Raw genomic sequence first — 72,089 nt, 5'->3', positions numbered from 1 at the left:
ATCTGAATGGTAATGAGCAAGCAAGGAGGACTCTGAATTCCTACACAGCCCCCATTCTTGACATTTATGGCCGCAGTATCTCAGTACCTCCTATAGGTGCTAACAATTTTGAGCTGAAGCCACAGTTGATCACTCTGGTGCAACAAAACTGTCAGTTTTATGGGCTCCCGCAAGGAGATCCAAATCTCTTCATCTCTAACTTCCTATAGATCTCTGACATTGTAAAGACTAATGGAGTGAATCATGATGTCTATAAGCTCATGCTCTTCCCATTTGTTGTGAGGGACAAAGTAAAGCAGTGGCTGGATACTCAGCCATATGAGAGCTTGGACTCTTGGGACAAGATGGTCAATAGATTTTTTACCAAGTTTTTCCCACCTCAGAAGCTGACTAAGCTGAAGGTGGATGTTCAGAATTTCAAACAGAGAGATGGTGAGTCCCTCTATAAAGTTTGGAAAAGATACAAGCAGATGAGCAGGAAATGTCCCCCAAATATGTTTTCAGACTGGACCAAGCTGCAGATCTTCTATGATGGCCTCTTTGAGATGGAAAAAATATCTCTAGATAATTCTGTAGGTGATTCCTTGCACATGAAGAAGATACATGAAGAGGCTAATGAGCCCATCGAGATGGTTGCTAACAACCAATATCTGTACTCTTCTGAGAGGAATCAAGTAAATCCTGTGAAGAAAGGAGTTATGGTGGTGGATACCCTAGATGCCATTTTATCTCAGAACAAGATCATGTCAGAGCAAATTAGTATGATTTGTCAGCACTTGCGTGGGATGCAAGTCTTAGCAGTTAATATTCAAGATGCACCTTATGACATGAGTGGAGGCCTCAACCTAGGGGATAATTATGATTTTGCCCAGCCCACTCCTGAGCAAGTTAATTATATAGGGCGGTTTCAATCAGAACAAGTTCAATAATTTCAAGAACCGCCAATTTCATGCCCCTCATCCACACAGGTGTCCACCCAGCCTCAGAATACTCCGGACTTGGCCTCTTTAGTTGCAGAACTTTCCAAGAGCACTCATAGCTTTATGCAGGAGCCTAGAGCTTCCATTCGGAACTTGGAAGTACAAGTGGGTCAATTGAGCAAGAAGATACTTAAGAGACCTCTTAACACTCTTCCTAGTGACCCAATGACTAACCCAAGAGAAGAGTGTAAGGCCCTAACAATGGATAAAAAATCCTTACTGAAAAGGGAGGTGGAAGTTGTTAAGGGGTCAGATGAGAAAGAAGCTCTAGAAAAGGTTGAGGTTACACTATCACACGCCCCTTCTGAGGCACCTATTCAAGAGCCTGAAGCACCACAACCTCAGAAGCTCTAAGAGGATTCCAAGGACAAGTAGTTCTCCCAGTTTTTAAAAATCTTTAAAATGTTACAAATTAATATTCCTTTTTATGAGGTTTTGAAGAAAATGCCTCCCTATGTAGTATTCATGAAAGGCTTATCTCTGAAAAAAAGGCCTTAAAGGGAGATAAAACAGTGGTCCTGACCAACGAATGCAATGCACTCATTCAGAGTAAGCTTCCAAAGAAGATGCCAGATCTAAAGAGCTTTCAGATTTCTTGTACTATTGGGAATGTCACTTTTGACAAAGCCCCTTGTGATCTTGGCTCAAGTATCAATCTAATGTCTTTAACTATAATGAAGAAGCTGCAAATTCAAGATGTACTGCCTACAAGATTAGCATTGGAGATTGCTGACAAATCTCTGAGGCAGGCACATGGGCTAGTGAAAAATGTCTTGGTCAAGGTTGGAGAGCTCTTCCTTCTGTAGATTTTGTGATACTAGACATGGAAGAGGATGTACATTACTCCATCATCCTAGGAAGACCATTATTGGCCACTGGAAAAGCTCTGATTGATGTTGAGAGAGGTAAATTGGTTCTAAGGCTGCGAGAGGACTACTTGGTATTCAAAGTTTTTAAACCTTCACCATTCTCTAGAGAAGGAGGTACTTGTATGCAGAGTTCATTGCTTAAGCCTTCCCCTTTGGTGGGGACCAATACAATTTTCTCTGACATCAAAGCTAAGTTTGGTGTTGGACATTTATCACCCATCAAGGAGAGAGGAGGTTCCAAGAAGAAGGTACCTAAGGGCTGGAGGAACAAGAAGATTTCCACTGAAAATTTCTCTTCTAGAATAAAAGCAGTGTTCACTAGAAGTCCAGTCCTACCTCATACAGTAAGCAGGATCCTATCTTTGAAGCATATTGAGTTGATACATGAGAGCACAGGAAAGAAGTTTAGAGTAAGGGGTGAAGACCTGAGCCCTTATGACCCTTCTCCTTCGAGGAGTTTACTGTGAAGGTAGTGACAGTGAGGAAGCGCTTGTTGGAAGGCAACCCAACCATGAGTATCCTTTAGGTTTTATTTCAGTTTGAGTTTCTTTTATTTTTTTTCATTGTTTTTCATAGTTTTTTCTTAGTTTAATTTAGTTTGTGATCATACACAGTATTTAAAATAGGAACAGGAGGATTCAGAATGAAGAACAGAATACCCTGGAGTAAGGAGCTTTCGGAGGATTTGGGTGTTTAGCGCCAGGAAGGGTGCCAGGAAACCTGGCGTTTAACGAATTACAGAGATTGGCGTTAAACGCTAGGTGGGTATTTAACACCCATGAAGGAGGCATTTCTCAACCCACCAAAAGCGCTAAACACCAGCTAGGCATTTAGCGCCACACATGGCTTGTCTTTATTTCTTAAAAAAAGAAGTGTTCCAAAATTGTATCCACATTGGAATTATCGTGTAGTCTGCCTCTTCTATCCGTATATCAGCATCCCATCTTTTTAGATGAATTATGAATTATTTGAATAACCATGGGAAACCCCTTTCCACCCTTATAACGTCTGCCTCCTTTGCAAAGAAAACTTGAAATATGATATCCCCATGAGGTTTGACTCGTAATCACTCTGGTTGGTTCTATATGGCACTGAACGTTGCTTCTAGGGTTGCAATAGTAAATTTTCTGTCTGCTATTATTCTCCCCACCAAACTTCTTGAGCAATTTTTCAAACCCGATCTGATATCCTTTTTCTAGAGTCATAATGTCATTGTCCTCCTCTGCTGATAGGTTTTGATTTGGGTTTTGATTCACCTATCCCCTTCTCCAATTCTCCCCTTCCTCCATTCTCCTTTAGTTTCTATCCCTCGTATGCTTACACTTTGTTATGATGCACTCATAATTTTACTGTGATGATCTCTCTATCACTCCTATGGTGACTCAATAACATTCACTCTCACACTTATTTTTTTTCAAATTGGTTATTCACTCTCTATACGAGGTGTACTCTCACTCAAATTTTGAAAAAATACTAAACCCTAGCAAAGTACACTAAACTGTATCCTAACAGGGTATAATAGAAATTAAACTTTAGTAGGGGTACACAAATTTTCATTCACACATATCTCGTTTGCATATGAGATATAGCTTAAAAGAATTAACTTATCTCATTCATAATGTAAATAAATAAAATATTTATATATTTTTTATTTACCATGTAAAGCAAATAAATAATATGATACAAATTAATAAATATTTTCTTGATACAAATCTAATTCAGTAATTGAATTGGATTGAATTCTACGATCCATAACCAATATCTGAATCAATTAAAATTAAGTTTAATCTTATTTGATTTGATTGTAATCGAATTTATTCATCGGGGACAGGATCAATATAATATTATAATCAAATCAGATTAATTTTGAACAGATAATCAGATTACTGGCTCCGCTGAACAATCCGCTGAAAGTTGGGAAAGGCGTACAGAGAATTTGTTTTTTGTACTTGGAGGGAGGACACGTGTGACGTTCCTTTTATAACGGAAAAGACTTTGAGGGTGTGGGATTTGATGTAGCCTTAGAAGGCTCACAAGGGATGAGCCTAGCCGATACTATTCACTAAGGAGAGATATGGAATCAAGAGTGGATTGATGCGTAGGTCAGTGGGCTGTGGGCTTTGGGAGAAAAATATTTTTGGGTCAAGTTCGAAAAAAAAATTTCATGAGTTAGTGTGGGAAAAGGGAAACAATCTACAGCACTAGTTTCGAAACCAAAGCCCCTCCCACTTTGTCCCTGATTCGAAGAGGGGTTGTTGCTGGCGGCAGTTGCGGAGGTTTGGGTGCCGTTTCACGGATGCAGCGGAGGTCCGAAGTTGTGTTGCAGTCGTTGTGTTCGGTGTGGAACGTGGTTGCGTGTGATCTGAAGACGTGGGGTAGGACCGGTTCCTTGCACGAAATCCCCATGCTGAAGGATACAGTGAGCCCTACGTGCCATCTGATGTGGAGATCTAGCCGCCGTTCGATGGAAAAGAAGGCTCTGAAAGGTCTAAGGAATCAAAAATCTACTGCTGAAACAACGCATCAGAGAATCCGCACTTTCTCCTTTTGCTTTTCCTATCATATCTTAGTTTATCTCTGAGGATTCTCATTTTCCGGCGAAAGTCGGTTCTCATGTTAGCTGGATGCTGATACAGTTCAAAGTCAGGTGTGTAATATTTTTGTTTCTTTAATCGAATTTGTTTGTAATTTTGTGTTTGTTGTGAGTAATTTTGCTGCTATGGGTTTTGTACTTTAATTGAAGCTTAACGATACAGTTGGTGCCATGTTTGCATGGAGAGAATGCCGAAATGGAAATTTGAATTTTGGATTTTGTGATTTAGATTTGGAATGTATTCGGCTAGGGACGGATTTTTGCGGCATGGATTATCAACCTGTAAAAAAAATTGAATGGAATCGGTTCATACATAAGTGGTATTTAAGCGTTGTGATGTTTGGATGTTTGATGGCTCTGGCTCACCGTTTAGGATCAAAAAATAGAAAAGGATTAAGGGTAATTTATTTTAGCCCTTATTACCGTACATAGTTGAAGGTCTCTGATTTTTGTCTACTGGACCAATAGTCCAATAGGGATTAGACATGTGTTATTGTTCCAGGCATGTGAGTGGGGATTGGGGATCATCTTTGGATCAAATGAAGCTTTCCTCCTTTCTAGAGTAAGCCGAACATCGTACTTGCTACACGATTATGACTACTCTGGTAGGGAACCTGCAAAAAGTGCCAACGCCAATGCAATTCTTTCAATTTATGTCTATCATACCTCTTCACGTATGGGATTTTGGAGGTGTCCGTTTTATTTCTATTGCCCCCACCTTATCTTTATTGTTCGTAGCCCCTAAGAGAATCTTTAGCTGTTATAGTTGGAAGCTGTTAAATATATCATTGTTATCATTCAGATGTGTTTGGCTGTTTATAGTTATATACTGTTATTATTATATGGATGAGATTCTGGAATTCTCTACAGCTAATGGATTTTTCTATCATACTGAGTCGTAAGTTGGCAATAAATATTATGGAATTTTCTTAAATGCTTTCAGAATATGAACTCATTTAAAAATCAAAACTTGTGTATCTGTTGAAATAGAATATCCTGTGTTGTAACTTTGAGACAAGGTATGACATTGGCAATGTTTTTCAAATTTACCAGTTGAGAAACTATGTAACCCTTGCGGATTGGTGTTACTAATCACTAGCTGTTGTAGTGATTAGGAGTGCAATTGCAAAGTTTATTTGTAACACAGCTGTTATGCTACGGTTAGATGTATTTCAGGTTGACGTGTTGTGTTTGTAATATGTCATGGAAAATATAATAGGATTAGAACTCAGCACGAGATTTCCTTGTCATGACCGAAATAATTTTCATTTATTTGTCAGAAATTGAATCTGAAGCTCCTTGTATCACATATGTTACTCATGATAGAGTAAGATCTTTGGGGACAGTTCTTGAAGGGAAGATCTATTCATCAGGGAAACGGATGTCCCGGTCTTATGATGTAGTTGATTGTGCATAAGACGTTGGGGTGTTGAAATTACAGTGGTTTGTGTTCATGGTTGTTTGGCTTTTTAAAACCTGTAGTATAATTTGACAAGAACTTTCATGGGCGGAGTGATTGACTGTAACTTGTTGAACACTTTCATGTTTTCAGGCTAGAACTGTGAACCAATAACTCCGATGGATTTTAATGGGTTGTTTGGAGCTGAAGTAGAAGACTCGGATGAGAACATCTCCGATGGATATTGTGGCCGTTATTGTGTGAGTGACGAAGAAGGTGACGAGGATGAAGGTGGAGAGCACTGCGGTGGTGAGGAAGGTGACCCTATAGGTCGCAGAGAAGATGAACACGATAATTTCTCAGGTGGTGCCAGTCATGCAGTGGATGATGTGAAAATTCGTCCAATTGTCACAGAGGATTTCCTGGGCAGAGAGTTTGATGGGGAGGAAGATGCCTATCTTGCGTATAAGGAGTTTGCTAGAATGAAGGGTTTTGGGGTCCGCAAAGGCGATGTGGGGAGTGTTAACGGGGTTTTGGTCAGGAGAGACTTTTCTGCCACCGACAAGGCACAAGACATACTAAGCACTATGACCGTCCTGAGCAAGTTAGGGAGGAGAGATTGGAGAGTTGAACCGACTGCAAGGCGAAGTTGAAGATTTACTATGATGTGCAACGCAGTGTGTGGAAGGTCAGGACCATCTTCGATGAGCACAACCACGAGCTTGCCCCGGCAATGTTTTCCTACCTCCTGCCTAGCCATCACAAGATGAGTAATGGTGACAAAGCGCAAGTTGATAGCATGAAGCAGTTTGGGATACCAACGTCGAAGATAATGGCTTACATGGCTGGTCAATCTGGAGGGTATAGAATGCTACGATTTACAAAGCGTGATTTGTATAATTACGTACACAGGCAAAGGCTGGCCCAAATCAGTGATGGTGATGCTGCAACAACGATTAGTTACTTGGAGGGCAAGGCGAATGCTGACATGACGACTGTCGCACGTTACACGCGAACTGCCGATAATCGGCTGGGGAGCCTTTTCTGGGTCGACGGTGAGATGATGTCAGACTATCAGTTATTTGGAGATGTTCTGGCTTTTGATTCGTTGTATCGGTCTAATAAGTACAAGAAACCGCTTTTAGTGTTCTCCGGGTTAAATCACCACAAACAGACAACCATTTTTGGATTTGCGCTGCTGGAGGATGAGGAAGTTCGTAGTTACAAATGGCTACTGTTAAATCTTGTAGACGTAATGGGAGAGAAGACGCCGTGCATTGTTGTGACAGATGCAGACAAAGCGATGCGCGCAGCCATTGCGGAGGTGTTCCCGGTAGCTAGGCACCGGCTGTGTGGGTGGCACTTGGAGAAAAATTGTGTCCAGAGGGTTAAGGATACCAATTTCAGGAAGGTCTTTAAGAAGGCTATCTATGAGAACTTCGAGGTGGAGAACTTCGAGGAATATTGGAAGACGGCGGTGGAGTCACTTGGCCTACAAAATAATAGTTGGGTTCAAAGCACATACGAGGTCAAAGAAAGTTGGGCAACAGCATATCTCCGGGACACGTTCTGTGCAGGATACAGGACAACCTCAAGGTGTGAGGGGATTAATGCATACATAAAGGGGTTCCTGAAATCCACTGATAACATTTTAAAGCTGGTGCACAACTTAGATTGCATTGTAAAGGATTATCAAAACAACAAAGTCACGGCGCAGTTCTATTCTACGTACTATAGCCCCGTGTTAACCACCGGTCTTGACTCTATTGAGCTTTTTGCATCAAAACTGTACACGCGAGCAGTTTTTAGAGAGGTGAAGAAACAAATCAAGGGTATTGCGACCTTGCTGTTTCGTGGGAGAGACAACATAAGTACAACGGTTGTCTACAAGTTTTCAAGGATGGGCGCCCCTAGTAGGATTCACAAGGTTTTGTTCGACCCCGATGACAAGAAAATTCAGTGCGATTGTGCGATGTGGAATAGCGAGGGTATTCCATGTAGTCACATATTCTGCATGATGAAATACGAGGGTTTGGAACAAATACTGGAGAGTCTTATAATGAGAAGATGGTGCAAGGATGCAAAGGATTGTAGACGGATGCCGGTGACTATGAGATCTTGACATGACGATCGCATGCTTAGGTATGCCACACTTTGTTCGGCCACAAGTTTCGTCGTAAGACTTGCTTCAGAGGAGGGCGAAGACTTTGAGTTCGCTAGGGAGAGCATCGCGAGTCTAATAGAAAGGCTACGTCACAAAGTTTATGAGAGGGCAGGCAGTCAGCCAAGTATGCCGGCGGGGTGCGCGATGAAGGACCCAGTTGTGGCAAGAACAAAAGGTGCCCCTAAGAAGACGAAGGAGTTCAACCCAAGCAGTCAACCTGACGTCCGATGGAAGAGACGTTGCTGCACCAAATGTGGCATTCACGAGCATACAAAGAGGACATGCAGCAGAAAGTGTGCACGAGGTGTGTTCGGGGTAGGTAGTGGGGTCTCGCCAACGTTTGGCAACGGTTCGCATCACGAACCTGCAGCCTCTTCAGCGTCGCAGCCGACAGAGCTCGGTGGTGCGTATGAGGTACTTTTATCCATCAACTTGCCCAGATAAATGGGTTGCTGCTCAGGTTGTATGTTTGTGTGCATTTGTGAGATTAGTTTCGTGGATCAGATCATGCCGTAGAAATTAGTCTTGTTTTACAGTGACATAATTTGGTAGATTCCTTACTTTTGATTATATTGGATGTTATTCTTTCAGTTAGAAGACTATTTGTTATGGCTTTTGTGAGTAGGAGTTGGTTGAACCTTGTATTTGCCCAACAGAATAATAATTGACTAGGTGTATCAGTCTTGGTGGATTGTGCTTGTTAAACAGTGTCCTGATTGGAATGGTGGTATATGTTGAGACAAGTAAAGAAATTAACGTACAAGAGTTATCCCGTTTTAAGTGAACATTTGAGGCTGTGTTGTTTCCTACTTGCTGAAGTTAGTTTCTGGTATCAATTTTTTGCCTAGCAGATTATATTTTGAACAAAATCTGAAACAGCCTACATGCTTGCAGGATCAAAGGTCGCCTCATGGCGAAGCTGGTCTGAATAACGTGTCTAGCACGGCAGTGAATACATCCTCCATGACAAATTGGAGAGGTAGTCCATGTTGGCGTGCTCCGTTCTATGGCGGGGGAAGTGGGGGGAACTTCTTCCTTGGGGGTCAACACATCTACCAATTCTATGCATCCCAACCTTGCTCTGGGCAACAAAGCGAACCGCCACCGCAGGATGTCATGCGCAGCATGTCGACTCCGACGAGGACAACGAATGAGGACTTGTTTGAACGGTGGCTGCTCCAGGTATGCGGTTTCTCCTGATATGTAATCCGATGTTTTCTATTTCGATGTATTAGAAATTCGGCTATGTTGACTAAACCATGTGCCTTTTGGTGTGGAACAGAATGTGATGGGTCGTTGCTCCTAGAGCAAGATGCAGGGTGTTTTTCCCACGCGTGGAGCTTGATGTTAAGTTGGGGATAACACGTACTGAATACTTTCTGTGTTGCCAAATTTTGTATTTTTGGGTAAACTCTGTGTTGCTAAGTGGTCGCTACAAATTTCAATAGTGTGGGATCTGTTTTTCTGATTTATTGTAAGTTGATTTCTATAGTGTGTTGGTGGTCAATCTCTGTTAGTGCTGCCAGCGAAAACGCAGCATTAGAGGTTTTGGTTGGCTTTTTTAAATTTTGTGTGCAGAATAAATTAGCTCATAATCAGTTTCCATACCTGTCTATTCACCAAGGATCTGTCTTCACATGAGGTAATTTCGCTAGTTGTAATTGTTCTGAAATGTCTTAAATGCTCGTCTCACTATGTCCTTATCTCTCATTTTCAGCATAATTAAAGATTTCCCCACTGTACTATGATGAGCCGAATCATGATTACTTAATTCCAAGCTCATGAACAGGTGCAGGAATTTGATAGGAACTCTTCTGCTCTGGCCACTTTTGAGTAATTTACTTCCTTGATGAAGATGGAGAATCTGCATTTTTAGTAGAAGAACTGCATGCTGGTATCTTTGTTTGAAATAATGTAGGCTTTGAACTGTTAGCTTTGTTTGAGTTAATGTAGGCTTTGAAAATAAACTTGTTGGTGTTGAAACTTGGAATACCTTAGGTATACGCATTAAAATCTTCTTTGTCTTGACATAATATGGGTGTAATGTTTGGGTTGCCAGGGCCTTTTTATAGGGGTTTCAAAATGAAAAAGGCAAGGTTCGAACCCGTGTCCCTAGGAAAAGGAATGGATATACAACCCCCGAGCTATAATCGTTGTTAGCCATATTATAGGACTGGTGCACGAAATTGCAGTCACACTTTTGCAATTCCGCACAACTAACCAGCAAGTAAACTGGGTCGTCCAAGTAATACCTTACGTGATTAAGGGTCGATCCCACGGAGATTGTCGGCTTGAAGCAAGCTATGGTTATCTTGTAACTCTTAGTCAGGATATCAATAATTATCAGGTTTAATTGTGAAAAGTAAAAGAACATGAAATAAGTACTTATTTTGCAGTAATGGAGAACAGGTTGAGGTTTTGGAGATGCTCTATCTTCTGAATCTCTACTTTCCTACTGTCTTCTTCTTCATGCACACAAGGCTCCTTCCATGGCAAGCTGTATGTAGGGTTTCACCGTTGTCAATGGCTACCTGCCATCCTCTCAGTGAAAATGTTCAATGCGCTCTGTCACAGCACGGCTATTCATCTGTCGGTTCTCGATCATGTCGGAATAGAATCCAGTGATTCTTTTGCATCTGTCACTAACGCCCCACAATCGCAAGTTTGAAGCTCGTCACAGTCATTCAATCCCTGAATCCTACTCAGAATACCACAGACAAGGTTTAGACCTTCTGGATTCTCTTGAATGTCGCCATCAATTCTAGCTTATACCACAAAGATTCTAATTAAAGAATCCAAGAGATATCTACTCAATCTAAGGTAGAATAGAGGTGGTTGTCAGGCACACGTTCATAGGTGAGAATAATGATGAGTGTCACGGATCATCACATTCATCAAGTTTAGGAACAAGTGATATCTTAAAATAGAAGCAAGCGTGATTGAATGAAAAACAGTAGTAATTGCATTAATCCATCAAGACACAGTAGAGCTCTTCACCCCCAACCATGGGGTTTAGAGACTCATGCCGTAGAAGGCGCAGTATGAAACGTGTAAAGTATCATGAGGTAAAGATACAATGTCAAAAGGTCCTATTAATAGTGAACTAGTAACCTAGGATATACAGAAATGAGTAAATGATGTAAAAATCCACTTCCGGGGTCCACTTGGTGTGTGCTTGGGCTGAGCATTGAAGCTTTCATGTGTAGAGACTTTTCCTGGAGTTAAACGCCAACTTTTGTGCCAGTTTGGGCGTTTAACTCCAATTTTTGTGCCAGTTCCGGCGTTAAACGCCGGGAATTCTGAAGCTGATTTGCAACGCTAGTTTGGGCCATCAAATTTCGGGCAAAGTATGGACTATTATATATTTCTGGAAATCCTAGGATTTCTATTTTCCAACTCAATTAAGAGCGCGCCAATTGGGCTTCTGTAGCTCCAGAAAATCCACTTCGAGTGCAGGGAGGTCAGAATCCAACAGCATCTGTAGTCCTTTTTCAGCCTCTGAATCAGATTTTTGCTCAGGTCCCTCAATTTCAGCCAGAAATTACCTAAAATCACAGAAAAACACACAAACTCATAGTAAAGCCCAGAAAAGTGAATTTTAAATAAAAACTAATAAAAACATACTAAAAACTAACTAAAATGTACTAAAAACATACTAAAAACAGTGCCAAAAAGCGTATAAAATTATCCGCTCATCACAACACCAAACTTAAATTGTTGCTTGTCCCCAAGCAACTGAAAATCAAATAGAATAAAAAGAAGAGAACATACTATAGACTCCAAAATATCAATGAAACTTAGCTCCAATTAGATGAGCGGGACTAGTAGCTTTTTGCTTCTGAACAGTTTTGGCATCTCACTTTATCCTTTGAAGTTTAGAATGATTGGCATCTATAGGAACTCAGAATTCAGATAGTGTTATTGATTCTCCTAGTTAAGTATGATGATTCTTGAACATAGCTACTTTATGAGTCTTGGCTGTGGCCCAAAGCACTCTGTCTTCCAGTATTACCACCGGATACATATATGCCATAGACACATAACTGGGTGAACCTTTTTAGATTGTGACTCAGCTTTGCTAGAGTCCCCAATTAGAGGTGTCCAGGGTTCTTAAGCACACTCTTTTTGCCTTTGATCACTTTATATATATATATTTTTTTTTTTTTGAATTCACTGCTTTTTCTTGCTTCAAGAATCAATTTGATGATTTTTCAGATCCTCGATAACATTTCTCCTTTTCCATCATTCTTTCAAGAGCCAACAAGTTTAACATTCTTTAATCAACAAATTCAAAAGACATATGCACTGTTCAAGCATTCATTCAGAAAACAAAAAGTATTGTCGCCACATCAAACTAATTCAACTAGTTTCAAAGATAAATTCGAAATCATGTACTTCTTGTTCTTTTGTGATTAAAGCATTTTTCGTTTAAGAGAGGTGATGGATTCATAGGACATTCATAGCTTTAAGACATGAACCTTAAATTTTATTAATCATGAATTAAGAACAAGACTCAAAAATAGATATAAGATAAGACTAATAGTAATAGAAAACAAAAATTTAAATGACTCTAAAATAGACTCCTAATGATAGAAGTTATCACAGAGTTAGGACTCAACAACCTTGATTTTGACAAGTGGATGCTCCTTCAACTTGTGGGGTGTTTGACCCTTCAAGGGAGAGCTTCTGGCGCTTCAGCTCCTGTAGCTCACGCCCCTGCTTCTCTTGTTCCTTCAGCAGTTTGCAGAGCATGCAGTTTTGATTCTGCTGTTCTTCCTTAATTTGTTCCATAGCTTCTTGCAGCGTGGCAACAGATGCTTCTAGGCGGGCCCAGTAGTCAAATTCAGGAAGTTCAGGGAGGAATTCCTGCGCCCTCCTTTTGATAGAGTTATCTTGCAATTGTCCTTCCATTGACTTCTTGGTGATTGGATGTTCAATTGGAATGAATTCATCTACTCCCATCCTCACCCCAGCATCTTTACATAGTAAAGAGATTAAGCTTGGGTAAGCCAGTTTGGCTTCAGTGGAGTTCTTGTTTGCAATTGTGTAAATCTCACAAGCAATCAGATGATGAATCTCCACTTCTTTTCCCAGCATAATGCAATGAATCATCACTGCTCTCTTGATAGTGACCTCAGAATGGTTACTAGTGGGCAAAATAGAACGCCCAATGAAGTCTAGCCAACCTCTTGCAACTGGTTTGAGATCTCCCCTCTTGAGTTGGTTTGGGACACCTTTTGAATTGGTTATCCACTTAGTTCCAGGGAGGCATATGTCCTCTAGAACTTGATCCAATCCCTTATCTACTCTCACCATTCTCCTATTAAAGGATTCAGGATCATCTTGTAGTTGAGGCAATTTGAAGACCTCTCTTATTTTGTCCAGATGGAAGTAAATAATTCTCCCTCTGACCATGATTCTATAGGTATGAAAAGCAGTTCCAGTCATTCTCTGCTTATCTGTCAGCCACAGATTTGAGTAGAATTCCTGAACCATGTTTCTTCCAACCTTTGTCTCAGGGTTGGTTAGAACTTTCCATCCTCTGTTTCGAATTTGCTCTTGGATCTCCGGATATTCATCTTCTTTCAGATCGAATCTGACTTCCGGGATCACTGACCTCAGACCCATTATTATGTGGTAATGGTCTGCATGTTCTTTGGTTAAGAACTTCTCTTGATTCCAAAGATTCTTTGGATTATTCTCTTTCTAGCCTTTTGAATTGGTTTGTTTTCCCTTAGGAGCCATGATCTTGATAAATCTTGGCTTAGTGATCACGGAAAAGCACACCAAACTTAGAGGTTTGCTTGCCCTCAAGCAAAAGAAAGAAAAGAGGAGAGAGAGGAGGACAGCAAATTTGAATGGTGGGGAGAGGAGGATGGCCGAATGTTTATTTATAAGGGAGGGGGAGAGATTTCAAAAATTTTGAAGGAGATTTGAGAAGATATGGAAAGAATTTGAGAGGATATTTGATTTTTTTGAAGAAGATTTGGAAAGGATTTGAAAGAGATTTGAAGAATGATTTAGAAAATTGTTTAATTTTTGAAATTTGAAGGTGAATGATGAAAGTTTGTGATGTGTTTATGCAGAATATTATGGATTAAAATAAGAAAGTTTGAAAAAATTTGAAGTGGAAAACAAAATCTCCTTCCCCTGCCTTTCTGGCGTTAAACGCCCAGAATGGTATCCATTCTGGCGTTTAACGCCTAATTGGTGGCCATTATGGGCGTTTAACACCCAGCCAGGCACCCTGGCTGGCGTTAAATGCCAGAAACCCCTTTATCACTGGGCATTTTACTGAACGCCTAGGATGCTGCAATTCTGGCGTTAAACGCCCAGAATGGTACCTTTACTGGCGTTAAACGCCCAGAATGGTATCCATTCTGGCGTTTAACACCCAGAGTACCCTTTACTGGCGTTTTCTTGCCAGCAAACTCCTATTCTCTGCTTTTTGCACTGAATTCTTCTGTAACTCTGTGGATTCCTTCAATTTTGATGATCAACCTTGAAGAATGTATGTCATTATTCTATTGAGTAAAATAAATCACCTGCTAATAGCTGGGTTGCCTCCCAGCAAGCGCTTCTTTATTGTCTTTAGCTGGACCTTTACTGTGCTTCATTCAAGCCTCAGTTTTGAGCATTCTTGCTCAAAATTGCTTTCAAGATAATGTTTGATCCTCTGTCCATTAACAATGAACTTTTTATCAGAATCAATATCTTGAAGCTCAACATAACCATATGGTGACACTCCTGTAATCACATACGGACCCCTCCATCGGGATTTAAGTTTTCCTGGGAATAGTCTGAGCCTGGAGTTGAAGAGCAGAACTTTTTGTCCTGGCTCAAAGACTCTGGATGACAACTTCTTGTCATGCCACTTCTTTGCCTTTTCCTTATAAATTTTTGCATTTTCAAAGGTACTGAGTCTGAACTCCTCTAGCTCATTTAGCTGGAGCAATCTTTTTTCACCAGCTAACTTAGCATCTATGTTTAGGAATCTGGTTGCCCAGTAGGCTTTATGTTCCAATTCCACGGGCAGGTGACAGGCCTTCCCATACACAAGTTGGTATGGAGAGATTCCTATAGGAGTCTTGAATGATGTTCTGTATGCCCACAGAGCATCATCCAAGCTCTTTGCCCAATCCTTTCTACGGGCAATAACAGTCCGTTCCAGGATTCTTTTTAGCTCTCTATTAGAGACTTCAGCTTGCCCATTTGTCTATGGATGATACGGAGTTGCTACTTTGTGGCTAATTCCATATCGGACCATAGCAGAGTACAGCTGTTTATTGCAGAAGTGAGTGCCCCCATCATTGATTAGTACTCTGGGAACACCAAACCTGCTGAAGATGTGTTTCTGGAGGAATTTCAGCACGGTCTTAGTATCATTATTGGGTGTGGCAATTGTTTCTATCCATTTAGATACATAGTCCACCGCCACCAGAATGTAAGTGTTTGAGTATGATGGTGGGAACGGACCCATGAAGTCAATACCCCATACATCAAACAATTCAATCTCTAAGATCCCTTGTTGAGGCATGGCGTACCCATGAGGCAAGTTACCAGCTCTTTGGTAACTGTCACAGTTACGCACAAACTCTCGGGCATCTCTATAGAGAGTAGGCCAGTAGAAGCCACATTGGAGGACCTTAGTGGCTGTTCGCTCACTTCCGAAATGTCCCCCATACTGTGATCCATGGCAATGCCATAGGATCTTTTGTGCTTCTTCTCTAGGTACACATCTGCGGATCATTCCGTCTGCACATCTCTTAAAGAGATATGGCTCATCCCATAGGTAGTACTTGGCATTAGAAATTAATTTTTTTCTTTGCACCCTGCTGTACTCCTGGGGTATGAACCTCACAGCTTTATAATTTGCAATGTCTGCAAACCATGGAGCTTCCTGAATGGCAAAGAGTTGCTCATCTGGAAAGGTCTCAGAGATCTCAGTAGAAGGGAGGGATGCCCCAGCTACTGGTTCTATTCGGGACAGATGATCAGCTACCTGGTTCTCTGTCCCTTTTCTGTCTCTTATTTCTATGTCAAACTCTTACAGAAGTAACACCCACCTTATGAGCCTGGGTTTTGAATCCTGCTTTGTGAGTAAGTATTTAAGAGCAGCATGGTCAGTGTACACAATCACTTTTGACCCTACTAAATAGGATCTAAACTTTTTAACAGCATAAGCCACTGCAAGTAACTCTTTCTCTGTGGTTGTGTAATTCTTCTGTGCGTCATTTAGAACACGGCTAGCATAATAAATAACGTGCAGAAGCTTGTTGTGCCTCTGTCCCAACACTGCACCAATGGCATGGTCACTGGCATCACACATTAGTTCAAATGGTAATGTCCAATCTGGTGCAGAGATGACAGGTGCTGTGACCAGCTTGGCTTTCAGGGTCTCAAACGCCTGCAAACACTCTGTGTCAAACACAAATGGCGTGTCAGCAGCTAGCAGGTTGCTTAGAGGTTTTGCAATTTTTGAAAAGTCCTTTATGAACCTTCTGTAAAATCATGCATGCCCTAGAAAGCTTCTGATTGCCTTAACATTGGCAGGTGGGGGTAATTTTTCAATTACTTCTATCTTTGCTTGATCCACCTCTATTCCCTTGCCTGAAATTTTGTGCCCAAGGACAATTCTTTCAGTCACCATAAAGTGACATTTCTCCCAATTTAAGACCAGGTTAGTCTCTTGGCACCTTTTCAGGACAGGTGCTAGATGATTAAGACAGGAGCTGAATGAGTCTCCATATACTGAGAAGTCATCCATGAAGACTTCCAGGAACTTCTCTACCATATCAGAGAAGATGGATAGCATGCATCTATGAAAAGTTGCAGGTGCATTACACAGACCAAAAGGCATTCTTCTGTAGGCAAACACGCCAGAAGGGCAAGTGAATGCTGTTTTCTCTTGGTCCTGAGGATCTACTGCAATTTGGTTGTAACCTGAATAGCCATCCAAAAAGCAGTAATAATCATGACCAGCTAGTCTTTCTAGCATTTGGTCTATGAATGGTAAAGGAAAATGATCCTTTCTGGTGGCTGTATTGAGCCTTCTGTAATCAATACACATACGCCACCCTGTAACTGTTCTTGTAGGAACCAGTTCATTCTTTTCATTATGAACTACTGTCATGCCTCCCTTCTTGGGGACAACTTGGATAGGGCTCACCCAGGGGCTATCAGAAATAGGATAAATAATCCCAGCCTCTAGTAATTTAGTGACCTCTTTCTGCACCACCTCCTTCATGGCTGGATTTAGCCGCCTTTGTGGTTGAACCACTAGTTTGGCATTATCCTCCAATAGGATCTTGTGCATGCATCTTGCTGGGCTAATGCCCTTAAGATCACTTATGGACCATCCAAGAGCTGTCTTGTGTGTCCTTAGCACTTGAATTAGTGCTTCCTCTTCCTGTGAATTTAAAGCAGAGCTTATGATCACTGGAAAAGTGTCACCCTCTCCCAGAAATGCATACTTCAAGGATGGTGGTAGTGGTTTGAGCTCAGTTTTGGGAGGCTTATCCTCTTCCTGAGGAATTTTCAAAAATTCTTTTATTTCCTCTGGTTCCTCCTGATCATGCTGAACATCCTTGAAGATGTCCTCTAGCTCTGATTCTAGACTTTCAGTCATATTGATCTCTTCCTCCAAAGAGTCAATAATATCAGCGCTCATGCAGTCATTTGATGTGTCTGGATGCTACATAGCTTTGACAGCATTCAACTTGAACTCATCCTCATTGACTCTCAGGGTTACTTCCCCTTTTGTACATCAATAAGAGTTCGTCCAGTTGCTAGGAAAGGTCTTCCTAGGATGAGAGTTGCACTCTTGTGCTCCTCTATTTCCAGCACTACAAAGTCAATTAGAAAGGCGAATGGCCCAACCTTGACAATCATGTCCTCAATTATGCCTGATGGATATTTAATGGAGCCATCAGCAAGTTGGAGACATATCCGGCTTGGTTTGACTTCTTCAGTCAACCCAAGCTTTCTGATAGTGGATGCAGGTATTAGATTGATACTTGCTCCAAGGTCACATAGGGCTGTCTTGGTAGAAGCACCTTCTAATGTGCATGGTATCATAAAGCTTCTTGGATCTTGAAGCTTCTCTGGTAAGCTTTTCAGAATGACTGCACTGCATTCTTCAGTGAGAAATACTTTTTCAGTTTCTCTCCAATCCTTCTTATGACATAAGATCTCTTTCATGAACTTAGCATAAGAAGGTATTTGCTCAAGTTCCTCTGCAAACGGAATCTTTAATTCAAGAGTCCTTAGATAGTCTGCAAAGCGGGCAAATTGTTTATCTTGTTCCGCTTGGCGGAGTTTTTTAGGATAAGGCATCTTGGCTTTATATTCTTCAACCTTAGTTGCTGCAGGTTTATTCCCTACAGAGGTGGTTGGAGAAGCCTTTTTAGAGGGGCTACTATCAGCACTCTCAGGTGTCTGATTCCTCATTGGCGTTTGAACGCCAGGACTGGGTGAGGAATGGGCGTTTAACGCCAACTTTTCCCCCCTTTCTGGCGTTTGAACGCCAGAACTGGGCAAGGAATGGGCGTTTAACGCCAACTTTTCCCCCCTTTCTGGCGTTTGAACGCCAGGAGTATTCCTCTCTGGGCTCTTACTGTCCTCAGAGGGATTTTGGGCAGTGGTTTGGTTATCCTCTGTCAGTTGTTCCTTTCTTGGCTTTTTGCCACTTTGAACAATGTTATTTAATGTCTTCCCACTCCTCAATTGAACTGCTTGGCATTCTTCTGTTATCTGTTTAGATAACTGCTATTTTGTCTGATTCAACTGTGATTCTATGTTCTTGTTAGTAATTTTAGTTTCTTGAAGCATCTCTTTAAATTCTGCTAACTGTTTTGTCATCAAGTGTAATTGCTGATTAAGCTCAAAAATCTGTTCTTGAGGATTAGGATCAGTAGCTACTGCCATAGCTTCTTCTTTTGTAGAGGACTCATTGCTTGAGTATAGATATTGATTTCTAGCAACCATATCTATAAGCTCTTGAGCCTCTTCAATCGTCTTCCTCATATGTATAGATCCATCAGCTGAGTGGTCTAGAGACATCTGAGCTTTTTTTGTAAGCCCATAATAGAAGATGTCTAACTGTACCCACTCTGAAAACATTTCAGAGGGGCATTTCCTTAGCATACCTCTATACCTCTCCCATGCATTATAAAGGGATTCATTATCCTCTTGTTTAAAGCCTTGGATGTCCAGTCTTAGCTGTGTCATCCTTTTTGGAAGGTAAAATTGATTCAGGAATTTGTCTGATAACTGTCTCCATGTTTTTATGCTTGCTGTGGGTTGGTTATTCAACCACCTCTTAGCTTGATCTTTTACAGCAAATGGAAACAGTAAAAATCTGTAGACATCCTGATCCACTTCTTTATCATGTACTGTGTCAGCAATTTGTAAGAACTGTGCTAGAAACTCAGTAGGTTCTTCCTGTGGAAGACCGGAATACTGGCAATTTTACTGCACTATGATAATGAGTTGAGGATTTAGCTCAAAGCTGTTTGCTTTAATGGGAGGTATACAGATGCTACTCCCATATACAGCTGTAATGGGGTTAGCATATGACCCCAGAGTCCTTCTGGACTACTCAATTCCACTTAGGTCCATGATGGAGAAAGGGAGATGATGTGGATATTATTTTTTTTTTAAAGTAACCGAAAATAATAAACTAAAATGAATGAAAAATAAAATAAAAATTCGAAAACCAAAAGAGAATAAAATCAAAGCAAATTGAAAACTAAATTAATTAATTAATTAAAAAGATTTTGGAATTAGCAATTAAGAAGATATGATTGAAAATTATTTGGAAAAAGATTTGATTTTTGAAATGAGGAAAGAGAAAAACAATAAAATGACACCAAACTTAAAATTTTTAGAAAATCAAACACAAATTTTCGAAAATTTAAAGGAAAACACAAAGAAGACACCAAACTTAGAATTTTTATAGGTAGAGAAACAGCTAAGACTATGCAAATTTGAAAAATTAAGAGAAAGTAAAAGCATGCAATTGACACCAAACTTAAAATATGAAACTAGACTCAAATAAAAGACTCTAAACCAACAAAAATAAAATATTCCTAATCTAAGCAACAAGATAAACCGTCAGTTGTCCAAACTCGAACAATCTCCGGCAACGGTGCCAAAAACTTGGTGCACGAAATTGCAGTCACACTTTTGCAATTCCGCACAACTAACCAGCAAGTGCACTGGGTCGTCCAAGTAATACCTTACGTGAGTAAGGGTCGATCCCACGGAGATTGTGGGCTTGAAGCAAGCTATGTTTATCTTGTAACTCTTAGTCAGGATATCAATAATTATCAGGTTTAATTGTGAAAAGTAAAAGAACATGAAATAAGTACTTGTTTTGCAGTAATGGAGAACAGGTTGAGGTTTTGGAGATGCTCTATCTTCTGAATCTCTGCTTTTCTACTGTCTTCTTCTTCATGCACGCAAGGCTCCTTCCATGGCAAGCTGTATGTAGGGTTTCACCGTTGTTAATGGCTACCTCCCATCCTCTCAGTAAAAATGTTCAACGCACTCTGTCACAGCACGGCTATTCTTCTGTCGGTTCTAGATCATGTCGGAATAGAATCCAGTGATTCTTTTGCGTCTGTCACTAACGCCCCACAATCGCAAGTTTGAAGCTCGTCACAGTCATTCAATCCCTGAATCCTACTCAGAATACCACAGACAAGGTTTAGACCTTCCGGATTCTCTTGAATGCCGCCATCAATTCTAGCTTATACCACGAAGATTCTGATTAAAGAATCCAAGAGATATCTACTCAATCTAAGGTAGAACGGAGGTGGTTGTCAGGCACACGTTCATAGGTGAGAATGATGATGAGTGTCACGGATCATCACATTCATCAAGTTTAGGAACAAGTGATATCTTAGAATAGAAGCAAGCGTGATTGAATGAAAAACAGTAGTAACTGCATTAATCCATCAAGACACAGCAGAGCTCTTCACCCCAACCATGGGGTTTAGAGACTCATGCCGTAGAAGGTACAGTATGAAACGTGTAAAGTGTCATGAGGTAAAGATACAATGTCAAAAGGTCCTATTAATAGTGAACTAGTAACCTAGGATATACAGAAATGAGTAAATGACGTAAAAATCCACTTCCGGGGTCCACTTGGTATGTGCTTGGGCTGAGCATTGAAGCTTTCATGTGTAGAGACTTTTCCTGGAGTTAAACGCCAGCTTTTGTGCCAGTTTGGGCGTTTAACTCCAATTTTTATGCCAGTTCCGGCGTTAAACGCCAGGAATTCTGAAGCTAATTTGCAACGCCAGTTTGGGCCATCAAATCTCGGGCAAAGTATGAACTATTATACATTGCTGGAAAGCCCAGGATGTCTACTTTTCAACGAAATTAAAAGCGCACCAATTGGGCTTCTGTAGCTTCAGAAAATCCACTTCGAGTGCAGGGAGGTCAGAATCCAACAGCATCTGCAGTCCTTTTTCAGCCTCTGAATCAGATTTTTGCTCAGGTCCCTCAATTTCAGCCAGAAATTACCTGAAATCACAGAAAAACACACAAACTCATAGTAAAGCCCAGAAAAGTAAATTTTAAATAAAAACTAATAAAAACATACTAAAAACTAACTAAAATGTACTAAAAACATACTAAAAACAATGCCAAAAAGCGTATAAATTATCCGCTCATCAAGGACCGGGACTTTTTGTAAGTGCCATGGCTTCTAGGCCTTAACCTGCCAGTGAGCAAAGGCTTTGGCAACAATGTCGCTAGCCAAGTCGTTGTGCGACTTCATAACCAAATCTACAGCCAAGCGCATACGCATTGCGTTGCTGACGTTCTATACCACATGAAAACCAAAGCCGATGTTACATACGTGGTTAACTAGACGCAAACCTATCATGACATGAACTAGTGACAGAGGAAAATACCTGGACACTATAATCCTTCCATAGATGGTCCCTAATCATCCACTATACCACCCACACGTTGCAGTCTATTCTGTTGCACAATCACAAAAAACACAGGTAAGTATATATTCCAAAGGAGAGATGCCACTTTTATTATGAGTTGAGACACTGTTAATTTTGTTGAGTCATGGATGCATGTGCGAGGCATGTGGAGGGGATATTCGTAACTCACGAATTCGGATCCTGCTGGGACAATTCAGGATCTTCGAAATCGAACATTGAAAACCTAGGTCGAACAGAGCTGTTGCCAGAGAGCCAAGACTGTCCCAGGCTTAGCCCTTCAAGGTACAACGCCTACTTAAACAGGAAGAATATGACAACGATCAAGAACCTAGCGTCAACACCAAAAAAAAAAAGGGGATACTATCTAAAAGTTGGGAATTAAATCGGGATACTCACAGTGAATGCAAGTTTAGCGACTCCCTGCTATAGGTTGGCACCTCGAGTGAGCGATGTTGGAGAATAGCAACTGATGTCGATATTAATCTCTTGGTGTATCTACACTACAAGACTGTTTATCTTTATCTACCTCAATAGGTGATTACTAGTATATGTTTTTCATTATTTGGCTCGTAAAAAATATTTCTAAATTTATTTTCATGTATGGTTAATCGTGGTTGTGGCCTGTCGCCATATGCTTGTACAAATTAATTAACCATTCTTATCGTACGTACATGTCCCCTCATGCACTGACCCTTTAAAACGTCTTCTTGGTTGAACTCAACTATTTTTTTATCCTGCCCGGACTCATGTTTGAACTGTGACGATGTTGCCTCTGGTCGATGTTCGCCGCTCACTCTTTATTTCTCCTACATTCTTAATACGTTCTTGGCGGAGCTCGTGAAAAGAGACGCGTGTTATACGATGTAAACCCTAAGATCAACACACCACTAAGCGTGAACAGTTGCCGTCGAAATGCTCGCTGTTGCACTGCCATTAACTCTCGTGAAGAGAAACCGTATAGTTGCGCAGGAGGGTGTGAACAATAGTAACGGTGCCAATATTAAAACTGTGACCTAGAAGAGGCGGGGGGCCGAAAGCACTCAGTCACAACCGCTTTCAGCCGCTAAGGTAGGCTCATCATGGCTGTCCAGTGCAAGCATCGTTTAAACCTGTAGATGCCCGGCCAGGTCAAACGCTAACTTCCCATGTCTTGGTGACTGGCTTCCCAATGCAAGGCTCGTGTTGCTGTAGCGGAAGCATATGCCGCGGGCAACCCTACACGCATCGGATGACACGTGCATGCCGCGCTCCCACCGTTCGCGAGCCAACCCGGATCGAGGCCTACTTTGGAGAAGAGCTGTGGTGAAGCATGCAACGACGTCATGCGAAGCCACGTACCAGGACGTGGATATTTGACTGTTGCGATACCCGCGTTAATATGTTGAGAAATATGTTATCCATGCAAGTACAAAAATTTATTTTCGATAAAGAAACGTAACAGATTTTAAGCCACAGGATTCCATGTTGGGATTAGGCTTTCGAAGTTGTAAAGAAGCAAAACAATAACATTATCGTAAATAAAAATATAAAACATACTTAAAGGAAATCATTCATAAAAATTAAAAATAAGTTAAGCATAACTTCCACCTTCTTTTTAGAGGTTATCCATAAAAATATATAGAGCATAGGGGAGTTTAGAGTATCAATTTTCGCTTTTCCATCGTTACGCTATCAATAAAAAGTAAAGGACATAACTTTTTAATTCGAAAAAATTCAAAAAGATAAATTATCACTAGTATTTTATCCGTAATACTATTACGAAAATATGAATCTTTTAAAATTATGTCGATTTTGGTACTATAGAGTATGACACAAAAAATTTATAACACCAAACTACTTTGATAAAATGGTCGTAAGGGACAAAAGGTCCCGTAAGCTTACTAGAGTCTTAAAGAAAATTTAATAATAAATTTTTAATTTATTATTTTCAAATAAAAGACTTTGTTTATTTTACTTATTTTAAGATTCGTTATTTAAAATTTGAAAGAATTTAACGTATATATTTTTATATTTAATTACATATTACATTTGTTGCACAAATTCAGGTAATTAATTTTTACCCTTGCTATTTAAAAATAATTTTCTTTTTCTAGATATATACAAATATTATTAGATATTAACATAAAAAAAATTCTATTGATAATAATAAAATTAATTCATTTGTTTTAGAATAATTGAATTGTCATTCTAACTTCTAATCACAATATTACTATTTTTTTTAAATTATATGCAATAAATATCTAAAAGAGAAGTGAAAACATATATTAACAACAAGCAGTAAAAATTTAAAATTAAATAAGAAATATGTATATCATAACTTTTTTATTTAGATGATATTATGTTGTTAATTTTATTTTTTGTAGAACATAAAGATAGAGAAAAATAGAGAATGAGAGAAAAGAGACAGATAAAAAAAAGAATTAGAGAGGGAGTTTGTTAATTTTAGAAGTCTTTTGACAAGCTCAGCCCAAGCATACACCAAGTGGGCCCCGGAAGTGGATTTATGCATCAATTACTTACTCATGTAAACCCTAGGAGCTAGTTTATTATAAATAGAACATTTAACTATTGTATTAGTCGTCTTTTGACCACGTTTCATCTTTGGTCTCAGTTTTGTTTTATTCTTCATCCTAAGAGGCTATTGATCACGTTTTAGGGGGCTGGCCATTCGGCCATGCCTGAACCTTTTACTTATGTATTTTCAATGGTGGAGTTTCTGCACACCATAGATTAAGGGTGTGGAGCTCTGCTGTACCTCAAGTATTAATGCAATTCTATTTTCTTTTATTCAAATCTCTCTTATTCTTATTCCAAGATATTCATTCGCACCCAAGAACATGATGAATGTGATGATTATGTGACGCTCATCATCATTCTCACCTATGAACGCACGTGATTGACAACCACCTTCGTTCTACATGCAACAGAGCTTGAATGTGTATCTCTTAGATTCCCCAACAGAATCTTCGTGGTATAAGCTAGATAGATGGCGGCATTTATGAGGATCCGGAAAGTCTCACCTTGTCTGTGGTATTCCGAGTAGGATCCTGGGAATCCGGAAAGTCTAACCTTGTCTGTGGTATTCCGAGTAGGATTCCGGTAATGAATGACTGTGACGTGCTTCAGACTCGCAAGTGCTGGGCGTTAGTGACAGACGCAAAAGAATCAAGGGATTCTATTCCAGTAGGAGCGAGAACCAACCAGTGATTAGCCGTGCTGTGACAGAGCGCGTGAGCGTAGTTTTCACTGCGAGGATGGGATGTAGCCTTCGGTCAGTGTGATGCCTCCAGACAATTAGCCATGCGAGTGACAGCCGCAGAGGACCATTTTTCCGAGAGGATTAAAAGTAGCCATCGTCGAACGGTGAACCCCTATACACAGCTTGCCATGGAAAGGAGTAAGAAGGATTGAGTTGAAGCAGTAGGAAAGTAGGCGTCCTTGAGCCATACAGTATCTCCATTCGCTTATCTAAAATTTCCACCAATGAATCTGCATAAGTATTCTATCCCTTTTATTATCTCTATTTTCTTATTTCTATTTTCGAAACCATAAACCAATTTAATCTGCCTAACTGAGATTTACAAGGTGACCATAGCTTGCTTCATACCAACAATCTCTGTGGGATCGACCCTTACTCACGTAAGGTTTATTACTTGGACGACCCAGTACACTTGCTGGTTAGTTGAACGGAGTTGTGTTCACTCGTGCCAATTTCAAATTCCATAAAAGTACAAGGAGTACAACTTAAAGAACATGGATCACAATTTCGTCCACCAAGTTTTTGGCGCCGTTGCCGGGGATTGTTCGAGTATGGACAACTGACGGTTCATCTTGTTGCTCAGATTAGGTAATTTTCTTTTCAAAAATCTTTTTCAAAAATTTTCTTTTATTTTTCGTTTTTCCAACTCTATTTTCGAAAAAAAATTAATAAAAATCCAAAAAAATTTAGAAAATCATAAAAATCAAAAAGATTTTGTGTTCTTGTTTGAGTCTTGAGTCAATTTTTAAGTTTGGTGTCAATTGCATGCTTTAAAATTTTTCTTGCATTTTTCGAAAATCCCATGCATTCATAGTGTTCTTCATGATCTTCAAGTTGTTCTTGATAGGTCCTCTTGTTTGATCTTGATGTTTTCTTGTTTTGTGTTGTTTGTTGTTTTTCATATGCATTTTTTTTGTTTGTTAGAGTCCAAGCATTAAAAAAATTTCTAAGTTTGGTGTCTTGCATGTTTTCATTGCATCAAAGATTTTTCAAAATTATGTTCTTGATGTTCATCATGACCTTCAAAGTGTTCTTGGTGTTCATCTTGACATTCATAGCATTCTTGCATGCATTCATTATTTTGATCTAAAAATTTCATGCATTGAGTATTTTTGTTGTTTTTCTCTCTCATAATAAAAAATTCAAAAATCAAAAAAATATCTTTTCCTTATTTCCCTCCAAATTTTCGAAATTTTGGGTTGACTTGGTCAAAAATTTTTAAAATTAGTTGTTTCTTACAAGTCAAGTCAAAATTTCAAATTTTAAAAATCTTATCTTTTTAAAATCTTTTACAAAAAGCATATCTTTTTCATTTTTTTTCTATTTTTCGAAAAATTTCAAAAATCTTTTTTCAAAATATTTTCAAAATCTTTCTCTTATCTTTACATCTAATTTTCGAAAATTCACTAATAATTAATGTGATTGGTTCAAAAATTTGAAGTTTGTTACTTTCTTGTTAAGAAAGGTCCAATCTTTAAGTTCTAGAATCTTATCTTGTAGTTTCTTGTTAGTGAAGTAAATAATTTCAAAATTTTTGAACTAAATCTTTTTATCTTTTATTTGATCTTTTTCAAAAATTTTATCTTTTTCAAAATTTGATTTCAAAATATCTTATCTAACTTGCTATCTTCTTATCTTTTTCAATTTTGATTTCAAATCTTTTTCAATCAACTAACTAACTTCTTGTTTGTTTCTTATCTTTTTCAAAACCACCTAACTACTTTTCCCTCTCTAATTTTCGAAAATATCTCATCCCTTTTTCAAAAATTCTTTTTAATTAATTAATTGTTTCAAATTTTAATTTCAATTACATTTATCTCTAATTTTCAAAAATCACTAACTCCTTTTTAAATTTATTTTCGAAATATCCCTTCTCTTTTCTTCTTCTATTTAATTATTTAATTACTAACACTTCTCTTCACCTCTCTTCATCTAAAAATCCGAACCCATCCTTCTTCACTCTTCTCCCCTTTCTTTTTCTACTAACATAAAGGAATCTCTATACTGTGACATAGAGGATTCCTCTTTCTTTTCTTGTTTTCTTCTCTTTCATATGAGCAGGAACAGGGATAAAGGCACTCTTGTTGAAATTGATCCAGAACCTGAAAGGACTTTGAAGAGAAAATTAAGAGAAGCTAAATTACAACAATCCAGAAACAACCTTTCAGAAATTTTTGAACAAGAGAAGGAGATGGCAGCCGAAAATAATAATAATGCAAGGAGAATGCTTGGTGACTTCACAAAGCCAACGTCCAAGTTTGATGGAAGAAGCATCTCCATTCTTGCCATTGGAGCCAATAACTTTGAGCTGAAACCTCAGCTAGTTGCCTTGATGCAACAAAACTGCAAGTTTTATGGACTTCCATCTGAAGATCCTTATCAGTTTTTAACTGAGTTCTTGCAGATCTGTGAGACTGTAAAGACGAATGGAGTTGATCCTAAAGTCTACAGACTCATGCTTTTCCCTTTTGCTGTAAGAGACAGAGCTAGAATATGGTTGGATTCACAACCTAAGGATAGCCTGGACTCCTGGGATAAGCTGGTCATTGCCTTCTTGGATAAATTCTTTCCTCCTCAAAAACTGAGCAAGCTGAGAGTGGATGTTCAAACCTTCAAACAAAAAGATGGTGAATCCCTCTATGAAGCTTGGGAAAGATACAAGCAGCTGACCAAAAGATGTCCATCTGACATGTTTTCAGAATGGACCATATTAGATATATTCTATTATGGCCTCGAAAATTGGACCATTCTGCAGGTGGATCTATTCACCTGAAGAAAACGCCTGAAGAGGCTCAAGAACTCATTGACATGGTTGCAAATAACCAGTTCATGTACACTTCTGAGAGGAATTCAGTGAACAATGGGATACCTCAGAAGAAAGGAGTTCTTGAAATTGATATTCTGAATGCCATATTGGCTCAGAACAAAGTGTTGACTCAACAGGTCAACATGATCTCTCAAAATCTGAATGGATGGCAACATGCATCCAACAGTACTAGAGAGGCAGCTTCTGAAGAAGCTTATGATCCTGAGAACCCTGCCATGGCAGAGGTTAATTACATGGGTGAACCTTATGGAAATACCTATAACTCATCATGGAGAAATCATCCAAATTTCTCATGGAAGGATCAACAAAAGCCTCAACAAGGCTTTAACAATGGTGGACGCAACAGGCTAAATAATAGTAAGCCATATCCATCATCTTCTCAGCAACAGACAGAGAATTCTGAACAAAACACTTCTAATTTAGCCAATATAGTCTCTGATCTGTCAAAGGCCACTTTCAGTTTCATGAGTGAAACAAGATCCTCCATTAGAAATCTGGAGGCACAAGTGGGCCAGCTGAGTAAGAAAGTCATTGAAACTCCTCCCAGTACTCTCCCAAGTAATACAGAAGAGAATCCAAAAGGAGAGTGCAAAGCCATTGACATAGTCAATATGGCCGAATGCACAAAGGAGGAGGAGGACGAAAATCCTAGTGAGGAAGACCTCCTGGGACGTCCCTTAAGCAAGAAGGAGTTTCCTATTAAGGATCCAAAGGAATCTGAGGCTCATACAGAAACCATAGAGATTCCATTGAATCTCCTTCTGCCATTCATGAGCTCTGAAGACTATTCATCCTCTGAAGAGGATGAAGATGTAACTGGAGAGCAAGTTGCTCAATATTTAGGAGCTATCATGAAGCTGAATGCCAAGTTATTTGGTAATGAGACTTGGGAAAGTGAACCTCCCTTGTTCATTAATGAACTGGATACTTGGATTCAGAAAATTCTACCTCAAAAGAAACAAGATCCTGGTAAGTTCTTAATACCCTGTACCATAGGCACCATGATCTTTGAAAAAGCTCTGTGTGATCTGGGGTCAGGGATAAATCTTATGCCACTCTCTGTAATGGAGAAGCTGGGGATCATTGAGGTACAACCTGCCTTGTTCTCATTACAACTGGCAGACAAGTCATTGAGACAAGCTTATGGAATAGTAGAGGACGTGTTAGTAAAGGTTGAAGGCCTTTACATCCCTGCTGATTTCATAATCTTAGACACTAGGAAGGAAGAGGATGATTGCATCATCCTTGGAAGACCTTTCCTAGCCACAGCAGGAGCTGTGATAGATGTCAACCGAGGTGAGTTAGTCCTTCAATTGAATGGGGACTACCTTGTGTTTAAGGCACATGGCCATCCCTCTGTGACAAAATAGAGTAAGCATGAAGAGCTTCTCTCAGTTCAGAGTCAAGAAGAACCCCCACAGTCAAACTCTAAGTTTGGTGTTGTGAGGCCACAACCAAACTCTAAGTTTGGTGTTAAGATCCCATATCCAAACTCTAAGTTTGGTGTGGACAACTATACAACATTGACCTGATCACCTTGTGGCTCCATGAGAGCCACTGTCAAGCTATTGACATTAAAGAAGCGCTTGTTGGGAGGCAACCCAATTTTATTTATCTAATTTTTATTTTATTCTATATTATTGGTATTTTGTGTTTTATTAGGTACATGATCATGAGGAGTCACGAAAAAATAATAAAAATTAAAAACAGAATCAAAAACAGCAGAAGAAAAAAATTCACACCCTGGAGGACGCACAGGCTGGCGTTCAACGCCAGTAAGATGCATCTGGCTGGCGTTCAACGCCAGAACAGAGCATCATTCTGGCGCTGAGCGCCAGAAACAAGCAACATTCTGGCGCTGAACGCCAGGAATGTGCCTAAAGAGGAAAAACTGGCGCTGAACGCCAGTAACAAGCATGAAACTGGCGTTCAACGCCAGAAACATGCTTTACATGGGCGTTGAACGCCCAGAATGTGCACCAATGGGCGTTTAAACGCCAGAATGATGCACGAAGGCATTTTACATGCCTATTTGGTGCAGGGATGGAATTCCTTGACACCTCAGGATCTGTGGACCCCACAGAATCACCTCAGGATCTGTGGACCCCACAGGATCCCCCACCTACCATATTCCCACCTTACCTTTTAATCCTAATCACACTCTCCTAATCCTATTTCACTCTTCCCCATATCACACTTCCCAAAAACCTTCACCAATCACCTCAATTCCTCTTCCCAATTACCCCATTCACCACTCACATCCATCCACTCTTCCCCATAAACCCCACCTACCTTCAAAAATTCAAAACCAATTTCCCACCCATTCCCACCCTATATGGCCGAATACACACTACCCCCTCTCCCTATAAATACCCTTCCATTCTACTTCATTTTCACACAACACATCCCCTTCTTTTTCACCTAAGCCGAACCCACCTCTCTCCCTCTCTACCATATTTTCTTCTTCTTCTTCTTCTCTTCTTTCTTCTCTTGCTCGAGGGCGAGCAATATTTTAAGTTTGGTGTGGTAAAAGCATAAGCTTTTTTTTGTTTTTCCATTACCAATGGCACCTAAAGCCGGAGTATCCTCTAGAAAAGGAAAAGGGAAGACAAAAGCTTCCACCTCCGAGTCATGGGAGATGGAAAGATTCATCTCCAAGAGCCATCAAGACCACTTCTATGATGTTGTGGCAAAGAAGAAGGTGATCCCTGAGGTCCCTTTCAAGCTCAAGAAAAATGAGTATCCGGAGATCCGACATGAAGTCCGAAGAAGAGGTTGGGAAGTCTTAACCAACCCCATGCAACAAGTCGGAATCTTAATGGTTCAAGAGTTCTATGCCAATGCATGGATCACTAGGAACCATGATCAAGGTATGAACCCGAGTCCAAAGAATTATCTTACAATGGTTCGGGGGAAATACTTGGATTTCAGTCCGGAAAATGTAAGGTTGGCATTCCACTTGCCCATGATGCAAGGTGATGAACGCCCCTACACTAGAAGGGTCAACTTTGATCAAAGGTTGGACCAAGTCCTTATGGACATTTGTGTGGAAGGAGCTCAATGGAAGAGAGACTCCAAAGGCAAACCAGTCCAACTAAGAAGACTGGACCTCAAGCCTATAGCTAGAGGATGGTTGGAGTTCATTCAACGCTCCATCATTCCTACTAGCAACCGATCTGAAGTTACTGTGGATCGGGCCATCATGATTCATGGCATCATGATTGGAGAGGAAGTAGAAGTTCATGAGGTCATCTCCAATGAAATCTACAAAATAGCCGACAAGCCTTCACCCATGGCACGGCTAGCTTTTCCTCACCTTATTTGCCATCTATGTTACTCAACTGGAGTCATCATAGAAGGAGACATCTTCATTGAAGAGGATAAGCCCATCACTAAGAAGAGGATGGAGCAAGCAAGAGAGACCCCTCACGGTTCTCAAGAGATGCACGAGGAAGCTCATCATCAAGAAATCCCTGAGATGCCTCAAGGGATGCACTTTACTCCCAACAACTATTGGGAGCAACTCAACACCTCCTTAGAAGGTTTGAGCCATAATGTGGAACAATTAAGGGTGGAACATCATGAGCACTCCATCATTCTCCAAGAAATAAGAGAAGATCAAAGAGCAATGAGGGAGGAGCAACAAAGGCAAGGAAGGGACATAGAAGAGCTTAAGAACATCATTGGTCCTTCAAGAAGAAGACGCCACTAAGGTGGACTCATTCCTTGTTCTTATTTCTTTCTGCTTTTCGGTTTTTAATATTATGATTATCTATGTTTTGTGTCTTTATTTCATGATCATTAGTATGTAACCATGCCTTAAAGCTATGAATAAAATCCATTAATCCTTCACCTCTCTTAAATGAAAAATGTTTTAATTCAAAAGAACAAGAAGTACATGAATTTCGAATTTATCCTTGAATTTAATTTAATTATATTGATGTGGTGACAATACTTTTTGTTTTCTGAATGAATGCTTGAACAGTGCATATGTCTTTTGATCTTGTTGTTTATGAATGTTAAAACTGTTGGCTCTTGAAAGAATGATGAACAAAGAGAAATGTTATTGATGATCTGAAAAATCATGAAATTGATTCTTGAAGCAAGAAAAAGCAGTGAACAAGAAGAAAAAGTGGCGAAAAAAAAAAGAAGGAGCAGTAGAAAAAGCCAATAGCCCTTAAAACCAAAAGGCAAGGGTAAAAAGGATCCAAGGCTTTGAGCATCAATGGATAGGAGGGCCCAAGGAAATAAAATCCAGGCCTAAGCGGCTAAACCAAGCTGTCCCTAACCATGTGCTTGTGTCATGAAGGTCCAAGTGAAAAGCTTGAGACTGAGTGGTTAAAGTCGTGATCCAAAGCAAAAAGAGTGTGCTTAAGAGCTCTGGACACCTCTAATTGGGGACTCTAGCAAAGCTAAGTCACAATCTGAAAAGGTCCACCCAATTATGTGTCTGTGGCATTTATGTATCCGGTGGTAATACTGGAAAACAAAGTGCTTAGGGCCACAGCCAAGACTCATAAGTAGCTGTGTTCAAGAATCAACATGCTTAACTAGGAAAGTCATTAACACTATCCGAAATTCTAAGTTCCTAGAGAAGGCAATCATTCTAAACTTCAAAGGAAAAAGTGAGATGCCAAAACTATTCAGAGGCAAAAAGCTACAAGTCCCGCTCATCTAATTAGAATTAATATTCATTGATAATTTGGAATTTATAGTATATTCTCTTCTTTTTATCCTAATTTATTTTCAGTTGCTTGGGGACAAGCAACAATTTAAGTTTGGTGTTGTGATGAGCGGATAATTTATACGCTTTTTGGCATTATTTTTAGGTAGTTTTTAGTAAGATCAAGCTACTTTTAGGGATGTTTTCATTAGTTTTTATGTTAAATTCACATTTCTGGACTTTACTATGAGTTTGTGTGTTTTTCTGTGATTTCAGGTAATTTCTGGCTGAAATTGAGGGACTTGAGCAAAACTCTGAAAAAGGCTGACAAAAAGGACTGCTGATGCTGTTGGAATCTGACCTCCCTGCACTCGAAATGGATTTTCTGGAGCTAAAGAACTCCAATTGGCGCGCTTTCAACGGCGTTGGAAAGTAGACATCCAGAGCTTTCCAGCAATATATAATAGTCCATACTTTATTCGGAAATTGATGACGTAACTTGGCGTTGAACACCAAGTTCATGCTGCTGTCTGGAGTTAAACGCCAGAAAAACGTCATGATCCGGAGTTGAACGCCCAAAACACGTCATAACTCGGAGTTCAACTCCAAGAGGCGCCCCAGCTCGTGAATTGATCAAGCTCAGCCCAAGCATACATCAAGTGGGCCCCGGAAGTGGATTTATGCATCAATTACTTACTCATGTAAACCCTAGGAGCTAGTTTATTATAAATAGAACATTTAACTATTGTATTAGTCGTCTTTTGACCACGTTTCATCTTTGGTCTCAGTTTTGTTTTATTCTTCATCCTAAGAGGCTATTGATCACGTTTTAGGGGGCTGGCCATTCGGCCATGCCTGAACCTTTTACTTATGTATTTTCAATGGTGGAGTTTCTGCACACCATAGATTAAGGGTGTGGAGCTCTGCTGTACCTCAAGTATTAATGCAATTCTATTTTCTTTTATTTAAATCTCTCTTATTCTTATTCCAAGATATTCATTCGCACCCAAGAACATGATGAATGTGATGATTATGTGACGCTCATCATCATTCTCACCTATGAACGCACGTGATTGACAACCACCTTCGTTCTACATGCAACATAGCTTGAATGTGTATCTCTTAGATTTTTCAACAGAATCTTCGTGGTATAAGCTAGATAGATGGCGGCATTTATGAGGATCCGGAAAGTCTCACCTTGTCTGTGGTATTCCGAGTAGGATCCTGGGAATCCGGAAAGTCTAACCTTGTCTGTGGTATTCCGAGTAGGATTCCGGTAATGAATGACTGTGACGTGCTTCAGACTCGCAAGTGCTGGGCGTTAGTGACAGACGCAAAAGAATCAAGGGATTCTATTCCAGTAGGAGCGAGAACCAACCAGTGATTAGCCGTGCTGTGACAGAGCGCGTGAGCGTAGTTTTCACTGCGAGGATGGGATGTAGCCTTCGGCCAGTGTGATGCCTCCAGACGATTAGCCATGCGAGTGACAGCCGCAGAGGACCATTTTCCCGAGAGGATTAAAAGTAGCCATCGTCGAACGTGAACCCCTATACACAGCTTGCCATGGAAAGGAGTAAGAAGGATTGAGTTGAAGCAGTAGGAAAGTAGGCGTCCTTGAGCCATACAGTATCTCCATTCGCTTATCTAAAATTCCCACCAATGAATCTGCATAAGTATTCTATCCCTTTTATTATCTCTATTTTCTTATTTCTGTTTTCGAAACCATAAACCAATTTAATCTGCCTAACTAAGATTTACAAGGTGACCATAGCTTGCTTCATACCAACAATCTCTGTGGGATCGACCCTTACTCACGTAAGGTTTATTACTTGGACGACCCAGTACACTTGCTGGTTAGTTGAACGGAGTTGTGTTCACTCGTGCCAATTTCAAATTCCATAAAAGTACAAGGAGTACAACTTAAAGAACATGGATCACAATTTCGTCCACCAACTTCTAATATAAAATATGAATTATAAATTACATATATAGAGTGAGAAGGATAGAGAGAAATACAAAAAAGGAGAGAGGTAGATAAAAAAATTTAAGAAGGATGTTCACTAATTTTAAAAGCAAAAATTTTTCTCTAAATTCTAATAAGAGTGTCATATGACTCATATTGGTTATTAAATTAGTTAGTATGTAAATATAATATACAATATATCTATATTTGGATTTAGTATTTTAATTTTAATTTTAATTTAATTTAAGTACAATTAGAGAATGTTATGTTGTATATTTTTATTACAAATTCGTAATTAGTCATTCATAATGATATATAACAGAGATAGAATGAGAGAAGGAATGAGAATGATAGAGAAAGGAAGAGATAAGAGGAGAGAATTTATTCATTTCGGAGGGAAAGATTTGACTTCAATTGTAATTAGGGAGTGGCATGTTGTTACCGAAAAAAGACGAGATCGGATTCAGCCAGAAAGGATATCTTCCTTGGTACAAAGTTCTTGTTCAATTTTGTTCGCCCAACAAGAAGATAGCCTCTGAGTTTCAGGCTTTGAAGAAGATGGATAAAACAATTATGTGAGAGATGCACGCAACAGAATCGGACTATCTCACTCTCTCATCTGATGAATCTGCTGCTAATTTGATGTTGGAGAACACGACAGTGCTAGCATTGAACGTGATTCAACTTTGGAAGCTTCACTCTTCTACATTAAAGGTGAATGGCCAAGGGTTGAACGTAAGGAGTGAGAGCCATGGTTCTGAAAACCAGATCGGACTGTCCGATCAAATCGATTCAACCGGATACCAACAATGCAAGCGGTCCGGTCCTCCTCCCATAATCGCTTGACGAAAAACTGTTTGAAAACTGCTGAACCGGTCAAGAATCGACCAGTTGGACTAGACCGGCCGATAAAAGGCCGGTTGGGCCTAATCGGTAGCCTGCCAGTTAGGATAAAACGACATCGTTTTTTACTTTGTAGGAAAAAAAAAGGGAAACGTATCCACTCCTGAACCAACCCCCCTCATCCCCCAATCATTCATTCATCTGATAGCAAAGGAAAACCCTAGCCCTTCATCGCCGCCGCTGCTTTCCTCTTCCCCGTGTCGTTTTCATCTTCACTGGCACGTCGTTTTCATCTTCCTCTTCCCCAGATAGCTCGCCACGTCGTTTTCTTCTTCGCTGGATTCTCGGCACGGAACCCAGGTTAGTGGGTTTTCTTTGCAAACGCAAAAGTGATTTTGTTCATAACATCACGTTTACAAAAAGTAATAATTTCTAGCTCCTCCGTTGCACTAACCTGCTTTTAGCCACTATCTTCAACATTTATTTTTCTTATACCCTACTTTATCCTTTATACATGTTATTGCATTATTTATAGAATGCTTATTATTTTTCTCTAAATGCACTCTTTTTTTTATTATTTAATATTTATATTTTTTATTTGACATAATATATTTTTATAGTTATAATCTTTGTGTATTATATTTATTATTATCTTTTTATAATAGAATTTATTGATCCTATTTGGTAAAATAAATTAAACAAAAATAATTAACCATAAATAATAATAATAGTTAAATATTATAATGTACTTAAAAAGAGTACTAAGAGTATTAAAAATATACTTCATATATAAAAAAACATATAAGCGAAAAGTATAAAAAAGAAAATTAAACATGTATAAAAAAAATAACATCATAACTTAACGTCATGCCTTTTTAAATAATTATTTATCTAAAAGTGAGTTAACTAATATTATCCAAATAATATTTATTTTGTCAAAATCAATTTTAGTAAAGAGTTGTCAGAGATAAATCATGTTAACCGAAACTTACTTTTACCATAAATTAATTCTATAAAATCACTTTTATTCAAATTTCAGTTTGACTAACTACACCTCAAACACACTAGAGCTTGTTTGGGTGAGCTTTTAAGAAAAAGATCTTTTTTCGAGTTATCTTTTTTTAAAAGATCTTATGAAAAAGTAAAAGTAATTTTATGTTTAGGTATCTCATGCAAAAAGATCTTTTTATCTATCAATTATGTTTGAGTATAATAATATAAAAATACTTTTCTATTTATTTATTACATGAAAAATATTTTTTTTTTCTAAAGAAAAAAAATCTTTTTAAAAAAGATGTAAATTACAGCTTCTCAAAAGAGATGTTTTTTTATTTTTCTAATACTTTTACTTTTACTATTAGAAATTTACCAAACACGTTAAAAAAATTAAAAAAAAATTTCATTGAAAAAAAAAATTTATCAAAAAATAATGGTGCCCAAATAAATATTAAGTCTTTAGTGTTCAGCAAAAATTTAGTCTAGGCGTATTTTTTTTTTCTCTTCATTAATTTTGTTCCGGTGCATTTGGGTCAAACACCCTTTTTTTTTTGTCAACGGTCATAAAACACAGACTTGCTTAATCTTGCAGTACACATTTAACGCATTCCACCCTTTCAAACATGATGGTCCCGCGGCCCACCCATATCCAAGGCCTCATATGGAATCCATCCAACCACAGCCCAGTCCTGCACATCCAGCCACAGCTAATTCTATCCAAACAGAGTCAATTCCCTTCCCCAGCAGGAGATACTCGGCTACATGGAGGCGTCACGTTACAGCGTTCACCAAACATTCACATGCGGCTCCCCTTGGACACATGTCAGCACGAGATAACTGCAGGAGGAATATCTCTATGCTCACATCTGTACACTATAAATTTCCTTTTGAGAATGGGGAAGCAAAGCTTAGAAAAGAAGAGAGGTTGGGCTATTCACCACAAATAAATAAGGCCCATAATTTACGAATTAAAATAAAAGGATATCGTATCTGCATGTTGCATAGGACTAATACTTAACTTTAGGAAATCATTGTTGGGATATATAGTACTACCTGATGTCCTCATCTTAACTCTTAAGTGGAGACAAAAGAATCTCAGCGACTCGGCCTCAATTTTTAGTTTGGAAAGAACAAGAAAATCATCGGAGCCAACATTACCAACCATGTATCATGTAAATGGGAGTAGATCCTCTCCAGTGAGAAAAAAACTGGATGGTATCCAGTGTTCAATCTAATTATTCATTATTCTCTCTCTTATTTATTTTTGGTCCCACTCATAGAATCAAAAGTGATAAATCACACTGAATTCTATCAATTGTTAAAAAAACTGGAGAGGATCTTTTTTCCATGTAAATTTACGCGGCCTTATAGACCACAATGCTTTTTACGTTTGGATCTTTCTAGGAAGCAGCAAACATCAGACTTCCACACAGATAGAACCGCGCCAAGATAATTTGGCTAAAAAATCATCTTTCACAACAAATCATATTTTGCCAAAGGAAAAAAAAAAGGACAGCTAAACTTAATTTATTTGACAACGAAATATTTTTATTGAAATATCATCATCCTATTTCTTTTGTCATTGAAATTGATGGCTCAATTATTTTATATATTTAATCTAAAGTTATTAATCAGATTACGGTCTCCATCTACTTTATGTTGTCTGTTTCAGTATTTTTTTCTCTCTCTCTTAAAACTTAAGTCACCGTTTTAAATAAATATTGATTTAAATGTATAAATAATATATATTAGTTAGATATTACTTCTTCAATTCTTTTTGATATACTTTAATTGATTATTTGTTTAATATTTTCGTAAAATTATTACAAATTATATATTTTAATAAATAAAATATTTATTATTTTATTTATTTTAAAAAATTCCATTTATTATTTTTATTTAAAAATTATTGAAATTTATTATTTTTAATTATTATTTAATTATTAATTTAATTTTTTTAAATTAATTTTTTAATCTAATAATTCATCAATATATTTTATTTTATACTTTTAAATATTAATACTTAATTAATAACCAAAAACAATAAATTCTGATAATTATTTAACATTCTTCTTATTTAAATTCAACGTCAAACTATAAATTACATTCTTAATTAAATATTATTTAATAATACTTCACTTCAGATTATTTTTATCACTAAGATCTTTTTAATAGTTTTTATTTCACAAAAATGATAAATAAAAAATATTAATCACATAAAATTATTTTTACATAAAAATAATAACATTAACACATATTATATTAAAAATTTAAAATAGTTAATTAAGAATAATAAATTATCTAATAATTTTTATTATTTATCATTACATAAAAAATTTTTATGTGTAATCACCGTAAAAAACGAAAGGACTAAGAAATATATATAATAATACGGACAAGATAGACTATGCCATTAATTTATCTTGGAGCACGTGATTAAATTTCATCCCTTACTCCACTTATCAACCCCTGATCCTTCTTTCTATATATATGGAATAATAAGTTGCCCAATGCCTATTATATATTCCTAACTCACAAGTCAAATTCACAAATCATAAGTCACACCAAAAAAAAGACACAAATTAAACAAGATTGGTATATTGTAGAAACCATTTACTACTCTGTCTAAAGATTCCTCTTCTTGTTCCTCTTCCTCTTTCACTTTCTCTCTCTAATGGAGAATATTGGTGATGAGTACCATCGTTATTGGGAGACCAGCATGTTCCTCCAAACCCAAGAACTCGACAAGTAAGTCACAATTTCTCTCCCTGTCCAACTTAATTGAATTAATTAACGCCTCTCTATATATGTTGTCTTAATTGATAATTAAGATGAAAATTAATTAATTTACATTAATTAGCCATGGCAGCTGGGGTTTGGATGAGGCGTTGTCAGGCTACTACGATTCGAGCTCGCCGGACGGTGCGGCTTCGTCGGCGGCGTCGAAGAATATTGTGTCGGAGAGGAATAGAAGGAAGAAGCTCAATGAAAGGCTTTTTGCTCTTCGATCAGTGGTCCCCAACATCAGCAAGGTAATTAAACAAGCACCACTTCTTTTCCTGCTTCATTAATTAATTAACATTAATTAATAAAAGTTACTAAGAAACTATGAGAATTTATTATTTTTAATTATTATGTAGTTATTAATTTAATTTTTAGTATGATTTTTTTAATATAGAAATTTAATAATATATTTTATTTTATATTTTTAAATATTAATAATTAAAAATAATAAATTTTAATAGTTTTTTATATATTTTTAATTAATTTTTTATTATTAATTTGTACCGCACATTTGGTGTGCCCACTCTTTTTTTTAAGTTTATTCTATTTATATTTGATTGAATGGGTTACACCAGCGGCAGTATCTGTAGTAGTTAGGATTATTTATGTAATAATGGCATTGTCATCATCTTAATTTTATTATTGTTGATCCAGATTTTATATCTTTTGACCTATTATAAAATGTTACTTATGATACAACAATTATTGTTATTTTACATAAAATAAAAAAGATTATTGATTATTTGAAATTAAAGAAAAATTATGTTATTTGATTTCTGACTATTTGTTCAAAAAGCAAAATATATATCTTTCTACAATTCTAAAATTCCTAACTTTAGCCAATTAATTAGACAATTGGAAAGCGATTAAAAAGCAAATAATGACATTTACTCGAACTTAAATGATTGTATATTGGTGCAGATGGATAAGGCTTCAATAATAAAGGATGCAATTGAGTACATACAAAAGTTGCAAGAACAAGAGAGGATAATTCAATCAGAGATAGTTGAGCTTGAGAGTGGTATGATGGTGGAGAAGAAGAACCCTAACAGCTATGAATTTGAGCATCAGGAGCTTCCAGTGTTGTTGAGGTCCAAGAAGAAGAGAACAGATGAGCTTTATGATTCTCTCAATTCTAGAAACTCCCCTATTCATATACTAGAGGTACTCTCTTTCATTTCCTAGTTTCTCTCTCTTGTATTATTGATACTGTTAATTTTATTTTAATTTGGTGGACACATTTGCCGATACTATATTTGATGTGGATATAACTATTTTTATTATAGTAGCTTAATTATTGATAAAAAGATTGTTTTTGTTTTTGTTTTTTTATTTCATATATCCATTTGATAACCGACACTCAAATTTTACTAAATCTCTTTTCTTAAAATTATAAAAGTATTAAATACATGAAAAAAAAAAGAAATATAAGAAAAAATGAGTCCTATGCGCTCGTTTAATTAGGATAAATTATAAAAAAGTGCACGGAGAAATTTAAGTACTGATAAATATAGACCAAAAACGACAAAACCAGCATAAAACTTTTAAAAAATTGGTATTAATTTGACAAAGACGCAGTGTTTTACAAGTATGTTAGAAAAATGAAATCTTTTCCTAATTTTTATTAATAAAACTTGGTGATTTTATCAGAGTAGTAGATTTTATTTATTTATTCATTTATTTGCAAATTTATTTCTACACAATTAACTGGAAATTAAAAAAATGAAAAGAAGTTTATTTAGAGAATTTTGTGGTAAATTTTGTATGCAGCTGAGAGTAACATACATGGGAGAGAAGACAATAGTGGTAAGCTTGACATGCAGTAAAAGGACAGATACAATGGTGAAACTGTGTGAAATTTTTGAGTCATTGAAGCTGAAGATCATCACCGCCAATATCACCTCCCTTTCCTCTGCCCGGCTTTTGAAGACAGTCTTCATTGAGGTAGGTCACTCTTTCCTTTTTCCCTTTAATTATAATTAATTAATTTCACCTTTACCATATACTCTACTACTATTTAATATCCCTGCCTTCTCTTCCTTTATTCCCATTCAGTTATAGCTTTGTTAGGTACAGACCGCTTAGCATTTATTTTTAAATTTTTTTCCTCCCTAAGTAATAAGTGCTTCAAACTTTATTTATACCATCAACTGCTAAGTATAATATTAAATACGCCCTGTATTACATATAACAAAGATTTTAGGGTTAGGGGCATATTTTAAAAACAGTGTAAAAGATATTTTACTAAAAATTATTAAAAGTATATTTTTTTGAATATGTAAATTTTTTAGAAAAATTATTATTATATTGTTAAAATGTGTCTTAAGATATAAAATAGCTGAATTTATATTTTTATTCGATGACTACTCTCTTTAGTTTGAAAGATATACTAATATAGTTATCTTTTAAGTGATATATATGACATTTAATAAGATAGTGTCTTTATATTTTATTAAATATGTTAATATTTTTTATAAACACACATATCAACCTAAAATATTAGTACATGTTAAGTGGAATATCACCTGATTTTACAAGATAACAATGGTATAATTTACTCTAAGAAAATAATAAAAAAAATAGCAAATTACAGCTAGAATAAGGGGCCTACATGCTTGAAAAACTAATAGAGCACTTTAGCAAAAGTGGAAGTGTGGAACACCCATATATATAAGTGAGTGAATATTAAATTTTTAAGGACAATCATCATGAGGGTTGTAGTCCATGATGTCCGGTTAAAGGTAATCAATGAAAATTTAGAGTTTGATCCCCTCCAATAACACCAAGAGATTGAAATTTAAAGGAACATGAACCTTTCCACTTTTCATAAAATTATGAAGTGTGCCATCTTTACTCTCCTTTTTTCTTTCCCTCCCGTTAACTACCCTACACAAAATGTTAAACCATAGGAAATCTAATTGAAGTAAAAGACGCTCTATGAATGAATATAATACTCTCAAGTTCAAACAAATGGAGATTCTAAATTTCTACATCATTCGTGACATGTTTATGAAGCTATTCTAAGCTACTAATTAATTATAATTAGGTCCTTTTTTCTAGAGATCAGAGATAAGATATATTAATAACTAGAATAGGCTTTGTTGGTTTTTATAGTCACTCCTCTAGACTCCTTCTGTCATTTCACGTCAATACAAAGTAAAAATTAAAAACATATCCCTCTTAGTATGCTATATTTTTATCTTAATGATCTTATGGCAAATTAGAAAATTAGTTATATTCATGTTTCTTGTCCTCATATGAAGAATATATGGACCCAATTTATATCTTTGGTATATTAGGAATTAGGATACCGTGTATCTAGGATTATTATTTATTTTATGCGTTGAATAATTAAGTTGTTCTTTTCTTTTTTTTTTTCTTCATGTTTTTTCATGAATTAAAATTACTTAAATTTTGGATTTAAAATAAAAGTTTTCTTCGTAAAACGTCATTAGTTGACCGTTCCTTGCTCGACTAATTTGAAAGTTTAAAGTTGTGTTCATATATTTGAGGGGAAAAGAAATAGAAATTTATTTTAAAAAATAAAAAATAAAAAGACTAAGTCAAGAATATTTTAACATCAAAAATGCTATTTGTACACTAAAATCAGCCACTAAAATTAGTTACCAATGTATTTGTTTATAAATACATATGTAGTTTTAATTTATTTTCAATGTGTATTTGTATTTCAGTATGTATTTTATACTGATAGCTGATTTTAGTGACTGATTTTAGTATACACGTAACATAATTTATTTAACATAAATGAAATCAAGTAATTATTTAACATGAAGTTTAAAATAGTAATAGAGTAGTGAGAGGAATTGAAGTTTTTTTTTCATAAAAATAGAGAAGTCGTCTAACAAACTCTGTAAACTCTTTTTTTTCCCTTTTCATAAATGCTATTCCTTAGAGTTAAGTATGATTTTGGTTCCTAAAGTATAAATCGAAAAATTTTTTTGTCCCTAACATTTTTTTGCACACAAAATCGTTCGTAAGGTTTAACTTAGTTTTAAAATCGTCTTTCGAACCAAAATATCCTTCTCCTTTTTCATCAAAATACCCAGTTTCTATTCTTCTCCATCACAACAGCATCTCTTCCTCTTCTTCTTCTTCATCACAACATCAACAGCAACAATAAAATCAGAAGCAAAACTAACGTAATAAACATAAAAAATAGAATCAGAAATAGAAGCATAAATAGAAGTAAAAAAAATTTGTATCTCAAATATCAAAGAATCAAAACACAAAAAATTAGAAAAACAATAAAACTAGAAATGCAACAACAATGAAATCAAAGAAACATAATCCGAATCTGGAGCACAAGAACAATAAAATTAGAATCAAAATCATAAGCACAACTGCACAAGAAACAGAAACAAAAGATAAAATCAAAAGAAGAAGAAATTAAAAGCAGAAGCAAAACAAATTAGAAACAGAATCGAAACCCTAGGGAGAACCAGCAGCGAGGTCAGTAGCATTGGTGACAGTGCGGCAGCGGCAACAATGGCAGAGCATGACGGCGGCACTCTCCCTAGCCGTGCATTTTTTCTCTCTCTCTCTCTCTCTCTTCACGAGCTCTTCGACGACGGCAAGGCGTGGCAGCAAGGCTCGCATCTCCTCTCTCCCTCGCGAGCTCTCTTCCCCTCTAGTTCTGATTCCTTACGGCAACAGCGGCTCCAAGCCTCGCCTAGCGCCGTCTCCCCTTTCCCTCTCTTCCTTTCTTTCCCCTCTTCTTCCCTTTTCTCTTCTTCTTTTCTCCTCCCCCTCGCGTGATTCCATTCTCCCTCTCATCCATTCTGTTTCTTTTTTTTCTTTTTTTTCTTTTTTTTTGCTAGAGGTAATTTGATAATAAAATTTAAAATTTAAGTAAAAAGAATTATTTTAAAACCAAGTTAAACTTTAGGGATGATTTTGTGTGCAAAAAAAAAATTAGAATGAAAAATTTTTTCGACTTATACCTTAGGGACCAAAATCGTCCCTCCTCCTTACAATGTAAATCATAGCAAATCACCTAGAAAAACCAAATCCAATGTAATTTTAGCTTCATTATATATGATGTATTGATACTTCAATGAGTTGTTATTTTCTATGTCTAAACATATCTTAATAAAATATAAAAAAGTATTTTTTTAATATGTTTGAACGCATCTAAATACAATTACCTGTGAGTGTGTTTTATGTTATTTTTAATTAATTATATTTTTGAAATGAATTTAAAAATGTAATATATTATTATTTATTAAAACAAAATATTATTTAAATCTTTTATATAATTATAAAAAAATATTAAAAACAATTATATATATATATATATATATATATATATATATATATATATCTTATAAAAATTTAAAAGTCGTGTATTTACTTTTATGTCGTGTTATGTATCGTGTCAATGCAAGTTCATTATTAAGTAAAGAGTGCTATAAATTTTTGTTAATTAAATAAATTTTAATATTTTATATATTATATTTTATATCATTAATTCAGATTTAAGATATAAAATTTATGATTTAGGGTTTAAAATTTGTTTTTATTTGTTTTCTTTATCTTTAATAGCAAATTAATTTTTAGAGAACAGTGTTACACTTTCTATTTTTTTCCGAAACGCATGAATGTAGATTCGTCGTAATTTCATAATCATCTTCAAATCCTAAAAGGCTAAAATCCCCCTTCAAAGTTTTTTTTTTTTTTTTCCAGTTAAAAGATAGATGGGATAAGTTGGATAAGTCAAACATGCATGTCAATCTTTAAACACTAATCTATTCTCTTTAGGTAGTAGCATACACAAATTAAATTTAACTTTCTCTTTTCCGTCAAATTTTTTCATATACACAAAACACAATCCAACAAAAAGTTATTTTTAATAGAGACAATTCAAATAACATTTCTATCAAAATTTAATAAAAAAAAACGTCCATTTTGCTAGACCAAAATTGTACTTTATACATACATGGCTACAACCTTAATCAGCTTGTGGCACCAAAGAGGACAAAGGAAAACTCTAAATAAAGAAAAACAAAAGAACATAAACGTAGGTTGTTGTAAGAAAGAATAATAACGGCCAAACTAGATTTGGAAACGTGTTTCTCATTCTTGTTTTTTTCTTTCTTCAGCGTGTTTCTGACCCATCCGGTCGTTTCCCTTTCACGCACGTTCTTCTCAATTTTTTCCCCTTCTTTCTTTACCAAAATATACATAGTTGTATTTTCAGTATTTTGAGAACCTTCCACGAAGAAAGATTCATCACTCACGTAGTCACATGGCCACGTTAATTATCGAGAAAATAAATTGTTTTGTGTCGTATAAAATATAATATAAGCGGTATACCACTCATCCCAAGAACTTACGCTGATAAAAAAAAGTAACACTAATAGACTATATGAGTTATAAAATGAACCTCATCCATAATATCTAGAATAATCATTCGGGTACTAGGGATAATAAACATCTTATGTCATAAAACTACTCATCCCAGAAGCTTACGCTGATGGGAAAAGGTAACACTGATGGTTATATCTCTAATACTCCCTAAACTTCCATTGTACACATTGTACAAATATTCCATTGGCTCCATATACTTTCCGAAAAAAATTAAACCTATTATTAATTAGATATCAAATTTTACATTTTTTGGTACGTAAGATTTTTTTTTAAATATCGATGATACATAAAAATTAAACTTGAAAATTTTTGTTACATTATTTTTATTAACAAAATTATTTGAAAATAACATTATGAAAATAAAGATTATATATGTAGAAGTGTATCAAATATTATTTTGCACTGATCAATTGGTTGTGACACCATTGTTTTTTGTCGTTTAGAGTATAATTAATTAGAGTGCTCCTCAGTAGGTTTAGCACTTAGCAATAGCGTCACGGCCAAACAGGGAATTTTCTTATTATCTTAACAAACACATCAACGTGTTTTGATATTTTATAATGGAAAAGTCAAATATTCATTCAAAGGATACAAAACAGAAAACGACACATTCGTATGAGGGAATTTGGTTGTTGATTTCGGCAAAGCTATTGATGAGAAATTTGGTCGTGTTTTGTATGTAGTGGCCTTTAATATATAGATGAGACCCCCACTGGCTAGTAGCTATAGTGCTATACTGCCATAGGTTGTGGAAACAACACAGATAAAAAATAATAAATAAATAAAATAAAAAGATTTCCCTCGCGCTTTTCTTGACTTTATTTTTCCGTATATTGAAAAAATATTGGTGTAATACTTAATTATTAAATTTTATGGTATTTTTTAAAATTATGGAACAGAATAATATGTCTTTCTTCTTGTATTGATAATACGCCTCTTTGTATTGTATATTTTAAAATATATAATAAAAGAGACGTATTGTCTTATTCCTATAATTTTAAAAAATACTATAAAATCTAATAATTGAATATTACACTAACATTTTTTCAATATTCAAGAAAATTAGCCCTTTTTTTAGGGTATTTTGAAGATACATTAAATAAGAAATTAAAGGATAATTATAGATATCTATGTATGTAGAAAAAGTTTTATAAATGTAATTAAGTTTTTATATATATATATTAGATAAAAATGTTACATTTTTTTTTAAAAGTAGGATATTCTAATAATAAGTCATTTTTAATGGACAACTGCTAGTAGCTAGGAATCTGATTAAAAATGTTCGAAAATTATAAAAATCTACACAGTAACTAATTAACCTAAAATAAACTAGTTTAGACAAAAAAAATGTAGGAAGTAAAAGAAAAATCCGGGAAATATATATATATATATATATATATATATATATATATATATATATATATATATATATAGTTACTTTATACTTACAGTAAATCAAAATAAAATTTTTATTGTTATTGTTAACCAAAAGTAGTGGGGATTGTTAATCATATATATAAGACTAGAAATACTTTTATTGGAATTATAGTATTTTATAATTTTTAATGATGTTTAATATAAAAAGTTTGTTTTAACCGTCTTAAGGAGTGTCCTTTGAAATATTATGTGTAGGTATCGGGATATTCCAGGAACTATTGCTTAATTATTGATTGTTGTAATAAGGTTTGGTTTACTAAAATTTTTTGAATAGGTGTTATAAGTATTTTGTTTTATGTTTGGTAAATTAAAAATTTCATATACTTGTGTCTATAGTTTTTAAATGTATTTAAGAAAATTTTTTTAAAGTTAGCGTGTGCTTATTAAAATTAAAAAATTTAATGTAATTATATATATTAATTAATATTTAAATTTAGTTTTTACATTAATGTCTATTATGATATTTTTAAATTTTAAAAATTATTTTATTAAATATACTTATTATTACTTGTGCTTATTAAAATATATTTTTAATTTAATTTATTAAATATAGATGTTATAATTTTTAAAAAATTATTTTTAAAAGTTAATTTTTATAAACTATCTTTGAAAAATAAAAGTTTTACCAAACTAAATTTTCAAATTATAATTTGTGTTTAAATGGAAAATAACTATTACTCTTTTCTTGAACTTTTAATTTGGATAAGTTTTCTTTTCTTGGTGCATTTTTTTTTAAATCACTTATTTTATTTACATTACTACTTTAGTGCCTTTGTATTTGTGGTGTGAGGGGAGCTGTTATTTATTTTTGATGATTTTATCACAAAAGTTCAAAAGTTGTTTAAGCATAATGAATTAATGATGGTTACTAAAATATAAACTTAAATTTTTATTTACTCAGTATAAATGAGTTTTATACATATATTTAATATTATATTATCACATTATCTAAAGTAAATAATTTTTAAAGGTTTTAATTTAAAAATTATTTAAACATATAAATTTAATTAAATATTTGTGTAAAATTTTTTACGCAGTTGAGACATCAAATTAATCTCATAGCATTAATTTTTTAATTAAAAAATTATTTTCATAACTTTAAAGTAGCATTGGAATTGTTACTTTTCAAACACTGATAGTAGTTGTGAGGTTGATTTTTTTTTTGGTTAGAATATCGAAGTTGGCATGGCCATGTCTTGATTAAGAATTATTTTAATTGATTTATCTGTTCAATAAAATCTTCAATAGATTATATGTATGTGTGTGCAGATGTGATCTTGAATCATAAAATTTTATAACTATGTTAGGTGTATATTTATTAATATAAAATATATATTAAAATATAAAATATATATTAAAAATAAATTAAATTATATATATTTTTATAAAAATATATGATGGTTAATTTTAGTAGATAATTTTATTATATAAATATTATTTTTAAACTTTCAAATTCAAAGTGTATTTTAAGATGATTCTATTATTTAATTTTCCAAAAAAAAAAATCCACAAAATTATATCTTTAATTTAAGTTAAGTGAAAAGTCAAAACATGTATTATTTCAATTGGGTGGTAGTCACATCAAATATCAATTTTTTTTTCTACGGGAGCCCAAGAAAGGGGTTTAATAAATGGATGGATAGAAGTGTCTTAATCAGAGATTAATTAGTAACAAGGAGTATCTTTTCATGATGTAAACATAGATTTTCCAATTTAAAGATTAAATCATTCATTAAATAGTCCTTTAAAAAAAGATGAATCAATAATAATAATAATAATAATAATAATAATAATAATAATAATAAGAGTAATGTTACATATCTAAATTTTTTTAGGAATTAAGTCTAATTAAGTTAAATAATAAGATTTGGAGTAATATTATCCATAACTAATTTTTGTTGATGTTAGATTAATTTAGTTGAACTTGGTTAACAAAAACTCCTCTTAGATGTGTAGTATTATTTTAATAAATAATAATAGCTTAAAAGAAGAATTTAACAAGCTTATGGTATATAAAAAATTCATTTCATTTTATAAATTCTCACAAAATATTAACAAAAATGAAATTCAAATGATACTTTTAGGATAAATTTGTACTCTAAATTAATCTAATATTCATTTCATTCTAGGCATATCATTAGTACTAAGTATTAACTTTTTACAACTTTGGTGATTTAAGCACAAGTTTGTTGTGTGTTTTCAGGCAGATGAAGAAGAAAAAGATCTTTTGCAGATAAAGATCCAAACAGCAATTGCAGCTCTTAATGACCCTCTAAGTCCAATGAGCATTTGATGAAGAATATAATTATATTATTAATTGGAAGTTCCAACTTTTGGGTCAGTGGTGAGTGTTGGGTACAATACAAGGTTCAAATGAGTGCTATTTGGGTGGTATTTTCCTTATCCCTCTTTGTTGTTCCCACTCAAATCTTCTCATCACTAGTGAATAGTGTGATTAAGTCTTCACCTTTGTTTTGTGGGTAAGTTGAGCAAGTTTTCTCATAAAGTGCTTTCTGTGTCCAACAAATTACAAGGTGTATTCTTGCCTCTATTATTATTAAATTAAGCTTTATCACTAAAGATAATTCATAAATTTGGTAATAAAAAAGTTTCTTAACATGTAAGAATGAGTTCAAATTTTACTTCAAATAGGAAAGTAACCGAGTTAAGGGTAAAATATACAGGATTAACCACCAAAAACGTCTCCGAATTATTCACACGCTGACAATAATGACCTCAATTTTTATTATGGACAAAAATAACCTTTAATAATTTAAAATGCTGCACAAGATATACTTCTCTCAAGAAAGGCATATTCCGTTAATGAAAATATCTGATGTGGCAATCGGAAACTCTCTCTCTCTTTCTTCACTGCCACTACCAGGCAATAGGCAATCGGAGACTCTCTCTCTTCCTTCACTGCCACTACCACCACTTGACACCACTCCTTCAAATCTCTCAAGCCCACCACACCTGAATCATTACCATTACCTGCATCCTTACCCTTGCCACCATCACATGGTCGCCATCTTCACATACTTCCCGTAACACCATGAATCTCATCCCAATCTGAAAACTCAAACTACAACCTTCACCTATCTTGCCGCCACCATATTCCATCGTCATCCTTCTAAAAATTCATCCCACTCTCCCAGTTCATTCACTAACAACAACAACAACAACAAAATCAATAATAACTCACTATGATTTCAACAACAGATTTAACAATAGAAACAAAAACAGAAGCAGATGGTGAAGAGTTAAGTCAACGACAGTGAGTGAAATAATGGAGAAGGCAGAGGTTGTTGTTGCGATGAATGATGGAGGAAGGAGAATTGGGACAGAGCCAACTCCCACCCGTGAAGCTCGCCTTCCAGACCCGTCGGCGCTTGCCTTCCAGATCTGGCGGTGCTCGCCTTTCAGTTCTTGTTGTGGCTTGTTGTGGCGCGAATGATAGAGGAAGGAGGATTGGGACGGAGCCAACTCCCACCCGCGAAGCTCGCCTTCCAGACCCAGCGGCGCTTGCCTTCTAGATCTGGCGGTGCTCGCCTTTCAGATCTGGTTTTGGAGCTCGCCTTCAGCTCCGACCGTCAAGCTTTCCTTTCATTCCGATCGTGCTCGCGTTGTAGTTCTGGGAGGAGAAGAAGAGCACAGAGATTTGGGAGATTTGGGGTTTTAGGGCTATTAATTTTGGGAATGGGGGATGGGGAGACACGGTGAGGAAGAAGAAGAAACAAGAGAGCGCACACCACGTATGTTTTTCCGTCAACGGAATATGCCTCTCTTGACCGATGGATATTTTGTGCACCATTTTAAATTATTAAAGGTTATTTTTGTCGATAATAAAAATTGAAGTTATTATTGTCAGCGTTTGAATAATTTAGAGTTGTTTTTGATGATTAACCCAATATATATATATAGCAATCTTGATAATGATTAATGATAAATTTATTTAATTTTTTTCTCTTAAGAAAACTTTTAACGTTGTTAGAAAAAAAAAAGTTGTGTAAGGTTTTAAACTTACTGAAAGCACCTTACAAGTTGCAATCAAGGTTTAAAAAAATAAAAAAGAAACAGTAATCTACTCTACAACAAAGAAGAATATTTACATTGGAGAAGTGGCCTTTCTCAAACATTGAACAATAGCCAATTAGCCAATATTGAGGACCCTGCTATTGTTCTTAACATGACCCCATTGGAAAAATGGGATCCAACATTGATGCACTTTATTTGGTGTATTTTGTTTGGAATTTGGTATTCTCAGAATATGATATCATTCAATGGACAATACACTAGCATTTTTTATGATTGACAAATTCTAGTGGTAAAGTATCAATACTAATAACTAAGTTGGGTTGGTCTAGTGGTTAGCTTACTAGTCCGCTTAAATAAGTGTCAGGAATTCGAATCTCGCCTTGTGCATGCAGTAACCCATTGGCTAGCAGCAAACCCTTAAATGGAGCTCAGTACCGTGGCGGATCAGTCCTTGACCTGCCGGACTGGGGGATACCGTAGGAAACAAAAAAAAAAGTATCAATACTAATTATAGAGAGATCTAGTGGCAGCATTGGAAGCAATAATAAAATCTTAGAAGCACTAGCCAAAAAAATGTCTAGGCTTGTCATGAGATTAGTTGGTAAAAACAAATGTCTACATATTTACTAAGAAAATTCTAGAAGTTAATTAAATAATTAAGTGCTAGAAAATAATATTTAGTGCCTTCATTCTCTATAAGTCTTGGTTAAAAAAGAAATAACACCTTTGATGGCTCTCATCTCTCCATTCCCTGTTGCTTTATTTGCACTCGTTAAAAGATCCAAAATGGAAACCAAGTGTTCAACACATAATGTGCATGACTCTAGTTGAATTCGACAATCAATTCTAGAACAATTTTGATTAAGAGAACATACAACAGAATATTTCAAGATACCCATGTTGGAAATAAGTGCATTCATCTTCTGCAAAATCTCTTGTATCCAGAGTACAACCTTTACCAAACAGCAAGCAGAAATTTAACTATTCATACATGCTTCGGATATAAGCCCATGAAAAAATTTAAACAAACAAAAAATCATTAGACGTCTATGATTCAGCATGAAAGTTTTGCCGTGTTAATTACGTTGAATTTTTCCACACAAAAATACATGAAAAGGCCAATTTTTCGTACGGATATGCAGAAAACTTCTCAATTTTCAGGAGAACATTGGTGTAGAAAATTTGGATTAACACATGGGAACTCTTATAACTGGACATCAAAATCATAACTTTTACAAAATAACCACTCTTCCAGAGACAATTCCACTGTCAACTATCCAAGATTTGAACAAACTGAATCGACAATGAAACTTGTGGCTCATACATATTAATTTAATTCAATTAATATATACATATACAGAATGATAGAGGCGCTGCCCTATCTACCAATCTTTGAGCAGGTCATTGGCAACGTCCTTGTAGCTAACTTTCTTTTTCTTAGTGATTGTAGGTTCTGCAGCATTGGTGCTACTGCTTTCTGCTGCTGCTGCTGCCCTCTCTTCTTTTAGATCACAATGCTTAGTGTCCTCAACTTTCTTGGCGGTAGCAAGGCTCGGAATCTTGTCAAATAACATGGGATGAGCCCGATTTTCAATTTCATTAGCCAATTCACTGTTTTGGTCATTGGTCCTATCTGCCATTTTTATTTCTGGAACATACATTCTTTCACTCTCACTACTATTCCTCAAATCATGCACTGCCCTGTTTGGTTCAGAACTTTCTTCTGTTTCAGCAACTTGGACATTGGCCTGTTGCTCGACCTCCTGAGGTTCCAAATGTCTATTATAAATATCAAAACTTGCTTCTCCGGTGTCATCCTCCTGCTCTTCTGGTTCATTGTCATGAGAATCACTTTTGTCCGATTCATACTCGCTTATTTTTGCACGCTTTCTCACAGTGCGTGGCCGTGCTCTTTGGGCTTTGTTGCCAGCCATCTTAACATTTTTAACACCTCTCCCTGCAGGTCTTCCTCTCTTCCTTGGGCCAACATTCTCATGGGACACCGTGGCCAAACTGTGTTCATGAGCAGCTTTTGCACTTCTCTGTCTATTTTCCTTTTCAGAGGGTACATTCTGGTCTTGTACATTGTCTCCACCAAAGTGAGCCTCTAAGATGTCATTTTCACTAAAACAGAGAGTAAGGAACCATCACATAAAAGGAAAAGGTACATTGGAACACTAGTGCAAATTAACCGTAAGGCCATCTCTACTTGACCAAAACCAAAAATTGAATTTTACATTTTTTGGTTGTATATCATTTCAAATATCAAGGGCAACCATCATCAGTGTTGTTAGTAGAGACAGAGAATTAGAATGAGGAGAAAACAGGCTACAAAATTTACTAAACATAAGCATATCAGACAAAACCTTAACAAAACTTATCTCCAACAAATTCTAACGAAAGGAGATGTCATTAACTGTCAACAGATTAGTTCATCTCAAGCTAAGACGATTATCAAACATGGTTTCATACTAACAAAATATACAACTTTACCCGCCAAAATTTTCAAAATAATGGTGTAGAAGTTTGAAAAACTTTTCAAGTTACTATATTGTCAATTTTTCAAGTTTATTCCATTCCCTACAGGTGATGTCCTTTGCTGCTATGCAATGCTTTGTCTCGGATTAGCTCTGGATCTTTCTACGTCGTTTCCTTATATATTCTTGACAAAGTTAGCCCTAGCATACTCCACAACAGTAATGTGTATCAAACCTTCGGATTACTCCTATTATGTAATAATGTAATATATATGAGGTCCTAAGTTTAAACGTCAAACGTCATTGCCGCCAATGGACTGAAAAATTTATGCTCCTACAGCATGTTAACTTTTTCATTATGCAGTACACTTCCTGCCCTTTAATGGTGCAAATACTCCACAAAAACGAATTCAATAAGTTAACAACTTACAGCACTTGTGCAGGTATATCAAACATTAAAGGCAAATGGATCCACATAACTTACCCATTTTCAGATGTTGACTCTTCTATTGCAGAGGGCCTCAAGCTGTAACTTTCTTCTGGTAATCTTTTGTTATTGTCCAGACAATCTTCAAACCAATGGGATTTTATTATATGCAACCTCTTGCTCTGGAGAAACCTCCTATCCACTGAAGTAAAACTGCAGAGTTGTAGTCCCCCAACAAAAAGGAAAAGGAGAAAGAATTTGAGAGCATGGAGGTTTGGGAATTCTAAGAATATCAATAACAACATACAGTTTTATCATTTATATGGACTGTGAAGCAAAGGTGGAATAAATTGTATGATAAACAGGCAACTAGTATGAGAAGTAGCACAAAGAAAATACATATGAAAGAATTGAAACAGAAGTTAACCATAAGTAACCTGTAATTTACAAAGCACTATAAAGGAATCGTGGATACACTTTGCAGCAAGTTTCCAATAGATGGATCACTTACCATCTCTGTATCTCATCAAATTCGGCATCATATCCTGGAACTGACAAGACAACTAAATGGGTTGCACAAGTAAGTTTGTCAGTAACTCTACCACCGCCCATGAGAACTTCAACCTTGAATCTTCTCAAAGCAAGTTGCAATAGAACTTCCCAGTCCCCTTTCCTGAATAAAAATGTTGAATGACCAGAGACCTACTAAGCGAACTTGGTGAAAATGGAGCATCCAATGAAAATGTTTATTAGTTGATTTCACATTGCTAGATCTTACACTGATGGTATTGCAGTGTGGAAATATATGGAGCATCCAATAAAGACAGACCACTCATCCTTTGGGCAGTATTTTTTGCTGTAATGATCAATAGTACTGATATCTTCTGACCGATTAATAGTGTTTAAGAGCTGCAAAAGATTCAAACAAGTCTAATCTATTTACTAAGACATCACATAGGTTGACATGGTCAAATATTGAGGAGCTTCTTGTTTTGATGAAAACAATGCATTTTATGGCATGAGAACCACCATTTTGTGGCTCCCCAAAAGGTTCAGTTTCTGAAAAAAGTGACTCCAAAAAAAAATAAAGAAATGACATAATGATCCCCAAAAGATTAATTCAATCTAACAAAAATGCATCAAATACGGAAGACATACTCTAAAAAAGAAAAAGCTCGAGAGATCAGATTTTGACACAATTTTTTGAAAGGAATGCTTAGAAAATTGTGATCTTTCCATTTTCAAATTTGGCAATTTTCCAATAAGCAGATCTTTTTGGCAATTCTTTTGGAGGCCAAAATAGTGGTTTACTAAAAAGAAAGAGGGAGAACGAAAAAAATGCAACAGGCACAAGATGATAAAATCAAGGGGGAATGAATCGACTTAAGTTAAAAGTATACGCCCATTTTGACAGATATAGCGGTTCCTCATTCGTACTTCATACAAGATTTTTCCTTATAAAAATTTTCATAGATTATAGTATATAACTTATGCTATAGTAATAAGACTTATACTATCAAACTTTAGACCATAAACTATGAAGTCTTATGCTTTACAAAATACCAGGACCAGACAGTCTACTTGTGCTTCTATGCTACGTTCCACACATGACAAATGACAGTTTTGTCAGAATTTTTTCAAGAAACAAACAAACTAGTAGCTAATGAAATCATATACCTGTTTGAACTCTCCAAGATCAATATACATGTAGTAAGAGTCAGAGAACTCGTCAATTTCTTCTTGTAACTTCTTCCTTGTTACTTCAGATAGGAAGAGGAAGTACCTTTTATAGGAAATATTTAAGGCAACGTATCATCAGAAGAGCTTAACAGGATGTAAAGAAGTTCATATTCAGTCATGAAACTCACTTTGGCTGTAAGGGGACAAGCTTCTTTTGTGAGCAGCAATCTAATATCCAACTGTAGTGAATGATATCACCATGACGTTTTGCAGCTTCAAATTTAAACCCTGCAGATAACTGCATTAGGTATTTGATTCAGCCAATAAAAAAATACTCTTAATGGGGGCCGTGCACATGCGCGCACGCAAGCACACACACGCACGCAGAGAGAGAGAGAGAGAGAGAGAGAGAGAGAGAGAGAGAGAGAACCCTTGCTCTCTGCTGCCACACGATGAGTGACAGAGTTATTCAAGTTCATTGAGAAAACTCCCCCATTCTCTGCAATCATTTTGTGCAAGCTCTCAAGAGAATGAGATGGAGGCACATTAACGAAGTCTGAACATGTCAAGGGAAATGAAAGACCATTTTTTATGTATTTCCAAATCAGTCAGGATGATTGAAATAATGAATAATTCCTCTTATTATGTTGCACTGTCAAATATCTTTTCAAAAATTATGAAGAAATGGGAGTAAACTAACATAACATATTTTTGCAATGGAAAGAACTAGTTTCCTGTTTCCTCTGTAAAAAGCACCTATTTACTAACAAATGTACAATGAAATCTGTGGGGATAGCCATTTCATATTCTGCAAAAGCAATTGTTTTCTTTGACCAGCATCTTTCAATGAGCGCAGAATTCTGAAAATGTAAATCAACAGATGGAAGCAGATGCAACTCGAGATAAAACATATGAAGATATAAACAGAAAGGATACTTCAAAAGAAACATATACAGATAGAAGAATTATTAGTAGTCAGTTATCAGGACAAACGACAGCTGGCTAGCAAGACTGTAGGATACAAAACATCATATTTGAAAATATACGAGAGTCTCCCTTGATACTGGAAACATCAGTCTGAGTTAAATGAGAAGGAACAATGGACATGTTTTTCTTTTCTCCCCTTATGGAGGACCTTATACGATTTGATTTGCCACCCTGCTTGGTTTCTGTATCCCTCTGAGTAGTACCATTGCTGGACTGTACTAGTTCTATGAATGCTGCAAAAAAGAAGGGGGGGGGGGGGGGGGGGAGAGGAAACGGATCAAAATTATGTCAATATCATCAATGAAGATATTATAAACAAGTTTCAATCCACTCACATTGCACATCAAGGCATTCGTACCAAGCTTTGTCATATCTCACCCTGTCAATCCGAGGAAACCTCAGGCTGTACGGTGCAGCAAATACCTGCAAACAAAACCACTCATATTAAAGTTGAACAGCTCAGGATAAGATTTAGACGCTGCATTTTTAAAAAATATATGTATTTTTTGCAAGGACACACCTCAGATTCTATAGTTCGGATATCACTGGTTATGGACAGAATAATCGATCTGCATGAAGATAAGGGTAAATTTCGATCATCATTCAAAAACAAATAACATACAGATATTGAGGTGAAGGATACTTACTTTTCAGGGCTATCAACCCACACATCAGGCCTTTCTTTTGAATGATTAGTTACTTGATAGAAACTTGGCGGCCTCTTCTTCGGATATTCATACTTTCTGAGAGAAAAAGAAAGACAGATAAACAAAAATTAGAGAGAAATGGAAGGGAATTGATAAACTACATCCAAATCTTAAATCTTCAACGCGTGAAAGTTCAATCAATGTAAGGAAAAAAGACACAAAAATATAACAAAGAATAAACTTAATCCCACCGGAAGTAAGGTTTGAGTTTTGTTACTAACGCATCAAGCTCATCATCAGAAAGCCCAGTACCAACTCTACAGAAGGAGATAAACCTGCATCGTAAAGGACCTTGTTAGCAGAACCATCCATAGATGCCTATGTACATCAAACAACTTATTTTGAACAAAACAACTCTTAAGTTATCTCCAAATATGCACCATAGTTCTACAAAAGTAAGAAAAGAAATGAAAAGTTAGGAGACTGCAATGGTTCATCAAATAGTTTATTTACTTTTAAGTTAGTCCGTCCCATGGATTACATGGATACAATTAAGTATCATATATATATAATTTGGAATGTTTGCCATATTGAAAATTTCAGCAGCAAATTTAGTTAAAAGTAACTTAAATACCTGCTTTGTAAAAGTTTTAAAATAATGTTATTATTTTGCAAGTCCACATATTTGGAATAATTGAATATTATGTTTTACTTCATAGTGTGATAAGAACAAGAACCTGATTACAAAATGTTAAACAAGGCAGGGACTCGATGACAAAGGTTCAGACAATTGGGATCTTGTTTAAAAATTGAATGAAACTATAAAGACCTACAAAGTAATCAAACCCATAAAGGTGTCATTTTTAGTACTGAAACTGCGTTCAACAGATTAATAAACTGTAGGTAAGTATTTTTCTACAGTGATCTAAATGAACGAAGGATTGTTCGATATAAATATAAAAGACCTCTCATGAGCTGAATGTTTTTGGACCTTAAATGTTTCAAACAAGCACAATTAAATAAATGTTAGGGCCAAAGTCTCGATTGTTTTTCACTTTTCATAGAAAACCTTGAATCCTTTTTTTTCAGACAGGACAGCCTGAAACTCAGCTTTCATTCAGCAAATTTGCTTTTGGAGAGAGAGAGAGAGAGAGAGAGAGAGAGAGAGAGAGAGAGAATGAAATACCCTTCAGCAAAAGTGGAATATAGACAGGCAAGGAAGCAGGAAAACAAGACCTCAGTCATATGTATAAACAAAATTTATGCACCTACTTTTTTTGTTCTTTCAGTTTTTAACCTTTTAATCGAGTGTGCTAACTATTTCATTGAAGAATGCAGAGTTGTGTGTGCTAAAATTAAATCATACCCATTTTCCCTCAGAAAAGTTCCACATGAGAAAAAAACAGAAGAAATATTTGTATGTACTAAATCAAATCTCATACAAATTTAAATTTAACCCATTTGAGCAAGTAAGTGATCATTAGTATCCACATCGCAGCAGAATATTTCAAGTACTCTTTATAGTATATCTTGAAGTTAGAAAAACAATGCCAATGCAATCAGCCATTGCAAAGAAGTTCCACTTTGTAACATTCATACCGCTTGGGATGTGTATTTGGGGATGGACGCTCAGCAAGGCCCACCAAGAACTGAGCAACCTGAAATGGAAAACATGTCTCTACAAGTATAAAGAACAAGAGAACAATCAGTCAAAAAGTCAAATGTTAGGGAAAAAACCAAACCTCCCCTCCACGTCGTCCAGAGCCATAATAACCTCCTATTAAGTGTCAAAACAGCCAAATTTAAAATGACCATGTTACACAAGCTGCTTTGGGATGTGTGTATAACAATATGTTCTTAACGACATAAATCATATACCTATGATTACCTATGATAAGCACATCCAGATCAGCGCCAGCTTGAATGTACTCAGGCTTCAATTTTAGCCACTTTCCACTTCGATCACTAGGCTCCCATTTAGAACCGAGGTCTTTGATAATTATTCCCTCATCTCTAAACAAAAGGATTAGAACAAAAATTCTTTAGAAGAGGTATAAACAGTTTCTTCCTTTTCCACTTCTAATAAATATAAATATATTATATATACTAAAAATAAAATCACCGAAATAAAACAATCATCCAAATTTAATATAATAAACTTCGACACATAATCCACAATTCTTCATCTCAACTTTATATTGGATGAATACAGTGCATGGGAGATATACAGAAATACAGACAGACAAACACTGACATGGAACATTAAAAATTAAAATATATGTAAATAAAGAAATGGAAGATATGTTTTTGTATTATCCTTCCTAAAATGTAAATTCAGCAAGTGAAGACACATAAATGGCTTATAGCACACCCATCAGCGTATTAGGATTGCAACATATACAATGCACAAGCACACTATATATTGCACAAGAATTGAACATTTATATTAGAAATATAGGAGCATGAATGATTGAACATTACACGAACCAACTCTTTCTTAACCCAAAAATATCAGGTTGAAGAACATAAATTGCTTTCTATATAACAAATGCTAGAAAGCGTAGAAAGCATGTAAAAGTGCTTGTAGCCTAACACTGTCATTTGAGGATATTTTCATTATGATCTTTCCTGATCAATTTAGCATTCAAAAGGAATTAAAAGAGATTAACAAAGAAAATTCCAAGGACAGCAATGGAGTCTGGTTTGCTGAGTTTGGACTTTTGAGGATATACGCAAAGACCCCAAAATAAATGAGAAGAATTCCTACTCTCTTTAAGTCCATTTATGGCTACATCATGAAAAATCATTTTTGGCTTTTCTTCTATATTGAAATATTAGCATCTTAAGGCAAACATATACAAACAGAAATTGTCAAATGTTTCAAAAGTTCAGAACCTTCCTATATGGCTCAATCATACTGATTTTGGAAATGTCCAAGAAAATTATGATGAGTAAAACAAATTGCTAAACTGAATTAGGGATTTTGCTAACCTGTTCTCTATAGTTTCTTTGAAAAATTTCTCAACTTCATCCACATTATGAGCAATGAATGACCAACATGGTTCACCTGCAAAACAACATGGGAAAGAGGACTGATTAGTGAAAGCGTATAAAAAGTTATATGAATTACCAAGTACCAAAAAAACATTGCAACCATAAACAGGGAATCAATTACAATTGATAAATGGATACTAAGTTTATTTAAGTATCAATCGTGTGTATAGCTAGTAGTAACATTGATGCTCACAAAAGATTAAATACTCCAAATCCACAACCAACAACAACAATCGGTGTCATTGCTCCCTACATGTATCATGTCTACAGTGAGATAGTTCACATAGAGATCTCACTTGACCACCTCATGCAGAGTCTTTTTAGGTCTTACTCTACCTCTAATCACTGGTCTATTTTCCATCTGATCCACCTTTCTCACTAGATGCTCTACCAGCCTTGTCCCCGCATGTTCAAACCAGTTAAGACAAGATTCTATCATCTTTCCAATAGTGGGTGTTACTCCAACTTTCTCTCTCATCCTCATTCTCATTTTGTCCATACACGTATAACCACTTATTCATTGAAATCAAATGATGTTGCAACAGTATCTCCAGTGTCGAGGAGGTCACAGAACATGTGATCAGTGATCACTATCATTTGTATGCTTAACTGTGAGGTGTTTGGGAAAGCTGTAAAATTTAGCTTGTTATGGTTGTTGTGGTGGATCTTTTAGATATGTTGGAGAGGGATTGTGAAGATGAAGCTAAAGGGGCAGGGACTCTCTATGCATTTGTGTTAATAGGGAAACAGTTAGAATGGGGTAGGAGGGGGAGCATTAACAATGGGAAGTGTGGGACATGAACACGTGAGGGGAAGGTGCTTCTTTGAGAGAGGGTGGGAAAGCTACAGAGGACAACATTAGTGTGTGAATGCAGATCAATCTGATACTTTTCTAATGACTCCTGTGGTTAGGAACTTGATTGAAAAATTTTATTCCTTATAGAGATCCAACTACATATTTTTAAACTGCAGGGATCTAAACGAAAATTTGAGTAAAAATTATAAGGTCTTGCAAACATGAAAATAACAAAAAAACTAAACCAATTAGTAAACCCATGACGCAAGAGGAAAAAGTATTTCCTTATAACTTATAAGACACACAGACAATTAAGTTGAAGTCGAAAATTCCATACCAGAAGAGCAATGACTATTAAGACCACCATTAGGTACTAAAATTTCAAGGCGCCCCTTCAATGGCCTCACAACTTTACGGAGAATCTCATGTCGTTCCTTCAAAGTTTGGTGAATTACACTAGTATCTCCAAAATAAAGGATATCAAATGCAACATCTAGCCAATCTGAAGTCAAGGCATTTTAGATATAAATTCTCTTGCACTAGAACATTTTCCTGAAGTAAGAAATTAGTTGCATAATTACATAAAGAATTAGTTACTCATCCATCCACTGAAACCAAAACGACACCGAAGTTCTAGATAGCTGGAATTAACAGCTAAACCGTTCAGGTAAAAGGATACAGCATAACTGCATCAAGAAAGGACCGAGAATAGTTAAAAATTTAGCTTGATAATTTCTCATACCAGACAAAATTTATATACACAGACAAAATTGAGAACCTGTCTGTCACTGTCAAGTCCATCCCTTGCTGCCTTGGCTGCAACAGAGAGGGAAAAAAAATGGTAACCAATACTGAAAATAGAAGTTTTAATGTGGCCAAGCAAAAATAAAGGTGCATGCCTATTTCCTGATTTGAGCCAAACTCAGCAAAACGATTCAAGGAACTGTCCCAAACCAACATTTCACCATCAAGTATGCACCTACATAGGATCATAAAGAGAAAATAACAAATAAGCTTTTTAGAAGGGGGAAAATAGATCACTTAATGTCTTCATCATACCAGCAATCACGCATAGAAACTTGAAACTGTGGTGTCAATGACATCAGAATTAGAATATTGAATACTTTGGGAATATAGAAAGATAACATTTGGAGGATAGAGGCGAGGAAAAAAAGTACAACAGAGGATAAAATAATGTCCATCCTACACATTATAATTATGGCCATCCTATCCAGCAACAAAAATAAAATAATGGGATAAAAACTAATGAAGACAAAACAAATTTGTAATGATGAAAAGAAACATATTGCTCACCTATCTACCAAAATGTTTTGCTGTATGATTTCTGACATTGCATGTGCATATTCTGAATGATCAAGGAAGTTCCTGCAGCAAAATGAAAATGGGAATTACAGAAGATGCAAAAAATAGAATACGAAGTGATTTAATAATTTTACAAATAACTAGAAGTGGAAAAGAACTAGAAGATCATGTCATGTCATGACTGAGCAATGTGATGATTCAAAGGTAAGAACTAAAGAAACAAAACACGTGCAGGTAAGGATGCTAGGCAGCAAAAGCAAGAATCCTCCTTAGGTGAAAGGGCCACAATTTGGAGCAAGTCACCATGTCACATACAATTAAAGAAGTTACATATGCACATACCTCGAGAAGAAATGTATCTCTGTTCCATTTTTGTGAATTTGAATGCGGTCACCATCAAATTTGCACTCGACAACCACTTCCTTCCCATGAAGCTAAATAAAAGAGCACATAATACAAACACAAAGAAATTCAAACTAATGAGTTCACACGATTTCACAATATAAGAAATCGTGAATTTTGATCTCTTGAACAATTCCAAAATGTTTTAAATATAGTGGTTACAGTTCTGAACTGCTTTACGATGAAACCAATTCGAACAGAAAACAGATTAATGCTTGGCGCCTATAGTTTAAGCTGGAATGAGTAGCCATTGACATGGTGATCTGAATAAATTCACATAATGGGGAATTCAAAGGTTTGACCTTGACAATGCATGAAGGGATACAAAAAAATTATGGATTAATTTATTTATTCAGCAAGAAAGGAGAACCCCTACTTGGGGAAGAATTATACACACAAGATAACTGGTCTGCAAATAGGACATGATTTAGAGGATAAGCCAGAGACAATGAAATTGTTCGATGAAGCATTTAATGTTAAAACCTAAACCCCAAAATCCCAAAGGAAAACCCCAACACCTAGTCATGAAAAGGGTCGAGTGCCACAGCACTGCAGGTGTGGGAAGTCAACCAGTGGCTTCAGAAACCCTGATTGTGGTCAAATGTTCCCCGTTTCAAAGTGGCATACATAAAACATAGGATAATAATGAAAAGATATATATATATATATATATATATATATATATATATATATATATATATATAATTAGAAATCTCAAGGGCATACATAAAAATCTTAGCAAATAGTAAAGCGAACCTTCTTCCATGCTTCAGCTGCATTAGCAACTCTCTTAGCTAGCTGAGGACGCACAGCTTTTCCAACTTCAATATCCTGCAATTTAAGAAAAGAAGATACAAGATTGTTCATACAAACCATATATGAAGAACATATCCCTTCTAATAACTACATTTTCTACAAAAACTGATAGCAACCACTGCAGTATAATCTTGCATGATTACCCAAGGCCAAGGCTTTTGCAATGATATATATATATATATGTGTGTGTGTGTGTGTGTGTGTGTGTGTGTGAGAGAGAGAGAGAGAGAAAGAGAGAATTGAATAGATGAAGTAAAGGCACACATTTCCATGTTTGGACTGAACACAAATCACAGTTTGATAAAGCCCTGACTTAGTGAAAAATAGTGTTTAGCTCACCATGGCTTGTTCAATCACAACCTTTTTACAAAAAAGTTAGGAAAAAATTATTAGATAAGAAGAAATCAGAGCAACAAAGAGAGAGAACTAAACATTTTTTGGTATGTCAATGGATAAATGAAAATCACTAAATAGCCTCTGAGCCAAACACCAAATGGATACCAAAATAGTAATCCTATTGAAAATAAAATCAACTCTCAAGAAGAAATGCAGAAGAATGACAAAAACCAACGTCAAAATGCTATATAGAGCTCCAAGACACCTTCCTATGTCACTACTAACCTGTCGCTTATGACGCTGATTCCGATCCCTTAGTTTTTCACACACTAATTTTAAGTCACATGTAACATTAAATAAGTCTTCAGCATCAGGATGGAATTCATGAAAAATGCTTTTTTCACTAATTCCTAGCTTCAGATCTGCAAGACATAGTTAATGATTAATCCCAAGCAAGGCATTAAATCAATTCACAGGGTTAAACAAAAACACCTTTGAGGACTATCATGATAATCCACTTCATTTCCTGTGCATTTGTCTTTTGGATAAAGGTAGAAAGAACCTGAGTCTTCTCGGCCCTGTATCCACAATCATGCAAATCAAACCAAAGAACAATTCTGTATCTGAACTTACGATAGTGAAAACACTGGAAGTTATAAACTGGGACTATAATGATACAAATAATAATGCATGCAAAAGAAAGGGACCAATAAACAAAGGTTTCATCCACAGAATCAAGCAGCAAACCTGTTTTCACTAGCAGCCAACTGATCAAGCAAGTCATTTACCTCCTTTATCGTCAATCCACCCGAAGCAGTACCTTGCCTGCGCTGGAGTACCTGTTTCACAAACAATAACATTTATCAAGTCTCACTGAAACCTTAAAAATTTGCTCTTCCCTTTCAACAACTAAAACATAAAAACACATCTTCACTACTTTCTTGCAACATATTTCAATCCAAAATGATTCGTCCTCACCAAAAAAATCTATTACTCACAACATGGGTCAATAAAGAACGGGAAAATGATGAATATAAAGCACATGGATGTTACATGTATGAAGTCTGAACCATAAAGCTTTCATATTCCATTTCAGTGCAATGTAAAGGCACAACATTCACTACTTTCTAGAGACAGTTACCTATATCCAACCTTCTAAATAACACACATTTTCTCCAAAACAACTGTTACTCAAATATTACACGCTCACAAGTCGCAAAATATAATTCTACTATAGGATGACATATTCAATATTTATCTTCGAACAAGACTCTAAACTGAACATGTCTATAAAGTAAACCAGCAAAATTATATTCACCATTAATTAATGATGTCATGGTGTAATAGAGCGAGCTGAGTAAGATTCTAGAAGAGTTTGAATCAGTTAAGTTGATCTGTTAGGTAGATAGAAAAAGTACCAGCAAGGACAGATTCCCGTAACTAACTAAAGCATATAAAGACTCCTCTACCCTTTGCACTAGCTTGATGAACACGCTTCTCCTCTACGTATATAAGCACACTTCAGTGTTTAAGATCACTTTAGTGATTTAGAATACACATACCAGATTCTTTTATCTATCTATCTATCTTCTGATTCTCAAAAATTTTTATGGTGAATACTCCCTCAGTTCCACACTCCCCCCCCCCCCCCCTTTTTTTCTCTCTCTCCTTTTCTTCTCAAAAGCTATTTGAAATTTGACTTCTATTTTATCATTTTTGCTGATTTTACTTTCTCCTCCAAATGGCTATGAAAGCTCTGAAGTAGGGGACAAAAAAGGAAATGAAAATGGAAAACCAAAACACCCAAAGCTTCGAATTTTTTTCATACAAAAAGAATAACATAACGAAGAGTGGAGAGGGGAAGTGAACCTCGGTGGCGACGAGGGCGAAATTGCCGGCATTGGCGCCGGTCTTGGCGCCGCCCTTGCGCCAATTAATGAGGCGAAGGGCGTCTTCGGAGTCGCGAGACATGCCGAGGGCGTCGATGAGGGAAATGGCGAGGACTGACTCCTTGAGGCCGTAGGAGCCGCGCTCGCGGTCGAGGTTGGGGAGGACGAGGCGAATGGCAGGGAAGAAGTTGCGGTCGGCGCAGAATGAGTCGAGGAACTTGCGGAACTTTGCGCGCTTCTTGGCCGGCGACTTGGCACGCTGCGTCCAGTTGAAGAGGCTGCACATAACGCTGAACTTGGTTTGCTCCGTCGCCATTTTCTTTCTTTGTTTTGTGTTGGGAAGGTTAAGTGTGGGTTTTAGTTAAGTTGGGGTTTCGGCCGGTAGACGGTGTTGATGTATTTAACCATTTATAGTGTTGGGTTCTGCGTGTGCCTTCGTCGTCACCTCGTCATGAGCGGAGCAAACGAGTCGCTGCGTTGCTGGATACGCTTTTTAAGTCAAAAGGCATACTTGTGAATCAAATTAGGTCGGTAAATAACTTAATTAAGTTTTTTTATAAAATAACTTAAATAATAAATAGTTATTTAAAAATAATTTATAAATAAATTAAAAATAATTTATAAATAAATTATTTTATATTTAGATTTTTAGTTTTAAAAATATTTATTTTATAAAAATATAATAAAAAAATAGTAGTATTATAAGTAAAGTCATTTTTTTAAATTTTTTTATAAGTTCTTAAATAATTTTTTAGAAAGTTGTAATTTAGTTTTGAAAATTGCACCACGCATTAATATTACTACTTTTTATAAATCAAAAGTTCAAAAAGTTATTTTTAAAGCTTTCCAAATGGGCCTTTAGTCAGGCTATTAGTTTTTTTTTGTGTGACTTAAATAAACTAAACAAAGAAAAATAAAACAAACAAAATAAAGAAATTGCTTAAATAGAGACTTAAATAGAGGAACAGTCTCGTTGAAAACTACTTTTAAACTCCTCCCAAGGTAAAGGAAGCTCCACATGAGAAAGTTGTAACTTCATCGTCATCTTTGCCATAGTGTCTGCCACCGTATTTGCATCTCTCAAATCAAATGAAAGTCAACACGCCAATTCCAATGCATGATATCTCTTATTTTGAGCACCAATGGATCAATAAACCCAAAATCATCTTGGTGATTGGTAACAAGATTAAACGTTTCCACACAATTTGTCTCACAAATAACATATCATTGACCCACATCCCAGACTAAGAGATATCCTCTCCAAATAGCAAATAATTTCCTTTGAAGAATACTATTACTCTCAATCATTCCCAAACACCCCATTTGCCAACTCCCATTACAATCTTTAATAACACAAGTAAAATCAACACTATCACCCGAACCAGGATAACTAGCATCACAATTAATTTTGAAAGTACCAATGGATGGGGGATTCTAAAAACCATTTAGAGTAGAGGGAAGGGCCATACGTTGTAATTCAAAAATATTCTTAAGCTCCTTTTCTGAAGTTAATGCCAGACAAATCACTATTCCCGGATGCCAAGTTTCATGAGGATTAAAGATGTCATTATTCCTTGCTCGCCATATCCACTAAAGTTCCGAAAAGAACTTGAACGAATGCTCTCTGCTATGATACAAGAACTAGTTCTTCAAATCCAAAGGATGACAAGAAATATCCAACCTATACCATACAAGCTGAGCTTTTGGATAATCCCGAATACAACGTAAAACTGATTTTTGGCTAAAAAGACATCTTGTGTACCTATCCGATGACGACATCCCTCTTCTGAAGCGGAAACTTGGAGTAAGAAGAGCCTCCTTAAGACACAGTCAAGCCAAAAACTTGTGCTTTTCTGGAACAAGCTGGCGCTAAAGCCAAAGCCGATTCTCCCGCTCCTCCCAACCAAACAGCTGCTTACACAACCACAAGTAACCATTGCATGAGTCATAGACTTTGGCAGCAGACCCAAACCAATACCAACCCACTTCTGGACCTGCTTGCACATATGGATTGTAAGAGAGAATATTACCTTTCAGATTTTGAGATAAAGGAGAATAAAGAGTATTCAAATGCCACCTACCAACCAACCAAATATCCTGTATCCGAAGATTCGAATCAGAAATATGAATATAATCCATCTCATTAGATAACCGTCCTTCTCTCCTCCAGCTAGAAAACCAAAAATTCTGGTTCAAATCCCCAATACATCCATCAAACCCATCCTTCAAAACTTTCCAAGCCTTGCAAAGACTCCTCTAAATGGGAGAGTCCTTGGTATTAAGACAACTAAAACAGTCATATAGAGATGATCGGTATTTGGCATCCAACAATTGGACCCATAACTTGTTTGGTTGTTGGGAAAAAGTCCAAACTAGCTTCCCAAGAAGAACAATATTCACACAATAAGGATCTCTAATCCTCAAATCTCCATATTTTTTTGGAGTAACCAGTACCTTTCGACTAATAAGATTCAATTCTCTTCCATCAACTTGTCCTTTCCAAAGAAAATTCCTCATCATAGACTCCAATTTACTAATGATTCCTTTGGGAAAAATAGAGACCTGCATCTAGTAGGTGGGAGTAGCAGTTGCAACAGAATTAACCAAGTAGAGTCTACCAGTCCGATTAAGTAAACTCCCTTTTCAGCTTGCTAGTCTACACCGAATCTTATCCAGGACACCAATGAAAGCTGAACGGGTCACCCTAGAATGGCTAAGGGTAACTCCAAGATACTTGCCCAAGTCTTGGACAAATCTGATAGAGAATACTCCAGTGAAAACCTCTTTCCTTGCTGCAGAGACATTCTTGGAGCAAAGTGCTTTAAACTTCTCCACATTAATCTTCATCCCAGATGCTTTATAAAAAGTCTCTAAAATCAACATCACATTTTGCACTTGTCTCTTTGTAGCTTTACATAATAGAAGTAAGTCATCGGCAAATATTAAGTGGGATATTCTTGGTCCCCCTCTAGAAACAGCAACCGGCTCCCACAAGCCTAAATCAACATGCTGACTAATAAAGCATGCCAATCTCTCCATACACAACACAAAAAGATAGGGTGACATAAGGTCTCCTTGTCTAAGACTCCGACTAGGAGTAAAGCCATTCAAACGATTCTCATTCCAAAGAATAGATAAGGAGGAAGCAGTGACACAATTCATACTCAAATTAATTGTAGGACTGGAAAAACTAAAGCTCTTGAGGGTATGAGCTAAAAACTTCCAGTCAACTCTGTCATAAGTTTTCTCTAGATCAATCTTAAAGGCCAGTGTGCCTTCCCTTGATTTAGTATTCTTCATAAAGTGGAGGACATCTTGAGAAATAATGATGTTGTCAAGAGTTCCTCGTCCCGAAATAATCCTCCTTGAAGTGGGCCAATAATCTCCGCAAGATGAGGACAGAGCCTATTAAAAAGGACCTTCGTGATGATCTTGAAAACTACATTACAGAGACTAATCGGCCTGAAATCTTTCATAAATACCGGTGATTCAACCTTTGGAATAAGAACCAGTAAAGTCTCCATCATTCTCGGATCAAGAGTAACACCAAAGAATGCCTGCTTAACCATCTTCCAAACATCAAGACCAATGATCTCCCAATATTCTTTGAAGAAGAAAGCTTGAAACCCATCAGGACCCGGAACTTTAAAAAAGTTCATGTGAAAAACAACTGTTCTGACTTCCTCTATAGTAACTGGTGCCGTAAGATTATTGCAAGCTTCCTCATTCAGAGAAGGAAGAGGCACATCACCAAGGCAACCCAAATCAACATCATCCAAATGACAGAATAAGCTTTTATAGAAAGACTCTGCTTCTCGACTCAAAAACTCTGGATTAGTTTTCCACACTCCATCCTTGAGAAAAAGGTCATGAATCTTATTATGCTTCCTTCGCACAAGAGTTTGAATATGAAAGAATCTTGTATTCCTATCTCTGAACCTTACCCACTGCTCTCTAGACTTTTGGAACCATAGGAGCTCTTCTTGCACTAGACTATTATTATAATCATCAAGCAACTGTTGCTCTTTCTGACACAAATAAATGCTATCCACCACTTCCAAGCGCTTTTGTAAATAATTAATCTGCTGCTCTAATTCACATTTCTTAACAAAAATGTTATCAAATACGTTCGAGTTAAACTCTAGTGAATTCTTCTACACTTTTGAAAGCTTGCCATGAATCCCTCTATTACCAGACCACCATGACTGATTCACAATATCCCTATACCCGGGATGAGTAGCCTAAGCAGCAACAAAATGGAAAGGTCGATTCCACTTTAGGCTGAGGACAACATTTACAACGCACCAGAATAGGGCAATGATCAGATTAAAGCCTATTTAAAACTTCTGCATAAGCATCTGGAAAGATAGATAACCAACTACTATTTATACAGACTCGGTCAAGCTTTTTTGCCATGTCAATATAATTTTTCACCCTCCTGTACTAAGAAAACCGTCTCCCAATAGTCTTCAGATCAAACAAACCAGTATCCCCTAATGAAGTAGCAAACATGTCTGCTTTTTTATGAGAAAATTGACAGCCCTTAGATTCATGAGAAAATATGACTTTATTAAAATCACCAAGAACAATCCAAGGTCTTTGAAAAACCATGGATTGTGCAACAAGATAATCCCAAAGGGGAACCTTTTTATTAAATTGATGACTACCATAAATACCACTATACCTCCAAATTAAATTATCATATTTGAATCTCAATAGTAACACCCTAATCAAAAGCATCAATGAACTTACAATAAACACCCTTCATAGAGGATAGAAACCATATACCCCTTATGTCCCTCTGCTTTCACTATACCAACAAAGTGATACCCTAACATTTCCCAAAACGATTTAAATGCTGAAAAGGAGAGTGAGTTTCAACCACATTAAAGAAAACAGGTCTAAATTTCCTAACAAGTTTCTTACAATGCACCCGGGCTAACTTATTAGAAGCACCCCTAATATTCCAAACAATCATATTTAAACTATCCAAAAATAATAGGGACAGAATAAATAAGAACATAAACTCTAAATAGAATCACCAACCTCAATAGGTAGTTTGTCCTGCGGTACTAGCACACTCTAATCCTCAATAATTGCCATCCTCAGACCCCCTAACGCTGCACTTGCCATGCTTCCATCTACTAAGGTTTTCTCCGTTACGCTACTATTTTTATCAACTAGCGTGTTCTGCAGGGAGGAAGGCCGTGGACGCTTCCGTAGAGAAATTCCAGGATGTGCAGGAGTTCTACGCGATGGAGATTGCGCGATTTCATGTTTTCCTCGCTGCCCCATCCTAATGCCAATTGATTTGCCTCCATTACCATACAAATTGGACCTTTGAATCCTTCTCGAACTATACTTGTACTGCTTTTTATCTTGATCCTTCAAACTTGATGGATGGTCCATTGTGAATTTTTCCTTACGCAACACTTGTTGTCAGCCCTCTCCATCATCCATGCATGCCTCGTTAATATGACCATCAGGCATGTGAGGAGCCAATGATTCCGTAACCGCATCCTTTTCTTTAACAACTCCTAATTTCTCACCCAAATTACAAGAATTCTCACCCAAATCGTGAGCTTCCGATTCAGCCTCTTTTTGAATTTCATGATTATTGTGTAGCACTAGTGTCGGGGCTTCATTATTTTTTCCATCACCAAAAGAATCACCCTTTCCTTCCAAGGGCTGCTTCTCCATGCACAACGATTTATCATGCCCATACCGTGCACAAGTAGAACAAATCAGCTATAAACTCTTGTATTCCACTTCATGAGTCATACCCTCAACTGTAATATGTTTGATTACAGGCAACCCAAGATTAATTTAAACACAAGCTCAGGCATATTTTCTCTTTCTGCAAGCTTAGTGGCCAAGTCTACTTTTACCGGAACCCCTATTGCAGAAGCAATTTGCAGCATTGCTTGTTCCTAGTAGCACCAAATTGGAAGTTCCAAAACTCGAATCCATACTAGCATTGATCCGAAAGATTTTTTGCATGGCCTAAAATCCACGTCCCAAGGCTTTACTGCAACATAGTGACTGCCTATCAACCATGGGCCACAAGAATGACTTTCTTATGATCCGCAACA

The 72,089-nt window shown here is 36.2% G+C and overlaps 3 protein-coding genes across 4 annotated transcripts; 2 read left to right on the top strand and 1 right to left on the bottom strand.

The window, feature by feature from the left end:
- Positions 1-6,607: 6,607 nt before the first annotated feature.
- On the top strand, positions 6,608-7,963 carry LOC130974881 (protein FAR1-RELATED SEQUENCE 5-like). Its single transcript, XM_057899721.1, has one exon. It carries the CDS (start codon positions 6,608-6,610, stop codon positions 7,961-7,963), a length of 1,356 nt encoding a protein of 451 aa, XP_057755704.1.
- Positions 7,964-39,013: 31,050 nt separating this feature from the next.
- LOC130977135 (transcription factor bHLH35-like) lies at positions 39,014-49,654 on the top strand. Of its 2 annotated transcripts, none has more exons than XM_057902157.1 (5): positions 39,014-39,268; positions 39,381-39,552; positions 40,226-40,468; positions 41,075-41,248; positions 49,332-49,654. In XM_057902157.1, the coding sequence occupies exons 1-5, from the start codon at positions 39,195-39,197 to the stop codon at positions 49,419-49,421; spliced, it is 753 nt and encodes a 250-aa protein (XP_057758140.1). In that variant the 5' UTR covers positions 39,014-39,194; the 3' UTR covers positions 49,422-49,654. The 2 variants fall into 2 exon arrangements, with proteins under 2 accessions (XP_057758140.1, XP_057758141.1); XM_057902158.1 differs by having other exon boundaries at positions 39,024-39,268; positions 39,390-39,552.
- Positions 49,655-52,365: 2,711 nt separating this feature from the next.
- On the bottom strand, positions 52,366-66,482 carry LOC130973898 (DNA ligase 4). The gene is given in 26 exon segments (XM_057898584.1): positions 52,366-53,287; positions 54,125-54,280; positions 54,579-54,740; positions 54,846-54,976; positions 55,745-55,850; positions 55,936-56,035; positions 56,178-56,303; positions 56,770-56,967; positions 57,070-57,157; positions 57,255-57,303; positions 57,382-57,477; positions 57,633-57,716; positions 58,981-59,039; positions 59,124-59,158; positions 59,270-59,394; positions 60,373-60,448; positions 61,569-61,764; positions 62,010-62,047; positions 62,131-62,210; positions 62,546-62,617; positions 62,897-62,988; positions 63,713-63,787; positions 64,394-64,530; positions 64,601-64,686; positions 64,856-64,947; positions 65,978-66,482. Coding segments are annotated over 26 exon segments (3,537 nt in total). The 5' UTR covers positions 66,314-66,482; the 3' UTR covers positions 52,366-52,545.
- Positions 66,483-72,089: the final 5,607 nt, after the last annotated feature.

This window comes from Arachis stenosperma, chromosome 4 (genome assembly GCF_014773155.1).
Source record: "Arachis stenosperma cultivar V10309 chromosome 4, arast.V10309.gnm1.PFL2, whole genome shotgun sequence".
Taxonomy (NCBI): domain Eukaryota; kingdom Viridiplantae; phylum Streptophyta; class Magnoliopsida; order Fabales; family Fabaceae; genus Arachis; species Arachis stenosperma.
This window is presented reverse-complemented; position numbering and strand designations above follow the sequence as displayed.

Excerpts from the sequence above, each read along its gene's own strand:
- LOC130977135 (XM_057902157.1), top strand. The coding sequence starts at position 39,195 with ATGGAGAATATTGGTGATGAGTACCATCGTTATTGGGAGACCAGCATG. Across the intron at positions 39,553-40,225 it reads TGGTCCCCAACATCAGCAAG|ATGGATAAGGCTTCAATAAT; the intron begins GTAATTAAACAA and ends ATATTGGTGCAG. Across the intron at positions 40,469-41,074 it reads CCCCTATTCATATACTAGAG|CTGAGAGTAACATACATGGG; the intron begins GTACTCTCTTTC and ends TTTTGTATGCAG.
- LOC130974881 (XM_057899721.1), top strand. The coding sequence starts at position 6,608 with ATGAGTAATGGTGACAAAGCGCAAGTTGATAGCATGAAGCAGTTTGGG.